This window comes from Bubalus kerabau, chromosome 4, assembly GCF_029407905.1.
Source record: "Bubalus kerabau isolate K-KA32 ecotype Philippines breed swamp buffalo chromosome 4, PCC_UOA_SB_1v2, whole genome shotgun sequence".
Lineage (NCBI taxonomy): Eukaryota > Metazoa > Chordata > Mammalia > Artiodactyla > Bovidae > Bubalus > Bubalus kerabau.
In genome coordinates this window covers 145,990,057-146,062,145 of record NC_073627.1, presented here as the reverse complement: position 1 = coordinate 146,062,145, position 72,089 = coordinate 145,990,057, and the positions used below count along the sequence as shown (strand labels likewise).

The following is a 72,089-nucleotide window of genomic DNA, read 5'->3' as shown; positions in this document are numbered from 1 at the left end:
TCCCCTCCCCCTATAAGTCTATTCCTTATAGGTTGAGGATTTAGAACAAGATGATGTGTAAAAGTGCCCTCTGCTTTGAATGTGGAAACCAAAAGGTGGTCTGAAGTTACCACACTAGACAATAGACATGGCCTCGGAACCAGAAATCCCCAGGAATTTTTGATGATAGTTAATTGATCTTGGGGCTGTAGGGTAGAAAGGCATCGGCAGTCCATTAAAATAGAATTTGATTTATAGAACCGATAAAACAGTAACCTGTTGAAAATGGCTTGATTTGACCTACCGGAATAGAGGCATAATCCTGTTCTCTTCCTGGGTCTTATAAAGCTGAATGATGGCACAGAGAAGCCAGCGGCCTTGAGAGATCTTCATTGCTTACATTTCCTGAGAGAAGGGTATGCCACACACAGCCATGGGAGAAGCATGAAGCAGTTTTCTGTTTTAATTTTTTAAACTGAAGTATAGTTGATTTACAATGTGTTAGTTTCTGATGATACATTTACACACACACACACACACACAGACACACACACGTTTATGGTTTTTCCACTATGACTTATTATAGGATATTGATCAGGAGGCAGAAACTGGAGTGAGAGGAAAGCCCAGACCATGGCCTTTATTGGGGTTTCTGAGAGAAGGACAAGGCAGGCAGCATAAACAGTTTAGACTTAACCAGTCTGAATAATGCCATCAGGCCCTGGGTTGCAGGGGTGGTCTCTAGTTGTCTGGTAAACAGCCATGGATTGGTCAAGGTAACTTAAGGTAGGAGAAATTTTGGTTGTCTTTGTGAGATTTAAAGGGTTAGGAGGAGATATAGACACAGAGGGATTTATTTTTTTGCATCTGGAAGACTACTCCACGTTGAGACCTTTGCTATTTCTAACAATTGACTATATCTGGGAAGGGCAGTCTTTCCAGGGCAGCAAGATTTTTTAAGCTCTTGAAACATCAGAAGGTACAGAAAATTAACAAAACAAAACAAAACAATACAAGATGATGACTGTAATCTCCTTGTCCAGTTTTCAGACTTGAGAGTCTGTGCACAGAGATGATGCCTAGTAAAGTGAGGTCAGCTGCCCTGGACGAAGGACCCACTAGAGTGGGCAGTGTCACGCTTCCTCCTAGACTTCACTAAAGGCACTGGCAGATATGTATCAGTGCAAATGGATTGTGGAAATGAAAATACCCATTTTGGAGGTTAGTGGACACTGAACAAAGCCAACACTTATTCCTGGAGACCCAGAAAGCCCTAGTCAGCACAGGGCTTCAGGGTGTTGGAAACTAATGAGAGCTTCTGTCTGAGTCCTTCCCCACTGTAGAGTCCTTGAGACCTTGAACACACTGTGTGGTTATGTCCTCGGTTTTATCTGTAATACACACATCTGTTGGCAGAATCCCTATAAAGGCCTTTCATCCTAGAGCAGTGGCCCTTTTGATTAAAAGAGCTGGATGGAAATTCTTAGAACTCCCTCTCTCTGTCTAAATAGTAAACCAATACACTACCACTAGGGGAAATCAGAGTTAAAGGCCATCATTAAAAACCTGAAACATACAAGGATGGTAATCCTGTTACATACCCAAACTAACTAATTTGGCTTCTGCTGAAGATGGTTTGTTTGATTAAGAATAGACGCTTGTAACTTTAGGGTTTTTTTGTGTATAGTAACATGTCATCTGCAAACAGTGACAGTTTTACTTCTTTTCCAATTTGGATTCATTTTATTTCTTTTTCTTCTTGGATTGCTGTGGCTAAGACTTCCAAAACTATGTTGAATATAAGTGGTGAGAGTGGACGTCCTCTCACCACTTATATTCTTGATCTTAGAGGAAATGCTTTCAGCTTTTCACCATTGAGTATGATGTTAGCTGTAGGTTTGTTGTATATGGGCTTTATTATGTTGAGCTACGTTCCCTCTATGCCCATTTTCTGGAGAGTTTTTTTTTTTTATCATGAATAGGTGTTGAATTTTGTCAAAGGCTTTTTCTGCGTCTATTGAGATGATCATATGGTTTTTACTCATCAATTTATTGATGTGGTATGACACACTGATTGATTTGCAGATGTTGAAAAAAAAGAAAGAAAGAATAGAAGATTACAGCTTCTGTTCTGGATGGGATCTCCTAATACCATCAATTAGTGCATCTTTTAATTATAGTTATGTAACTATTAATACAGTGCAATTTTCTTTTTCTCACAGAACACAACAAAATTTTTCTTAAAGAACCAGATAGCAAATACTTCGGCCATGTGGTGCCATGTGATTTTTATGGCAGCCAATCAACGCAGATATTGTAGTACAAAAGCCACCATAAATGGTACGTAAGTGAATGGTTGGATGGCATCACTGACTCAATGGACATGAGTTTGAGCAAACTCTTGGAGATGGTGGAGGACAGGGAGGACTGGCATGCTGCAGTCCATGGGGTTGCAAAGAGCAGGACATGACTGACTGAACAACAACAACAAATGAATGGGTATTTTGCCTTGGGCTTCCCTGATGGCTCAGAGGTTAAAGCATCTGCCTCCAATGCAGGAGACCCGGGTTCGATCCCTGGGTTGGGAAGATCCCCTGGAGAAGGAAATGGTAACCCACTCCAGATAACTCTTGCCTGAAGAATCCCATGGATGGAGAAGCCTGGTAGGTTACAGTCCATGGGGTTGCAAAGAGTCGGAGACAACTGAGCAACCTTAAAAACTGATAGCCATCCCCTAAGCACAGTTTGCTAACCACAACTCTATCCCAAAAGCCAGAAAATACCCAAAATAAGTTGCTCTAATTAGATTAGGACATTGGTAGATTATTACCAGTGAGTCTAGGACAGGGGATGTTTCAGTAATGGATGCACTGAAACCAGGTAAATTTGGCTTTAAGAGTCCATGACTCTTAAGCAAATATTTCTATCCCTTTTTCATCATATCCCAAGAATGAAGAAAGAGACACTACAATACCTCATTTGCTTATTAAGAGTCTCAAGTTTCCATCACAAGCTAAAAAAGTCCAGTTACAGACGTGTCTCAAACTTCTGAGTGAAACTTATATTGCATTAATATAAATTAAAAGATTCCATTTTGGTGACTTTCCCAAACAAAAGATTAATCTGATTCAAGGGGACTCTTTTTCTGTGCTTTTCAATAGTGTAAAGATACATCATATTCGTTCTGATATTTCCTTGGAGAACATCAGATATGCTTACTTATTAGTAGACTGGGGGACTAAGGTTTGAAAGGGGCTAAAGTGGAGTTTTTATTTAGCTATGCATTTTAAAATTTCAGATAGGAGAACTTCGCTATGTAAAGGAATGCCCAGGCTACCACTGCCTTCCTAATGACTTTTGTCTGTTGAAATCTGATCTCTCCCCCGCAGAGATGTGCCACGGGTTCTGAATTACTGTGTGGCGATCCTATTAGTCACCGTAAAACTGCTAATGTGCCCCATTTAAGCAGGCACAGTGGATTTCAGAGCAGTGCAGTGATAGAAAGCAGAGCTGACAGCTGTGTCGTCAATCATTTTTCTCGGCTGTGCGCTGCAGCTGTTCAGCATTATCACTTATTTACCGCTTAAAATAGACACTTTATAACCATAACTCAAAAGCGAACATGGCCACAAAGGGGAGAAAACTGACCCTTGAGATCTGAGGAAACTTTGTGGTGGGATGTATATTTAAGCTTATGTTGTTTGAGTACGTCTCATTACTCACGCCGAGTGACCCTTAGTGGGCCACATTAAAGTGATCAAGCGCACCGCAGAGTGACTAAACGGAAATACACAGCCCACTCTGCCTTCAGACTCTTCTCCTGAAACTGAAGTGCTTAAATTCCCAAGAGAGATTTCCCGGATTCCAGAACTCAATGACTGTAGCTTAACTGGCTTAGTGTCCAGTCTTGGTCTTGATATCCTAATTAAGTTTGCTGAATGCGGGATCTTTCCACAAGAAGTGTTGTGTCAACTGGTAAATTTTTCTCTTAAGCCAATCTGTGGCAACAGGCGGCAAGTAAATTATACACACATGCACAGAGAGCTAGCAAGAGAGAGGGCTTGGTTTATGTACAAGCAGCCTCAGGAAATTTGAACATTTCAGTCATTATCATTACTGCTATAAATCAACATGGGTGAATAGGCTGTGGTGAGATCTATTTTGCTCATTAAAATGGCTGTGTCCTGCTCCAGCATTTTCTGGATATAAACTGGACGTCACATATGAATTGTTTGTGAAGGCAGGCTAGTTAACGGTATAAACTGCGACTAAGCTATGGAACCTCAAATAAGATATTCTAAAGGTGACTTCCTATTTATTGACCAAGATAGGGCAAAGGGAAATGTAATGGAAGAAAATTAGAGAGAAAGTGGTCTGTTAATCCGCTCCAGAGTCAAAGAGCCTTCCCTGGTTTCTTTCAGTGTCAGGACTAGAAATCAAAGTGCACAGAAATTAAGGAAAATTCCACAGCATTATCAGGCAGTTACCCTTGTTCAATCTATGTAAACTATAAGAATAAAATGGAGACAGAGATTTTATCGATAAAAGTCAGCTGTTTGTTATCTGGAAAATTATTTGTGAGTGGGTCAGATAAGGATTTATGGTATCTATTATCTGTGAAATATGGTTTAAATTACCTTCTGTTTACATTTGAATGAGTTATCTGTTTTGTTTTCCTCAGTGGCTTTAGTTGCCATCACATGGTTTTCTTTTTTATTCTGAAACTTGAACTTAAAAGAAATTTAAACATGCTCAAGAGAGGTTCTTGAAATCTGAATTTTTTCAAATTAAGTCTATGAATATTTTCAGAAAGAGGAAATTTACTTTGAAAAAAAATTGAAGTGAAATAAACATGTATAAGTAGCCAGGGTTTTAAAACACATTCTAATTTGATGACAATCTAATATAAATTATATGAAAATTCAAGCTCTGTTGGGTGGGGTGTTGAGAAGCTGTGGAGGAGAGAGTACTTGCAGGTGGGGGAAGGTTTGTGTCTCACTTCCCAGAGCCTTGCCAGCCCGTTTCCTCTCATATTCTGTATTGTCTCCAGAGTAGAACCATCAGTGGCTATGGAAAGGATATGGATGGCACCCTTGTACTGAATACAGACCTAAAAGTGTGGGTGAGGGCAATTAGGACTGTTGAGGGTGAGAGAGAACAGCAAGATGAGAGAGTACTGGGGTCACAAAAAAGGGAAGTCTTTCTCTCAAATTCAGTCTTTCTGTGGGCCTCACACTGTTACCAAGTTCAAGTTCATACTACTCGCCACATGACAGGCCAAAAAATTGACAGATAAGTTGCTGGGGCAAACAATAGTGACTTTAATTGGAAAGCCAGCAGACTGAGAAGATGATGGACTAGTGTCTCAAAGAACCACCTTACCTAAGTTTATTTTATTTTATTTTTAAAATTTACATAAATGTATTAGTTTTGCCAAATATCAAAATGAATCCACCACAGGTATACATGTGTTCCCCATCCTGAACCCTCCTCCCTCCCCATTCCATCCCTCTGGGTCGTCCCAGTGCACCAGCCCCAAGCATCCAGTATCGTGCATCGAACCTGGACTGGCAACTCGTTTCATACATGATATTTTACATGTTTCAATGCCATTCTCCCCAATCTTCCCACCCTCTCCCTCTCCCACAGAGTCCATAAGCCTGTTCTATACATCAGTGTCTCTTTTGCTGTCTCGTACACAGGGTTACTGTTACCATCTTTCTAAATTCCATATATATGCGTTAGTATACTGTATTGGTGTTTTTCTTTCTGGCTTACTTCACTCTGTATAATAGGCTCCAGTTTCATCCACCTCATTAGAACTGATTCAAATGTATTCTTTTTAATGGCTGAGTAATACTCCATTGTGTATATGTACCACAGCTTTCTTAGCCATTCATCTGCTGATGGGCATCTAGGTTGCTTCCATGTCCTGGCTATTATAAACAGTGCTGCGATGAACATTGGGGTACACGTGTCTCTTTCCCTTCTGGTTTCCTCAGTGTGTATGCCCAGCAGTGGGATTGCTGGATCATAAGGCAGTTCTATTTCCAGTTTTTTAAGGAATCTCCACACTGTTCTCCATAGTGGCTGTACTAGTTTGCATTCCCTCCAACAGTGTAAGAGGGTTCCCCTTTCTCCACACCGTCTCCAGCATTTATTACTTGTAGAATTTTGGATCGCAGCCATTCTGACTGGTGTGAAATGGTACCTCATAGTGGTTTTGATTTGCATTTCTCTGATAATGAGTGATGTTGAGCATCTTTTCATGTGTTTGTTAGCCATCTGTATGTCTTCTTTGGAGAAATGTCTATTTAGTTCTTTGGCCCATTTTCTTATTGGGTCATTTATTTTTCTGGAGTTGAGCTGTAGGAGTTGCTTATATATTCTCGAGATTAGTTGTTTGTCAGTTGCTTCATTTGCTATTATCTTCTCCCATTCTGAAGGCTGCCTTTTCACCTTGCTAATAGTTTCCTTTAATGTGCAGAAGCTTTTAAGGTTAATTAGGTCCCATTTGTTTATTTTTGCTTTTATTTCCAATATTCTGGGAGGTGGGTCATAGAGGATCCTGCTGTGATGTATGTTGGAGAGTTTTTTGCCTATGTTCTCCTCTAGGAGTTTTATAGTTTCTGGTCTTACATTTAGATCTTTAATCCATTTTGAGTTTATTTTTGTGTATGGTGTTAAAAAGTGTTCTAGTTTCATTCTTTTACAAGTGGTTGACCAGATTTCCCAGCACCACTTGTTAAAGAGATTGTCTTTAATCCATTGTATATTCTTGCCTCCTTTGTCAAAGATAAGGTGTCCATATGTGCATGGATTTATCTCTGGGCTTTCTATTTTGTTCCATTGATCTATATTTCTGTCTTTGTGCCAGTACCATACTGTCTTGATAACTGTGGCTTTGTAATAGAGCCTGAAGTCAGGTAGGTTGATTCCTCCAGTTCCATTCTTCTTTCTCAAGATAGCTTTGGCTATTCGAGGTTTTTTGTATTTCCATACAAATTGTGAAATTATTTGTTCTAGCTCGTGAAGAATACTGTTGGTAGCTTGATAGGGATTGCATTGAAACTATAGATTGCTTTGGGTAGTATACTCATTTTCACTATATTGATTCTTCCAATCCATGAACATGGTATATTTCTCCATCTGTTAGTGTCCTCTTTGATTTCTTTCACCAGTGTTTTATAGTTTTCTATATATAGGTCTTTAGTTTCTTTAGGTAGATATATTCCTAAGTATTTTATTCTTTCCGTTGCAATGGTGAATGGAATTGTTTCCTTAATTTCTCTTTCTGTTTTCTCATTATTAGTGTATAGGAATGCAAGGGATTTCTGTGTGTTGATTTTATATCCTGCCACTTTACTATATTCATTGATTAGCTCTAGTAATTTTCTGGTGGAGTCTTTAGGGTTTTCTATGTAGAGGATCATGTCATATGCAAACAGTGAGAGCTTTACTTCTTCTTTTCCAATTTGGATTCCTTTTATTTCTTTTTCTGCTCTGATTGCTGTGGCCAAAACTTCCAAAACTATGTTGAATAGTAATGGTGAATGTGGGCACCCTTGTCTTGTTCCTGACTTTAGAGGAAATGCTTTCAATTTTTCACCACTGAGGATAATGTTTGCTGTGGGTTTGTCATATATAGCTTTTATTATGTTGAGGTATGTTCCTTCTATTCCTGCTTTCTGGAGAGTTTTTATCATAAATGGATGTTGAATTTTGTTAAAGGCTTTCTCTGCATCTATTGAGATAATCATATGGTTTTTATTTTTCAATTTGTTAATGTGGTGTATTACATTGATTGATTTGCGGATATTGAAGAATCCTTGCATCCCTGGGATAAAGCCCACTTGGTCATGGTGTATGATCTTTTTAATGTGTTGTTGGATTCTGATTGCTAGAATTTTGTTAAGGATTTTTGCATCTATGTTCATCAGTGGTATTGGCCTGTAGTTTTCTTTTTTTGTGGGATCTTTGTCAGGTTTTGGTATTAGGGTGATGGTGGCCTCATAGAATGAGTTTGGAAGTTTACCATCCTCTGCAATTTTCTGGAAGAGTTTGAGCAGGATAGGTGTTAGCTCTTCTCTAAATTTTTGGTAGAATTCAGCTGTAAAGCCGTCTGGACCTGGGCTTTTGTTTGCTGGAAGATTTTTGATTACAGTTTCAATTTCCGTGCTTGTGATGGGCCTGTTAAGATTTTCTATTTCTTCCTGGTCCAGTTTTGGAAAGTTGTACTTTTCTAAGAATGTGTCCATTTCTTCCACGCTGTCCATTTTATTGGCATATAATTGTTGACAGTACTCTCTTATGATCCTTTGTATTTCTGTGTTGTCTGTTGTGATCTCTCCAAAATTCAGGTTTCTTTTATACTAGAAAGGGAGGAAGGGATGTGGCTGGTTGCGACAAATTCCTTGGTGTTAGAATCATTTGTTCTTGCAATTGTCCATGTTGGTTAGCTCATGGTGTCCTGTAGACCTCCAACAAAACAAACATTCTTTGTTTTGCAACTTTTAATCTCCATATGAATGGAAAAGTGTTATACCTTTACAGGTCAGAGCCTTGAGAATGGGATATCCTGTATATTTCAGGCTATAGGCAACATTCTTGTAGCAGAAGCAATAAAATACGATGCTCAAAGTAAAATAAACAGATCCAATATGGAGTCAGATATGTTCTTCCCTATTACAGCACATCAGCTGTGTAACCTTAATGCTCCAGTGAGGACCAAAATGATCACTTGGCATGTTCAGGACTCATGGATTCCATGGCCACATGACCTCTGTGCACACAGGGTCAGAACTACTCTCACGCTCATTTTTTACCCCCACACAGAAAGGTTCTTAGTTAGGCTGCAAAAATGGACCCCGGAACACTTGTCCATCCTTGAATGCCTTGGGAAAGTGGTGGGACTGTCTCCTTTCACACACAAGAAAATTAAGGCCCAGAAAAATGGCACATATTAACCCGGTCAATAGGGATGAACAGGACTCCTTAGGGATTCTGAGCCCCAGTCAGGGTACGTGGGGTGGCCCAGGCTGTCTGTTGCACCTGAATTGACTAACATTCTTCCTCTTCATAAATCTCAGCTTCTCTCTGTGAAAGCGGCTGGAGTTTGTCTTTCCAGGAAGCCCAGAGAAAAGAGTCTCAGTAAAGGTCTTGGATGAGGTTGCAGAAGGTCCAGACCTGAGTTGAATTGCCTGACATTCTACCTCTAGATTCACCCCAAGATGTCTCCCTTTGTTCTTCTGAAAGTGGTTTTGACTGCAAATGGACCTTCTGAGGTTCAAAGAGGTACACAGTTAGCTCTAGAATGTGACTGAGGTTTGGGCCATCCCTAATGTTTGTGGGGTCCCAGGCTAGAGTGCAAATGACAGCCCAGACACCAAATGCCTGTGTACTTGCATTGGGAACATGAAACTATAAACTGTAAAAGATTGAAAATAAATTGAATCAGGGAAAGATCTGGCTGTGATCTGTCTCACTGGTGCTGGGGAAGACGTATCATTCTTTACATCTGCAATTTATAGATTAGCACTTCTCTACCCTGACTGCAAATAAGAATTACTTGGGGACACTTATAAAAATTACTGTTGGCTGGGCAACAATCCAGAACAATTAAATGCAAGTAGCATGGGTAGAGTTTGTGTTCAGTTCAGTTCAGTTGCTTAGCCAACTCCGACTCTTTGTGACCCTATGGACTGCAACACAGTAGGCTTCCCTGTCCATCACCAACTTCTGGAGCTTATTCAAACTCATGTCCATTGTGTTGGTGATGCCATCTGACTGTCTCATCCTCTGTCGTCCCTTTTTCCTCCTGTCCCCAATCCCTCCCAGCATCAGGGTCTTTTCAAATGAGTCAGTTCTTTGCATCAGGTGGCCAAAGTATTGGAGATTCAGATTGAGCATCAGTCCTTCCAGTGAACACCCAGGACTGATCTCCTTTAGGATGGACTGGTTGGATCTCCTTGCAGTCCAAGGGACTCTCAAGAGTCTTCTCCAGCACCACAGTTCAAAAGCATCAGTTCTTCAGAGCTCAGCTTTCTTTATAGTCCAACTCTCATATCCATACATGATTACTGGAAAAACCATAGCTTTGACTAGATGGACCTTTGTTGGCAAAGTAATGTCTCTGCTTTTTAATATGCTATCTAGGTTGGTCATAACTTTCCCTCCAAGGAGCAAGCGTCTTTTGATTTCATGGCTGCAGTCACCATCTGCAGTAGTTTTGGATCCCCCCAAAATAAAGTCTGCCACTATTTCCATTGTTTCCCCATCTATTTGCCAGGAAGTGATGGCACCAGACGTCATGATCTTAGTTTTCTGAATATTGAGTTTTAAGCCAACTTTTCCACTCTTCTCTTTCACTTTCATCTAGAGGCTCTTTAGTTCTTATTCGCTTTCTGCCGTAAGGGTGGTGTCATCTGCATATCTGAGATTATTGATATTTCTCCCAGCAATCTTGATTCCAGCTTGTGCTTCAAAAGACTTAATGGGATTCTAAGGTGTAGCTAAGAGTGATAACATTTGATCCATAAAAGAAGGGATTTTTTGTTCTTTTAGAACACTTTTGGATCATAATATGTCAAATGCTATTAGAATTTCAGTTCACTATATCAAAGCATGGTTTGATGTAGTAGCTTTACCCTGTGGCTAAATCATTCTGAATTTCAGGGCCACCTTCCTACTCTAAAGGTCTTACAACTCTTTTGGAAGAAATACTGCCTCCTGATGTGCTGTTCTAGTTTCAGAGAGTCTGTGTATATTTTTTCTACAAAAATTCACTTCATCTACTTAATATCTCTCTTAAGTCAATTAATATATTTTTTCTTCTCCAGTGTTTTTTCTCATTCTGACCTAAAATGCATTCTTAACCCTTGTCTGGCCAGGCTTCTCCTTGTTAAACTATTAGTCAAAAAAATTTAATTCATTTTTTCATTAATCAGCTATTTAGATCAAGTTCCCTCTGTGTTCATCGTTGTCTCTGAAGGTGATTTCAAATGTTCGATGCACTTCACACTTATCCTTCTAATTGCTTAGGATGTTAGTCTGCCAACTGTAGGCAGGAATGTGTCTGTTGTTCTTAACTCAGATATATAGGCTGCTGCTGCTGCTAAGTCGCTTCAGTTGTGTCCGACTCTGTGCGACCCCATAGATGGCAGCCCACTAGGCTCCCCTGTCCACAGGATCCTCTAGGCAAGAATACTGGAGTGGGTTGCTGTGTCCTTCTCCAAGAGACATAGGGGTGCTATTTTAATAGAAGAACAAGAGCAGAGAAGTATTATTCTTCTAGATTCTTCTATGTTTTGGGATAGTGGAAGTTAACTTTTAACTTTTACTCACCTCTTGATTTCTAAGAATTGAAAGAACAGTTTATCACAGGTTCATGCAGATTAATAAGTAAGAGCCCAGGTGTCTTTGGAATGGCAGCCTTCCAGTTCTTCTGAAACTACAAAAACTTAATTCAAAGGAATGGTTGCAGTCAAGATCAAGGGTGAGTTTGCTCCCCTCCCCATCTCAGCACAACATCTTGAGATTCCCTCTTGGTTGTGCTCTTCTGGTCCATGGTGGCTCAGACAGTAAAGAGTCTGCCTGCAATGTGGGAGACTTGGGTTTGATCCCTGGGTTGGGAAAATCCCCTGGAGAAGGAAATAGCAATCCACTCCAGTGTTCTTGCCTGAAAAATCCCATGGATGGAGGAGCCTGGCAGGCTACAGTCCTTGGAGTCGTAAAGAGTCGACTAACACTAACTCTGCTGGATCGGTCCTGGGCTTTCAAAGGCAGTACAGAAAAAGCAATAAGCATCAGGAGCTTGAATGGGCTTTGAACCTGCCAAAGCTACCAGATACTGGGACCCAGCTTTGATGATGCATAGTATTCTTGTTGGAAGGAGTAATTTTATCATTAAAGACAATATATCTCTTTTCATTTAAGTGGCAGTTTTGTTGGCACTATTTCTTTTGATTTTTGTTGGCATTATTTCTTTTGATTTTGTTCTTATTTCATAAGAAGAAAAGCAAGTCCATGTGGTTTATAGGAGAGAAACGTGGTTAACTGCTCAGATTGAGACTGAGAATTTTGAAAGGTAATCAGATCAGATCAGTCGCTCAGTCATGTCCAGCTCTTTGCGACCCAATGAATCGCAGCACTTCAGGCCTCCCTGTCCATCACCAACTCCCGGAGTTCACTCAGACTCATGTCCATCGAGTCAGTGATGCCATCCAGCCATCTCATCCTCTGTCATCCCCTTCTCCTCTTGCCCCCAATCCCTCCCAGCATCAGAGTCTTTTCCAATGAGTCAACTCTTCGCATGAGGTGGCCAAAGTACTGGAGTTTCAGCTTTAGCATCATTCCTTCCAAAGAAATCCCAGGGCTGATCTCCTTTAGAACGGACTGGTTGGATCTCCTTGCAGTCCAAGGGACTCTCACGAGTCTTCTCCAACACTACAGTTCAAAAGCATCAATTCTTCGGCGCTCAGCCTTCTTCACAGTCCAACTCTCACATCCATACATGACCACAGGAAAAAAATAGGAATTAGGAATTGAACACAACCTCTCCTACCATGAATACATTGTTAGCAACCATGTACAGAGATGATGCAAAATTGAGCAACTTCATGTCAAGTAGGTGAAAGAAATAAAACTGTTAGCAGATCATCTCAGAACATGGGAAGGGAGAAAATGGGGGTACACAGGATACTTAGAGATCAAAGGGGTGGGCACTTTGTTGTGTGTCTTGAAGGATTAAGTGAATAGATAAAGTGGTGGAAGTCAGGGGATAGGAAGGGTGCTCACTGCTACTAAGTGCTTGATATTGTTGATTCTAGGACCTCTCAGCTGGCAGAGTATGGCACTGTATGTGTGTATATATGCTCACGTATATATCTGCAATATTTTGAATGTAAGCATATGTCTCTGTTCTAAACTAAACATGAATTCCTAATGGTGTCATCAACTTTAACTGACTGCCACATGGATCAATCTGTTCTTCTTCTCTTGTTTGTGTAAAACCTCCCATTCTAACAGGGAGAGAAATCTGGCTGCCACCATCTTCCAGTCAGTTACTCACATTGCTCAATCCAGTACACACGTGTAGTACTTTTGGGATTGCTAACCCATACCTCCATGGGAAACAACTTTATCTACTAGAGCACAGTGCTGATGTACAGTTCTTTTTTGCCTTCAGTCTTAAAGACACTATGCATTTCTGTTGATGTATGGCAAAACCAATACAATATTGTAAAGTAAAAATAAATAAATAAATAAAAAATTAAAAAATATAAAATAAAAAAATAAAGCTGGAAAAGTTCTATCATGTTACTGTAAATATTTTAAATAAATATTATTTAAAAAAAAGACACTATGCATTTCTAAAGTGACTTAGGTCAGCATTTTCTCCCCATTCCCTTTGGTGAGATTGTTTCATGCGTTTTTATCACAGACCATTTTGTCACATTCAGTATTCCATCCTGGTATCCTCTGACAACCTGATTATATATATATATATATATATATATATATATATATATATGTATTCATACATTAAGGCTCACTGTTTTTTTTTTTTTTAATTTTATTTTATTTTTAAACTTTACATAATTGTATTAGTTTTGCCAAACATCAAAATGAATCTGCCACAGGTATACATGTGTTCCCCATCCTGAACCCTCCTCCCTCCTCCCTCCCCATACCATCCCTCTGGGTCGTCCCAGTGCACCAGCCCCAAGCATCCGGTATCGTGCATCGAACCTGGACTGGCATCTTGTTTCATACATGATATTTTACATGTTTCAATGCCATTCTCCCAAATCTTCCCACCCTCTCCCTCTCCCACAGAGTCCATAAGACTGTTCTATACATCAGTGTCTCTTTTGCTGTCTCGTACACAGGGTTACTGTTACCATCTTTCTAAATTCCATATATATGCGTTAGTATACTGTATTGGTGTTTCTCTTTCTGGCTTACTTCACTCTGTATAATAGGCTCCAGTTTCATCCACCTCATTAGAACTGGTTCAAATGTATTCTTTTTAATGGCTGAGTAATACTCCATTGTGTATATGTACCACAGCTTTCTTATCCATTCATCTGCTGATGGGCATCTAGGTTGCTTCCATGTCCTGGCTATTATAAACAGTGCTGTGATGAACATTGGGGTACATGTGTCTCTTTCCCTTCTGGTTTCCTCAGTGTGTATGCCCAGCAGTGGGATTGCTGGATCATAAGGCAGTTCTATTTCCAGTTTTTTAAGGAATCTCCACACTGTTCTCCATAGTGGCTGTACTAGTTTGCATTCCCACCAACAGTGTAAGAGGGTTCCCTTTTCTCCACACCCTCTCCAGCATTTATTACTTGTAGACTTTTGGATCGCAGCCATTCTGACTGGCGTGAAATGGTACCTCATAGTGGTTTTGATTTGCATTTCTCTGATAATGAGTGATGTTGATTGGGAAATCTGGTCAACCACTTGTAAAAGAATGAAACTAGAACACTTTCTAACACCATACACAAAAATAAACTCAAAATGGATTAAAGATCTAAATGTAAGACCAGAAATTATAAAACTCCTAGAGGAGAACATAGGCAAAACACTCTCTGACATATATCACAGCAGGATCCTCTATGACCCACCTCCCAGAAATTGGAAATAAAAGCAAAAATAAACAAATGGGACCTAATTAACCTTAAAAGGTTCACTGTTATATAAAAAAAAATTTTATTTATTTATTTTTGGGTTGTGCTGGGTCTTCATTGCTGTGGGGAGCTCTCTCCAGTTGTGGTACAGGGGCTTCTCATTGCAGTGGCTTGTCTTGTTGTGGAGCACAGGCTCTAGGTTGCTTAGGCTTCCGTAGCTGCAACACGTGGGCTAAATAGTTGCAGGTCCCAGGCTCTAGAGCACAGGATCAATGGTTGAGGGCTTAGTTGCTCCCCAGCATGTGGGATCCTTCCTGTCATGTCTCTTGCACAGGCAGGCAGACTCTTCACCACTGAGCCACTGGGGAAGCCCAAGACTCCCTCTTTATATAAAACTCTATGGATTTTTACAAATTCAGAGTCATGTATCTATCATTGCAGTATCATGTGGAATAGTTTCAGCAGCCTAAACATTTTCTTGTATTTTATGTATTCAATCATCTTTTGCCCCCATGCCCCAGGAAACCTGCAACCACTTATCTATTTACTCTCTCTGTAGTTTTATCTTTTCCAGAATGTTCTAGAAATTGAATCATATACTAGATAGTCTTTTCAGACTATTTCCTTTTACTTAGCAAAATGTATTTAAAATTCATCTATGTCTTTGCATAGCTTGATAACTTACTCCTTTTTATTGCTAAATAGTAGTCCATTGTATGGACATAACAACTTGTTTAGGCATCTTGGTTGTTCCCAATTTTTGTAAAGTATGAATAAATCTGCTACAAACAATCACATGCTGGTTTTTGTGTGACTTCAAGTTTTCAAATCAATGAGATAAATTATATAAACAATGAGATAAAATATAATTTATCTCCTTGTTGTGATTGTTGGAATTTATAGTTGGATTATGTTTATCTTTGAAAGAAACTGCCAAGCTGTTTTGTAAAGTAGCTATTTTGAATTCCTGCCAGCAATGAAGGTGAGTTTCTATTGCTCTGCATCCTTTCCAGCAATTCATATTATACTTTTGTTAATAAAAAATTAAACTCTTTTATGGATGTATGGTTGTATCCTATAGTTGTTTTAAGTTTCAATTCCTAATTACAAATGATGTTGAACAATTTTTCACATGCTTTATTTACCATGTGTATATCTTCTTTGGTGAGGTGTCTGTTCAGATCTTTTGCCCATTTTAAATCGTATTTTTTGTTCTCTTATTGTTGAGATTTATGAGTTCTATGATTATTATGTGTTCTTATAAGATGTGTTTGCAAATAATTTTTCACAATCTGTGGTTTGTTCTTTCATTATCTCAATAGTGTCACTCATGGAGTTTTGAATTTTAATAAAATTTAGGTTTTGAATTTTAATAAAATTTACTTATCACTTTTTTTCTTTTTCGGGTTGTGGTTTTGATGTTATATATTTAAAAAGTCATACATATTTTCCCAACTTCTAGAATTTTTATTGTTTTGCATTTTACAGTTGGATCTATGATCTACATTGAATAATTTTTTTGTGAGAAATGTATAAAGTCTAAGTTCACAGTTTTAGTACATGGACATCTAATTTTTCTAGCACCATTTGTTAAGAAGATTATCTGATTTCCAAAGAATTGTTTTTGCTTTGTCAAAGGTCAGCTGATTGTATTTATGTCAGTCTATTTCTAGACTCTTTATCCTGTTGTATTGATCTATGTGTCTATTATTTTGACAATAGAATGCTATCTTGATTGCTATACCTTTATAGTAAGACTCGATATCAGGTAGTATCAGTCCTCCAGTCTTTTTTTCTTTTTCAGTATTATGTTGTTTATTCCAGGCCTTTGGCCTTTCCATACAAACTTTAGAACCAGTTTCTCAGTATTTACAAAATAACTTACATAGATTTGATTGGAATTATGTTGAATTATAGTTAATTTGGAAAAGATTGAATTTTAACAATGTAGATTTCTAATTTATGAACATAGGATATCTTTCCATTTATTTATAGCTTTTAAGATTTCTTTTCTCATTGTTCTATAACTATCTGAACATAGAATCTTAAAACATTTTGCTAGATTTATGTCTATTTCATTTCTTTGTCCTAGTGTAAGTGATATTGTATCTTTGATTTCTAATTTGTTATTTAATTTTAGTAAATTGTGTCTTTCAAGGAGTTTGTTCATTTAACTAGCTTGTCAAATTTATTGGCATAAAGTTGTTCCTAATTGTTTTTATTGTTTTTTAAAATGTATGTGGAATCTGGAATGATGTCCTCTCTTTCTTTCACAAGTGAAATTTGGTAATTCGTGTTTTCTTTCTTTTTTATTGATACATCTAGATAGAAGTTCGGAGAAGGCACTGGCGCCTCACTCCAGTACTCTTGCCTGGAGAATCCCATGGACGGAGGAGCCTGGTAGGCTGCAATCCATGGGGTCCCTAAGAGTCAGACACAACTGAGTGACTTCACTTTCACTTTTCACTTTCATGCATTGGAGAAGGAAATGGCAACCCATTCCAGTGTTCTTGCCTGGAGAATCCCAGGGATGGGGTATCCTGGTGGGCTGCCGTCTATGGGGTTGCACAGAGTTGGACACGACTGAAGCAACTTAGCAGCAGCAGCAGCAGATAGAGGTTTGTGTTTCATTAATCTTTTCAAGAGACCTCTTCTCACTTCTGTGTCTATTTTCTACTTAATTGATTTCTACTTTGCTTTTATTTTATTGTTTTGTTCCTTTTAATTTCCTCTTCTTTTACTAGCTCCTTAAGATGAAAGCTCAGATCATTGCTTTTAAATCTTTTGTCCTTTCTAGGTATTTCCTTTTAAGCATTGCTTTAGCTGCATTCCTATAAATCTTGTATTTTGCTTCCATTGTCATTCAGTTCAAAATATTTTCTAATTTCCTTGGGGATTTCTTTTTTGATTCATGAGTTATTTAGAACTTTGTTGCTTAGCCTCCAAATGTTTAAGGATATCTTTTTGCTATTGACTTCTTGTATCAAAGATCATACTTTTATTGTTTTTAGAGAATAGGCTTTGTATGCAGAGAAGGAAATGGCAACCCGCTACAGTCCTCTTGCCTGGAAAATCCCATGGATGGAGGAGCCTGGTAGGCTACAGTCCATGGGCTTGCAAAGAGTTGGACATGGCTGAGCGACTCCACTTCACTCACTTCTTACTTTATCACTGGAGACGGAAACGGCAACCCGCTCCAGTATTCTTGCCTGGAGAATCCCATGGACAGAGGAGCCTGACGGGCCATGGTCCATGGGGTCGCAGAGGGTTGGACTCGTCTGAAGTGACTAAGCAGCAACAGCATGCTTTGTATGAATCCAGTTCTTTGAAGTGGACTGAGATCTTTCATGGCCCAGCAGCTGATCTATTTCATAAATATTCCACATATGCTTGGAAAATATGTGAATTCCACAGTTGGTATGTGTCGTGTTCTATAAATATCAGTAAAGTTAAATTGGCTAATAATCTTATTCAAGTCTTTATTTATTAATTTTTGTGATTCTACAACCTTATTTGACAATAACAGTTAGTTCTCATCCATATTCACTGCCTGTAGTTTTTTGAAAGTGATGACAGGTACGTAGGCAATCAACATATAGAGCTTGTTTGGTGAATCTTCATCTTCATTACATTTTCTGGACAATCACACACCAACGTGAGATGGGACATTCCTTATTCCCTTGGCCCAGATAGCTTTATTAAGTCTGGTGTCAGTGTGTACATCTGGAGTTCCCATCTCCTTCATGGCAAATTTCCAGATTTCTTTGAGTGCCTGGGGGAACACTTCTTGAAACTCATTCCATAGATGTGGTTGTGAATGTTGATAATGTATTCTCTGGTCACCACTTCGCTGATGGCGAACCAGCCCTTCCTCTTGCCACCTTTCTTTGAGGGAGCCATTCTGCTGAGCTCTTATTGGAAAGCATTTTAAAATACATTTGTTTTAATCAAGTACTGGAATAGAAAAGTTAAAATCTCCATTTTTAATTAGAATTTGTCTCTTTCCAGATTACCTCTGTCAGTTTTTTGCACTGAGTATATTGAAGCTTTGTATTAGATGAAAACACATTTAGGGCTGTTATTTTTTCTTAATAAATTGTTACTGCATCATTATGAAATGCCTCTCTTTACTCTGTTGTGTGCTAAGTCACTTCATCATGTCCAACTCTTTGTGACCCCATGGACTGTAGCCAACAGGCTCTTCTGTCCATGAAATTCTCCAGGCAAGAATACTGGCATGCATTGCCATGCTCTCCTCCAGGAGATCTTCCTAACCCAGGGATTGAACCCACGTCTCTTATATCTCCTGCATTGGCAGGTGGGTTCTTTACCACTAGCGTCATCTGGGAAGCCCTTATTGCTGATATTACTTCTTATTATAATTCTACTTCTTGTGTAGCCCCACTAGCATTCTTCCAATTAGTTATTTGCACAGTATAATTTTCCAGTCTTTTATTTTTTTTTAACATGTGTCTATACTTGAAGTCCATTTCTTGAAAATAACATATTAATGTATACTTCTTCAGTTCAGTTCAGTTCAGTTGCTCAGTTGTGTCTGACTCTTTGCGACCCCATGAACCACAGCATGCCAGGCCTCCCTGTCCATCAGCAACTCCTGGAGTTTACCCAAACTCATGTCTATTGAGTCGGTGATGCCATCCAACCATTTCACCCTCTGTCGTCCCTTTCTCCTTCTGCCCTCAGTCTTTCCCAGCATCAGGGTCTTTTCCAATGAGTCAGCCCTTCGCATCACATGGCCAAAGTATTGGAGTTTCAGTTTAAACATCAGTCCTTCCAATGAACACCCAGGACTGATCTCCTTTAGGATGGACTGGTTGGATCTCCTTGCAGTCCAAGGGACTCTCAAGAGTCTTATCCAACACCACAGTTCAAAAGCATCAATTCTTCTGCACTCAGCTTTCTTTATAGTCCAACTCTCACATCCATACATGACTACAGGAGAAACCATAGCCTTGACTAGATGGACCTTTGTTGGCAAAGCAATGTCTCCCCTTTTTAATATGCCATCTAGGTTGGTCATAACTTTCCTTCCAAGGAGTAAGCATCTTTTAATTTCATGGCTGCAATCACCATCTGCAGTGAGTTTGGAGCCTAAAAAAATAAAGTCTGTCACTGTTTCCACTGTTTCCCCATCTATTTGTCATAAAGTGATGGGACCAGATGCTATGATCTTAGTTTTCTGAATGTTGAACTTAAAGCCAACTTTTTAAATCTCCTCTTTCACTTTCATCAGGAGGCTCTTTAGTTTCTCTTCACTTTCTGCCATGAGGGTGGCGTCATCTGCATATCTGAGGTTATTGATATTTCTCCTAGCAATCTTGATTTCAGCTTGTGCTTCATCCAGCCCACTGTTTCTCATGATGTACTCTGCATATAAATTAAATCAGTAGGGTGACAATATACAGCCTTGACGTACTTATTTTCTTATTTGGAACCAGTCTGTTGCTCCATGTCCAGTTCTAACTGTTGCTTCCTGACCTGCACGTAGGTTTTTCAAAAGGCAGGTCAGGTGGTCTAGTATTCCCATCTCTTTCAGAATTTTCCAGTTTATTGTGAGCCACACAGTCAAAGGCTTTGGCATAGTCAATAAAGCAGAAATAGATGGTTTTCTGGAGCTCTCTTGCTTTTTTGATGATCCAGCGTATCTTGGCAATTTGATCTCCGGTTCCTCCATCTTTTCTAAAACCAGCTTGAACATCTGGAAGTTCACAGTTCACGTATTGCTGAAGCCTGGCTTGGAGAATTTTGAGCATTACTTTACTAGCGTGTGAGATGAGTGCAATTGTGTGGTAGTTTGAGCATTTTTTGGCATTGCCTTTGTTTGGGATTGGAATGAAAACTGACCTTTTCCAGTCCTGTGGCCACTGCTGAGTTTTCCAAATTTGCTGGCATATTGAGTGCAGCACTTTCACAGCATCATCTTTTAGGATTTGAAATAGCTCAACTGAAATCCCATCACCTCCATTAGTTTGTTTGTAGTGAGGCTTCGTAAGGCCCACTTGACTTCACATTCCAGGTTGTCTGGCTCTAGGTAAGTTATCACACCATTGAGATTATCTTGGTCGTGAATATCTTTTTTGTATAGTTCTTCTGTGCATTCTTGCCATCTCTTGGTTAAAATCTTTTGCTTCTCTTAGGTCCATACCATTTCTGCCCTTTATTGTGCCTATCTTTGTGTGAAATATTCCCTTGGTATCTCTAATTTTCTTGAAGAGATCTCTCGTCTTTCCCATTCTATTGTTTTCCCTTATTTCTTTTCATTGATTGCTAAGGAAGGCTTTCTTATCCCTCCTTGCTATTCTTTGCAACTCTTGTGTTCAAATGGGTATATCTTTACTTGTCTAGTTTGATGATCTTTACCTTTTAATTGTAGTTGTAGTCCACTCACAGTTGAAATAGTTATTATGTTTGAATTTAAGATCACCATTGCCTTTTTTGTTTTCTGTTCCTTTTTTCATCATTTCTATATTATTTAATTAATGAAGTATTTAAAATAACATTCTATCTTAACTTACCTGCTGATTCTTAGCTATTTTAGTGATTGCCATAGGGATTACAGTATACATTGTTATATCACCATAGTCTACCTTGAATTAGCATGATATTTAAGTATAATATAAAAAACTTACTACAGCATGTTTTAATTGATTTGTCCCATTTTTAGTGCTATTGTTGTCTTTCATTTTACCTCTGTGTTTTATAAACCCTACCGTACATTTTTATGCACTTTGAATAGTAAATTATATTAAAAAATGAGAACAATACTTTCTATTTACTTGCATATACATGCTTTCTGACATGCTATAACCCTTCATTTTGGTTTCTGTTTCTATCTGATATCATTTCCCTTCAGCAAAAAAATCTTTCTGTTATATTTCTTTCTGCAGGGGAAAATTCTCTTGGCAATTGTTTTTGTCATTCTTTTTTTTCTATTATTTTTAGAGGATATTTTCAGTTGATATAGAATTCTAGGTCAACAGTCTCTCCTTTTCCTTCTAGTATTTTAAAGATTTCTTGTCATTGTCTTCTGGCTTGTACTAATATTCACTGATATCTTCTTTTGCAGTATATGCTCTTTTGTTAAGTTTACCCAGTAAAATTTTCATTTCAGCTATTGTATTTTGCAATTCTTGATTCTACCTGAAATGATTTTATGGTTTCTTTTTCTCTGCTGAGCTGTCTTCATCTCTTTGATCATTATGTCCATCTTTTCCTTTGAATCAATGAACATATTTCTAATAACTGTTTTAAAGTCTTTTTATGATAACTTTAACATCTCCACATGCATACTGAAGTGGGTTGCCATGCCCTGCTCCAGGGGATCTTTCTGACCCAGGGGGTCTAAACTGCATCTCCTACAATTCCTGCATTGCAGGTGGATTCTTTACCACTGAGCCACTGGGGAAGCCCCATATCATCTCTCAGTTCAGTTCAGTTGCTCAGTCGTGTCTGACTGATTGCGACCCCATGGACTGTAGCATGCTAGGCTTCCCTGTCCATCACCAGCTCCCAGAGTTTACCCAAACCCATGTCCATTGAGTCAGTGATACCATCTAACCATCTCATCCTCTGTCGTCCCCTTCTCCTCTTGCCTTCAATCGCTCCCAGCATCAGGGTCTTTTCCAATGAGTCAGCTCTTTGCATCAGGTGGCCGAAGTGTTGGGGTTGCAGCTTCAACATCAGTCCTTCCAATGAATATTCAGGACTGGTTTCCTTTAGGATGGACTTGTTGGATCTCCTTGCAGTCCAAGGGACTCTAAAGAATCTTCTCCAACACCACAGTTTGAAAGCATCAATTCTTCCGGTGCTCAGCTTTCTTTATAGTCTAACTCTCACATCCATACATGACTACTGGAGAAACCATAGCTTTGACTAGACAGACCTTTGTTGGCAAAGTAATGTCTCTGCTTTTTAATATGCTTTCTAGGTTGGTGATAACTTTTCTTCGAAGGAGTAAGGGTCTTTTAATTTCATGGCTGCAGTCACCATCTGCAGTGAGTTTGGAGCCCAGAAAAGTAGTCTGCCACTGTTTCCATTGTTTCCCCATCTATTTACCGTGAAGTGATGGGACCAGATGCCATGAATTTCATTCTCTGAATGTTGAACTTTAAGCCAACTTTTTCACTCTCTTCTTTCACTTTCATCAAGAGGCTCTTTAGTTCTTCTTCGCTTTCTGCCATGAGGGTGGTGTCATCTGCATATCTGAGGTTATTGATATTTCTCCTAGCAACCTTGATTCCAACTTGTGCTTCATCCAGTCCAGTGTTTCTCATGTTGTACTCTGCATATAAGTTAAATAATCAGGGTGACAATATACAGCCTTGACTCATTCTTTTCCCAATTTGGAACCAGTCTATTGTTCCATGTTTAGTTCTAACTGCTGCTTTCTGATCTGCATGCAGATTTCTTAGGAGACACGTCAGGTGGTCTGGTATTTCCATCTCTTGAAGAACCTTCCACAGTTTGTTATGATCCACACAGTCAAAGGCCTTGGCATAGTCAATAAAGCAGAAGTCGATGTTTTTCTGGAACTCTCTTGCTTTTTCAATGATCCGGTGGATGCTGGCAATTTGATCTCTGGTTCCTCTGTCTTTTCTAAATCCAGCTTGAACATCTGGAAGCTCACGGTTCACGTATTGCTGAAGCCTGGCTTGGAGAATTTTGAGCATTACTTTACTAGTGTGTGAGATGAGTGCAATTGTGTGGTAGTCTGAGCAGTCTTTGGCATTGCCTTTCTTTGGGACTGGAATGGAAACTGACCTTTTCCAGTCCTGGGGCCACTGATGAGTTTTCCAAATTTCCTAGTATCATCTCTAGGTCCTATTTATTAATTATTTTTGATTATAGCTCACATGTATTTCTATTAATGTGTTATAATTTTTATTGTATGCTGATCATTGTAGATGTCACATTCCTGAGAGCTTTGAATTTATTTTTCTCCTCTAAAGACTATTGAACTTTTACCTGCCTTGCAGTTAATTTATTTGCACATCAGTTAGACCTTGTCCAGTTTTGTCTTAGCCTTTGTTAGGATAGGTCTAGTGTTGTCCTTAATCTAAGGTTAATGTAGTTTTCCTTCTAAAGCATTGCTATTCTCAGATCTCAACCACCATTCATGGTGGTTTGTGAGGTTTATCCATTCTACCTGGTCAGAGTTCCACATCTCAGACCTGTCTAATTTAGAATCACTGTTAGCCCCAGGCACCTCTTCCCTCCATAGCTGTTTTCTACCAGGATACATGAAGACTGGCCTGAACTTCTGCAGTTTAATATTCAGTCAAAGACTCAAGGAGGATCCTACAGATGTTGGGGAGTCCCTTCTCCTGTTAAATCCCTCTTCTCTGGTACTTTGCCCTCTACAAATCCCAGCTACCTAAGCAATTGTGAAATTTTGTTTCCTATGCCCGGTGAGACTTCTGTTCTTTATTTAGTCTTGTCTTTGTGCTATAATTTGGAAACTGTTTTCAAATCAAAAGCTACAGAGAATGAGGAATTTACCTCATGCATTTCATATCTTTGAAGCTCTGACATTTAGGGTCCAAAGCAATTTCTCCATGTTGTTACCCTGTGAGGGTAAGTCTGATACCTATAATTCTGTCACGGTTGGATCCAGGAATCACTTTCCTTTTATTTTAAAAATAAAATTATCAATTTTATTTATCCTTTCAAAGAACCAGCTTTTGGCTTTGTTGATTTTTGCTATGGTCTCTTTTGTTTCTTTTACATTTATTTCTGCTCTAATTTTTAAGATTTCTTTCCTACTACTAACCCTGGGGTTCTTCATCTCTTCCTTTTCTAGTTGCTTTAGGTGTAGAGTTAGGTTATTTATTTGACTTTTTTCTTGTTTCTTGAAGTATGCCTGTATTGCTATGAACTTTCCCCTTAGGACTGCTTTACAGTGTCCCATAGGTTTTGGGTTGTTGTGTTTTCATTTTCATTCGTTTCTATGCAAATTTTGATTTCTTTTTTGATTTCTTCTGTGATTTGTTGGTTATTCAGCAGCGTGTTGTTCAGCCTCCATATGTTGGAATTTTTAATAGTTTTTCTCCTGTAATTGAGATCTAATCTTACTGCATTGTGGTCAGAAAAGATGCTTGGAATGATTTCAATTTTTTTGAATTTACCAAGGCTAGCTTTATGGCCCAGGATGTGATCTATCCTGAAGAAGGTTCCATGTGCGCTTGAGAAAAAGGTGAAATTCATTGTTTTGGGATGAAGTGTCCTATCGATATCAATTAGGTCTAACTGGTCTATTGTATCGTTTAAAGTTTGTGTTTCCTTGTTAATTTTCTGTTTAGTTGATCTATCCATAGGTGTGAGTGGGGTATTAAAGTCTCCCACTATTATTGTATTATTGTTAATTTCTCCTTTCATACTTGTTAGCATTTGTCTTACATATTGTGGTGCTCCTATGTTGGGTGCATATATATTTATAATTGTTATATCTTCTTCTTGGATTGATCCTTTGATCATTATGCAGTGACCTTCTTTGTCTCTTTTCACAGCCTTTGTTTTAAAGTCTATTTTATCTGATATGAGTATTGCTACTCCTGCTTTCTTTTGGTCTCTATTTGCATGGAAAATTTTTCCAGCCCTTCACTTTCAGTCTGTATGTGTCCCCTGTTTTGAGGTGGGTCTCTTGTAGACAACATATGTAGGGGTCTTGTTTTTGTATCCATTCAGCCAGTTTTTGTCTTTTGGTTGGGGCATTCAACTCATTTACGTTTAAGGTAATTATTGATAAGTATGATCCCGCTGCCATTTACTTTATTGTTTTGGGTTTGAATTTATACACCCTTTTTGTGTTTCCTGTCTAGAGAATATCCTTTAGTATTTGTTGGAAAGCTGGTTTGGTGGTGCTGAATTCTTAGCCAGACTCATCAAGAAGCAAAGGGAGAAAAATCAAATCCATAAAATTAGAAATGAAAATGGAGCGATCACAACAGACAACACAGAAATACAAAGGATCATAAGAGACTACTATCAACATTTATATGACAATAAAATGGACAATGAGGAAGAAATACAAATTCTTAGAAAAGTACAACTTTGCAAAACTGAACGAGGAAGAAATAGAAAATCTTAACAGACCCATCACAAGCATGGAAATTGAAACTGTAATCAGAAATCTTCCAGCAAACAAAAGCCCAGGTCCAGATGGTTTCACAGCTGAATTCTACCAAAAATTTAGAGAAGAGCTAACACCTATCCTGCTCAAACTCTTCCAGAAAATTGCAGAGGATGGTAAACTTCCAAACTCATTCTATGAGGCCACCATCACCCTAATACCAAAACCTGACAAAGATCCCACAAAAAAAGAAAACTACAGGCCAATATCACCGATGAACATAGATGCAAAAATCCTTAACAAAATTTTAGCAATCAGAATCCAACAACACATTAAAAAGATCACACACCACGACCAAGTGGGCTTTATCCCAGGGATGCAAGGATTCTTCAAATCCACAAATCAATTAATGTAATACACCACATTAACAAATTGAAAAATAAAAACCATATGATTATCTCAATAGATGCAGAGAAATCCTTTGACAAAATTCAACATCCATTTATGATCAAAACTCTCCAGAAAGCAGGAATAGAAGGAACATACCTCAACATAATCAAAGCTATATAAGACAAACCCACAGCAAACATTATCCTCAATGGTGAAAAATTGAAAGCATTTCCTCTAAAGTCAGGAACAAGACAAGGGTGCCCACTTTCACCATTACTATTCAACATAGTTTTGGAAGTTTTGGCCACAGCAATCAGAGCAGAAAAAGAAATAAAAGGAATCCAAATTGGAAAAGAAGAAGTACAACTCTCACTGTTTGCAGATGACATGATCCTCTATATAGAAAACCCTAAAGACCACCAGAAAATTACTAGAACTAATCAGTGAATATAGTAAAGTTTCAGGATATAAAATCAACACACAGAAATCCATTGCATTCCTATACACTAATAATGAGAAAATAGAAAGAGAAATTAAGGAAACAATTCCATTCACCATTGCAATGAAAAGAATAAAATACTTAGGAATATATCTACCTAAAGAAACTAAAGACCTATATATAGAAAACTATAAAACACTGGTGAAAGAAATCAAAGAGGACACTAATAGATGGAGAAATAAACCATGTTCATGGATTGGAAGAATCAATATAGTGAAAATGAGTATACTACCCAAAGCAATTTATAGATTCAATGCAATCCCTATCAAGCTACCAACGGTATTCTTCACAGAGCTAGAACAAATAATTTCACAATTTGTATGGAAATACAAAAAACCTCGAATAGCCAAAGCAATCTTGAGAAAGAAAAATGGAACTGGTGGTATCAACCTGCCTGACTTCAGGCTCTACTACAAAGCCACAGTTATCAAGACAGTATGGTACTGGCACAAAGACAGAAATATAGATCAATGGAACAAAATAGAAAGCCCAGAGATAAATCCACGCACATATGGACACCTTATCTTTGACAAAGGAGGCAGGAATATACAATTGATTAAAGACAATCTTTTTAACAAGTGGTGCTGGGAAAACTGGTCAACCACTTGTAAAAGAATGAAACTAGAACACTTTCTAACACCATACACAAAAATAAACTCAAAATGGATTAAAGATCTAAACGTAAGACCAGAAACTATAAAACTCCTAGAGGAGAACATAGGCAAAACACTCTCCAACATACATCACAGCAGGATCCTCTATGACCCACCTCCCAAAATATTGGAAATAAAAGCAAAAATAAACAAATGGAACCTAATTAAACTTAAAAGCTTCTGCACAACAAAGGAAACTATAAGCAAGGTGAAAAGACAGCCTTCAGAATGGGAGAAAATAATAGCAAATGAAGCAACCGACAAACAACCAATCTCAAAAATATACAAGCAACTCCTACAGCTCAACTCCAGAAAAATAAATAACCCAATCAAAAAATGGGCCAAAGAACTAAATAGACATTTCTCCAAAGAAGACATACAGATGGCTAACAAACACATGAAAAGATGCTCAACATCACTCATTATCAGAGAAATGCAAATCAAAACCACTATGAGGTACCATTTCACGCCAGTCAGAATGGCTGCGATCCAAAAGTCTACAAGCAATAAATGCTGGAGAGGGTGTGGAGAAAGGGGAACCCTCTTACACTGTTGGTGGGAATGCAAACTAGTACAGCCACTATGGAGAGCAGTGTGGAGATTCCTTAAAAAACTGGAAATAGAACTGTCTTATGACCCAGCAATCCCACTGCTGGGCATACACACTGAGGAAACCAGAAGGGAAAGAGACACGTGTATCCCAATGTTCATCACAGCACTGTTTATAATAGCCAGGACATGGAAGCAACTTAGATGTTCATCAGCAGATGAATGGCTAAGAAAGCTGTGGTACATATACACAATGGAGTACTACTTAGCCATTAAAAAGAATGCATTTGAGTCAGTTCTAATAAGGTGGATGAAACTGGAGCCTATTATACAGAGTGAAGTAAGCCAGAAAGAAAAACACCAATACAGTATACTAACGCATGCTGCTGCTAAGTCGCTTCAATCATGTCCGACTCTGTGCGACCTCATAGACAGCAGCCCACCAGGCTCCTTCGTCCCTGGGATTCTCCAGGCAAGAACGCTGGAGTGGGTTGCCATTTCCTTCTCCAATGCATGAAAGTGAAAAGTGAAAGTGAAGTCGCTCAGTCGTAGCCACCCCATGGACTGCAGCCTACCAGGCCCCTCCATCCATGGGATTTTCCAGGCAAGAGTACTGGAGTGGGTTGCCATTGCCTTCTCCGATACTAACGCATATATATGGAATTTAGAAAGATGGTAACAATAACCCTGTATACAAGACAGCAAAAGAGACACTGATGTATAGAACAGTCTTTTGGACTCTGTGGGAGAGGGAGAGGGTGGGATGATTTGGGAGAGTGGCATTGAAACATGTATAATATCATATATGAAACAAGTCGCTAGTCCAGGTTCGATGCATGATACTGGATGCTTGGGGCTGGTGCACTGGGATGACCCAGAGGGATGGTATGGGGAGGGAGGTTGGAGGAGGGTTCAGGATGGGGAACACATGTATACCTGTGGTGGATTCATTTTGATATATGGCAAAACCAATATAATATTGTAAAGTTAAAAAAATCAAATAAAATTAAATAAAAAAATAAAAGTAAAATTATCTTTTTATAAACCCATTTAATTTTGATACTTTATTTGTATGTTTATGAGGATCTTCAGCATTTCTCTGCTCATGGCAGAGGGAGAGAGACAGTCACACATATTAAGAGCAATGTAAGAACTCATTAATACACACACACCAAAAGAACCTACCACCCCCTTTATATTTGTAATGCTTTTCCTTCATAATACCAGAGCAATTGACAGAATTTGTATTTCTGTTAGAACTGCGAATGAGACTTGAAAGTGCTGGCAAAATAAAGTAACTTGGCAAAATTAGCACATCTCTTGGGGGATCTGAGATCACTTGTCAGCTTCTTTGCCCCATTACTTCCTGTTGACCATATTATTGTGGAGCCATAGAATCAGCTCTCTTCTGTCCACCATCTCCCACCTTAATATCCTCACCCAATCACTGAGGCTTGGAGTCCTCTACACTGGTTGTAAAAGCTTCCATAGTTAGAGTCAGGACTTAAAAATGTTGGAGAAGGTAACATGTTGAATTGGAGCCTCATTGGAGTATAAGTTATCCAAGATATTTTTATGAGGGTAATTTCTGTGGAAAAGGTTGAAGTTGAGCTGAAGCTATTTTAGGGAGGTGGTAGAAAGAGAAAAGGCATAGAATAGAGGAAATGTGATTCTTAACAAAGATAAGCTTTGAAGAGTCATAAATGGCTCCCTAAAGTTTGTTTTCTGGTTGATAAAGAAAAGAGTAGAAATATTTGACAAACAATCCTTTCCGTTGCTCACCCATTTCTGGTGAATAAACTCAAAGAGGCAACTGAGCAAAAATTGAGAGAGAAAGTGTAGTATATTCTCTGCCTCCTGCTGCTACTGTGGCTGAGTCGCTTCAGTCGTGTCCGACTCTGTGCCACCCCATAGACGGCAGCCCACCAGGCTCCGCGGTCCCTGGGATTCTCCAGGCAAGAACACTGGAGTGGGTTGCCATTGCCTTCTCCATTGTGTGAAAGTGAAAAGTGAAAGTGAAGTCTCACAGTCGCATCCGACTAGTAGCGATCCCATGGACTGCAGCCTACCAGGCTCCTCCATCCATGGAATTTTCTAGGCAAGAGTACTGGAGTGGCTTGCCATTGCCTTCTCCGTTGCCTCCAGTGTTTGGCTAACATAGGTTAGAAAAAGAGTTACCAGAGGAACTGACATGCTGACTTATTGCATCAGATGGGGACAGCTCTGAGTCTCCCAAGATTCATCCCTCTGTCAAGTATCCTACCTGGAGTCTGTTCAAAAATCTGTGAATGACCTCCAAAAAGTCAGGTAGCAATGACTTTTAAAGTTAAGCAAGATGTAATTTATTTCCTTTTTCTTAGGGGTAAATCAGAGCAATTAATGAAACCAATTGATTATTAATTAAATTATGTAGCTCAAGTTAATTAACTAAAATTAAATCAGAATATAATTAGAGTTTTCTCCTTGGGGGGAAATGAGAAAAAAAAAAAAAACAGTTGAGAAATGTTGCCATAGAACCTCAGATAATCCCTTAAAGCTTATTCGATGATACGCCACAATTAAAGAACTCCCAACCACATTTTTGTCTTATTTTCAAGTTGTGGATAAGTTTTCTTAAACTGAGAGAGTTACAGAGTAGAAATGGCTGTCTGGTGCATCTAGATAAGAAGGGCCAGAGGCAGGTAGTTCAGACTCCCTGGAAAGAGTGGGAGCAGACACAAACCTGTTGTGGAATTCAGAGGCCCCAGGATTCAGCTGAGGGACATTCAGACCTGGGGTGGACCAGAAGCTGGAAGTGAGAGACAGAGTGGCTGCAATATCTCAGCTCAACATATGCCAGTGCAGATAGACCACATCTGGTCCAGCCATGCAACATGTTACATCATTCTCACATCCTTTCAGGCTGTATCTGCATCCACAGAGGTAGGGTCAGAACTAATTGTGAAATGAATTTGATTACACTTCCATCAGTCAGCCCTGTGGGAACTCAGAATAGACATTAAACTTAGAGAATGGCAACCTACTCCAATATTTTTGCCTGGAGATTTCCACGGACAGACCAAGGAATCACAAAGAGTTGGACACGACTGAGTGACTAACACATAGAGAAAAATATAACAAATCATATTTCTTCTACCCCTGCATTTTGGGCCTGAGATTTTTGCCTCCTACGTGTACTTTTGAAAAACACAGGTGAGGAACATACAATAATGTAATGGGGGACAGAACTCAGGGCTCTCCTATACTTCCTGAGAGCCTGAAACAGTTGCTGAGCAAAGCTGCAGAAGAATATGCACTGGGTTTAAGTGAGCTTCTCCCACAGAAATTCTTACACATGATAAGGGTGCATAGAGATTATTCAGTTCAGTTCAGTTCAGTCACTCAGTCGTATCCGACTCTTTGCGACCCCATGAATCACAGCATGCCAGGCCTCCCTGTCCATCACCAACTCCCGGAGTTCACTCAGACTCATGTCCATTGAGTCAGTGATGCCATCCAGCTATCTCATCCTCTGTCGTCCCCTTCTCCTCCTGCCCCCAATCCCTCCCAGCATCAGAGTCTTTTCCAAGGAGTCAACTCTGCATGAAGTGGCCAAAGTACTGGAGTTTCAGCTTCAGCATCATTCCCTCCAAAGAAATCCCAGGGCTGATCTCCTTCAGAATGGACTGGTTGGATCTCCTTGCAGTCCAAGGGCCTCTCAAGAGTCTTCTCCAACACCACAGTTCAAAAGCATCAATTCTTTGGCACTCAGCCTTCTTCACAGTCCAACTCTCACATCCATACATGACCACAGGAAAAACCATAGCCTTGACTAGACAGACCTTTGTTGGCAAAGTAATGTCTCTGCTTTTGAATATGCTATCTAGGTTGGTCATAACTTTCAACTTCAAGCAAAAGTTGAATATTTCATTACTGAATTGGCAGAGATAGTGGTCTTCCTCACAAAATTATACTGGCTGACTTTTCTTTTGTTCAACTTGTCATCTTTCCAGGTGGTAAAATCTTATCTGAATGTTAGCATTTTCCTTCATGAGCTGCTTGAATCATAGAAAAAAAGCCTTGAGCTCTGTAAGAGAAGTTCCCATGAATGATTCTGGCAATGTGAGAGGGGAAATTGAGAATATGAGAGGGGAAATTGTTGTCCAGTTCCATGTGATTGAGAAGATTTATCTATCAGTTTGGTGAAATTATGAAAGGAATACATGAGGATCTAAGAGTCACTGCCTAAATGGAAATTTCTCATTTTACAGATAAGAAAACTGATGTTCAAGAAAATGGGGAGGGGGAGTGCTCAAAACACAGGTAGAGACAGAGGGGTGGAACACAGAGGGAGAAGAGAATTTCACTTTCCTTTTCTGGCTTTAATCACTATGATATAATTTGAAAATAATGAAATGTTCATTTGTTCCCCCTCCTTGACCCATATGTTTGTGCTTTTAATCCGTATACATTAATTAAAATTCAGGCATTTAATCATAGCCATGGACCTATATGTGGACTTCCCTGGTAGCTCAGGTGGTAAAGAATCCACCTGCAGAGGAGAGGAGGAGGAGACCCCAGTTCGATTTCTGGGTTGGGAATATCCCCTGAAGAAGGGATAGGCTATCCTCTCCAGTATTTTTGGGCTTCCCTGGTGGCTCAGATGGTAAAGAATCCACCTGCAATGCGGGAGACCTGGGTTCAATCCAGGCTTGGGAAGATCACCTGGAGCCCACTCCAGTTTTCTTGCCTGGAGAATCCCCATGGACAGAGGAGCCTTGCAGGCTGCTGCAGTCCATGGGGTCACAAAGAGTCAAACATGATTGAGCGACTGAACTGAACTGAATATGATCTCAATAAAGAAATACTAGTATGAAGTTCAGCCTTAAATGCGGTTCTTAGTTTTTCTCAAAAAATCTAAAAACATCCAATCTCAAGTGTTATCTTTATGTCTACCACTTGTTTCTCTCTTAGGAGCTCCATTTATGTCCTATGAGCTTCTGCAGGTCCCACAGGGTACGTGTTGTTTCTCTCTTTTCTTGAGCTTTGGGAAGGAGGCAGGAGAGGACTTCAACAGGTCCTGAAATAGGGTCTGTTTTGTATTATAGGAATCTAGAAGATGAGAACAGAAGGTCATGGAACTACATACAAGAAGAACAGCTATTGCAAAAGGGATGCAAACACAAACTCTATTCTGAGCTGACTCTTCTCAGCTCTCAGCCCTTTTAATCTGAACAGCTCTTCAGAAGTCATTAAATCTCCATTCTGATAGCCAGTGACAAAAATGGAAATACTATCAGATTTTGAAAGGAAACTTTGAAAACTATTTAGCTTTATAGATAAGGATACTCAGGCTCATGAGGCTTCCCAGGTGGCACAGTTGTAAAGGCTGCCAATGCAGGAGACGCAAGAGATGTTTTGGGTTCAATCCCTGGGTCAGGAAGATCCCCTGGAGGAGGCAATGGCAACCCACTCCAATATTCTGGCCTGGAAAATTCCATGGACAGAGCAACCTGATGGACTACAGTCCATGGGGTCACAAAGAGTTGTATATGACTGAGCCACTAAGTGTGTACACACACACACACACACACACACACACACACACACACACAGGGCTCATAGAAATCAAGCAACTGGTCTAATGACCCAGACTGGGTTAATGATAGACTTTAGAAAAGAGTGTGAATATTGTTCAGGCAACACTTAAGAAAATATATTAGTATAGTGAAATCATGGACAATGTGTTTGTCATTATTTGTTTCTGTATATTTGCCTAACTGCAAAATGTTTTGAACAAAGAAACATTTAGGGGCTTTCAAACTGTTAGGATTTTTTTACTCTGAGTTGAGAAAATAGACATAAAGGAACCTCTGTACATAGGCAAACTAGTACGTGGGTGTTCAGATTTATACACATAATTTATAACAATACAAACAGTTCCCTGACTTACTCGATTACCATCATGTCATTTTTTTCCCCTAATGGAAGCACTTTTCTTCTATTTCTTCTGCAATTTATACCAGTGTTTCCATATAGTATACTATTTTATAGACGCAGCACTATAAGCTAACTTTCATTATTTTAGACATTATTTATTAGTTTTCTATTATGGCAATAGATGATTTAACTCAGTCCAAATGCTGTTTCTAATAGAACCTGAGATTGAATTTCTCAACCCCTGATGAGAGGTGATCTGATTTATTGATTTTGACAAATCAGTGACATTTCTTACAACTATGACATTTCTTGCAACTAAGTGTTACGAAGCAGGTTCATGTCTGTTCCACTGCTATGCACACAGATTGGAATTCTTTACAGATGCAAAGTCATTTATGACCCACCTTTTGAGATATGTATTATTATTCCTGTTTTCAAACATTATAAAATGAGCCTAATCTAAGGTTATATCCTGTGTAATTGGGATTTAACTCCAAATCTCTTTGATTTCAGTTTAGTTCAGTTCAGTCACTCAGTCATGTCCGACTCTTTGCAACCCGATGAATCGCAGCACGCCAGGCCTCCCTGTCCATCACCATCTCCCGGAGTTCACTCAAACTCATGTCCATTGAGTCAGTGATGCCATCCAGCCATCTCATCCTCTGTCGTCCCCTTTTCCTCCTGCCCCCAATCCCTCCCAGCATCAGAGTCTTTTCCAATGAGTCAACTCTTCGCATGAGGTGGCCAAAGTACTGGAGTTTCAGCTTTAGCATCATTCCTTCCAAAGAAATCCCAGGGCTGATCTCCTTCACAATGGACTGGTTGGATCTCCCTGCAGTCCAAGGGACTCTCAAGAGTCTTCTCCAACACCACAGTTCAAAAGCATCAATTCTTCGGGGCTCAGCCTTCTTCACAGTCCAACTCTCACATCCATACATGACCACTGGAAAAACCATAGCCTTGATTAGATGAACCTTTGTTGGCAAAGTAATGTCTCTGCTTTAGAATATGCTATCTAGGTTGGTCATAACTTTCCTTCCAAGGAGTAAGCATATTTTAATTTCATGGCTACAGTCACCATCTGCAGTGATTTTGGAGCCCCCAAAAATAAAGCCTGACACTGTTTCCACTGTTTCCCCATCTATTTCCCATGAAGTGATGGGACTGGATGCCATGATCTTTGTTTTCTGAATGTTGAGCTTTAAGCCAACTTTTTCACTCTCCACTTTCACTTTCATCAAGAGACTTTTTAGTTCCTCTTCACTTTCTGCTATAAGGGTGGTGTCATCTGCATATCTGAGGTTATTGATATTTCTCCCGGCAATCTTGATTCTAGCTTGTGTTTCTTCCAGTCCAGCGTTTCTCATGATGTACTCTGCATATACGTTAAATAAGCAGGGTGACAATATACAGCCTTGACGTACTACTTTTCCTCTTTGGAACCAGTCTGTTGTTCCATGTCCAGTTCTAACTGTTGCTTCCTGACCTGCATACAGATTTCTCAAGAGGCAGATCAGGTGGTCTGGTATTCCCATCTCTTTCAGAATTTTCCACAGTTTATCGTGATCCACACAGTCAAAGGCTTTGGAATAGTCAATAAAGCAGAAATAGATGTTTTTCTGGAACTCTCTTGCTTTTTCCACGATCCAGCTGATGTTGGCAATTTGATATCTGGTTCATCTGCCTTTTCTAAAACCAGCTTGAACATTAGGAAGTTCACGGTTCACGTATTGCTGAAGCCTGGCTTGGAGAATTTTGAGCATTACTTTACTAGCATATGAGATGAGTGCAATTGTGTGGTAGTTTGAGCATTTTTTGGCATTGCCTTTCTTTGGGATTGGAATGAAAATTGACTTTTTCCAGTCCTGTGGCCACTGCTGAGTCTTCCAAATTTTCTGGCATATTGAGTGCAGCACTTTCACAGCATCATCTTTTAGGATTTGAAATAGCTCAACTGGAATTCCATCACCTCCACTAGCTTTGTTCCCAATGTTTCATATTGTCCCTAGAAGAAAGTTTCTTTTCAACATAACTTTCTATGTAATTTTGGGCATCACTAGGTTCTGTGGCTACTGTTACCTTTTCTTGCATAGGAAACCCTTGAAAAAAGAGTTATATGAGTCTTGAGGAGAAATACAGTGTCATGAAGAGTTGTAAGTGGGATAGGAGAGGACATCTGGCCCATCTTCTTCCCATCTAGTGATGGGAAGAAGGGACCAGTCTCCCAATTTGATTTTGTGAGAAAAGAGGACAAAGCTGAGACTAGTAGGCTTCAAATCTCAAACATTTTCCTCCTGGAGCTGGTTGATTTTCTCCCCCAAATTCTTTGAATTCAGATGGTTGGGGAGAACTCCAGCAACTAAAAGAGGTTTCTTCAATACAGAAGAGAGAATTTCCTTTTGTCTTGTCTTATACTTTCAGTAGCAAGGATGAGGAAATGCTACAATGGGCTAAGATATTGATAATGTAAGTGAAAGAATAAAAGTGACTTCTGCTCCTGTCTTCTTCCCCAGACTGGAAGATGGCTCTTGCCTAAGAATGTGATTATATTCCTCCAAAAAGGAATTTCAAAGTTTTAGCAGCATCTTTGGTCAGCTAAGGAAAAGACAATTGTGAAGTGTCTCTCTCAGTGATAAGCTGTTTTTAGCACTGGCAGGTCTGAAAGTGTGTATTGTGTATGTGTGATGCAGAGAGGGTCCAAAGCAAATCAAAGTCTTAGGAATAGTAAAACGAAGAGGAAACTCTGTAGTGACAGAACCGACGTTACAAATCATGGCACAGTAGAACAATGTTTTGTTCTTTCTGGTAGGTTTAATCTTTGATTGTCACTAAAAAATAATATTTGCTTTTGGGAATAGATGTATGTGTGTGTGTACATGTGTGTGTTTTCATCTGTTTGACTGACTTAACAATTACTTCTTGGGCAATCAGAAGAACAGAGAAGCAAGGCTGCAGTTCACACTGGTGGAAAGACTTTGAAGAACATGGGGCTTCGGGTAAGTCTACTTACTAAATACTGAATATGCATTTGATCTCTATTCAGCTGGAATCCCCCTCAGTTCAGTTTGGTTCAGTCACTCAGTTGTGTCTGACTCTTTGCAATGCCATGGACTGCAGCGTGCCAGGCTTCCCTGTCCATCACCAACTCCCGGAGCCTACTCAAACTCATGTCCATTGAGTCAGTGATGCCAGCCAATGTTTTTAAGCCAACTTTTTCACTCTCCTCTTTCACTTTCATCAAGAAGCTCTTTAGTTCCTCATCACCTTCTGCCACAAGGGTGGTGTCATCTGCATATCTGAGGTTACTGATATTTCTCCCGGCAATCTTGATTCCAACTTGTGCTTCATCCAGCCCAGCATTTCACGTGATGTACTCTGTATATAAGTTAAATAAGCAGGGTGACAATACACAGCCTTGACGTACTCCTTTCCTGATTTGGAACCAGTTTGTTGTTCTATGGCCAGTTCTAACTGTTGCTTCTTGACCTGCATACAAATTTCCCAGGAGACAGGTAAGGTGGTCTGGTATTCCCATCTCTTGAAGAATTTTCCACAGTTCGTTGTGATTCACACAGTCAAAGGCTTTGGCATAGTCAATAAAACAGAAGTAGAAGTAGGAATTCTCCTAGCTTATGCTAATATATTGATAAATATGTGAGCATTGACAAAATGAAGCACGGTGAGGACATTGGAAAAAGTAGCTGCTTTGGGTAGTGGGTGAGGTTCTTTTTATAATGTTGGAAATTTTTATAATGATGGAAATTCACATGAAGATTAGAAGAAGGTACTTTTATTAAAAGGTACATAATAGCAAAGTTAGGAAGCTAGAATATCCACGGAGGCTCTTTGTGCATAGGACCAATAGAAAAGCCTTAATTAGGCTTCCCTGATAGCTCAGTTGGTTTGACCCTGGGTTTGATTCCTGGGTCTGGAAGATCTGCTGGAGAAGGGATATGCTACACACTCCAGTATTCTTGGGCTTCCCTTGTGGCTCAGCCTGTAAAGAATCTGCCTGCAATGAGGGAGACCTGGGTTTGATCCCTGGGTTGGGAAGATCCTCTGGAGAAGGGAAAGGCTACCTCTGGAGAAGGGAAAAGCTACCCACTCCAGTATTCTGGCCTGGAGAATTCCATGGACTGTATAATCCACAGGGTCGCAGAGTCAGATACGACTGAGTGACTTTCACTTTCACTTCTCAGGATACAGATAATTTCCTCCCTTGTTCTGTAATTCCCTTGTTATTTCGATTCTTCAGTAATGCCTTATGTATGATACTGGTGGAGAAAAGAGGGTCAGAACAGTGAAGGTGGGTGTGTCTTGCCTCTCATCCAACCCTTCATTGTTGTCTGTGCTGAGGCATCCTGGGAACTGACCAGCCATGGGGTTGGAGGTAGCATGATGAAGGACAGAAACAATTGATTGTCAAGTGAACAACTCAGAAGAAACCTACAGAAGTTTCCTTCCTCTCCTTTCTTGCACCATGTTAAGAGAAGGTGAAGGGAAGACAAGAGAAAAAAGAAGAGGACAGGAGAAAAAGGAGGGAAAAGAGAGGAGAAAATCATTTAAAAAAAAGTTAATAATAAGCTTTCACTTTCCCCTGAACAGCCAGTGTTAAACATGTAACCTTTTGTGGGTTTCTTAATGTGAATATCCACAAATCAATCAGTGTGATGCTCCACATTAACAAACTGAAGAATAAAAACCATATGATCATCTCAATAGATATAGAAAAGTTTTTAACAAAATTTGACATCCATTTATGATAAAAATTCTCCAGAAAGGGGCACCAAGGGAGCATACCTCAACATAATAAAGGTCATATATGACAAACCCACAGCTAACATACTCAGTGATGAAAAACTGGAAACATTTCCTCTGAGATCAGGAAGAAGACAAGAATGCCCACTTTTTGCTACTTTTATTCAACATAGTATTGGAATTCCTAGTCACAGCAATCAGAAAAGAAAAAGAAATAAAAGGAATCCAAATTGTTTGCAGATGGCATGAAACTATACATAGAAAATTCTAAAGACATTCCCAGAAAACTACTAGCTCATCAGCAAATTCAGTGAAGTTGCAGGATACAAAATTAATATACAAAAATCTGTTGCATTTCTACACACTAACAATGAGCTACCAGAAAGAGAAATTAAAGAAACAATTCCACTTACCATCTCATCAAAAAGAATATGTCTAAGGAGATAAAAGACCTATGCTTGGAAAACTATGAGACACTAGTGAAAGAAATGAAGATCAACACAAATAGATGAAAAGATACAGCATGTTCTTGGATTGGAAGAATTGATATTGCTAAAATGGACCATACTACCAAAGCAATCTGCAGATTCAGTACATTTCTTATCAAAATATCAATGGAACTAGAACAAGCAATTTTAAAATTTGTGCAGAAACACAAAAGACCTCGAATGACTGAAACAATTTGGAGAAAGAACAGAGCTTAAGGAATCACACTCCCTGAATTCAGACTCTACAACAAATCTACAGCAATCAAAACAGTATGGTATTGGCACACAAAAAAAGACACATAGATCAACAGAACAGAATAGAAAGCTGAGAAATAAACCTGTGCATTTATGTTCAATTAATCTACAACAAAGGAGACAAGAATATACAATGAAGAAAAGACAGTCTTTTCAATAAGTGGTGCTAGGAAAACTGGACAACTACAAGTAAAAGAATAGAAATGTTCTAAAACATTCTCTAACACCATACAAAAAAATAAACTCAAAATGGATTAAGGACCTAAATGTTGAGACTGAAAATCATAAAACTACTAGAGGAAAACATAGGTAGAATACTCTTTAAAGTTAATTGTAGCAATATTTTTGGGATCCCTCTCCTAAAGCAAAAGTGAAAGTGAAACTGCTATCTGCTCAATTGTGTCTGACTCTTTGCAACCCCATGGACCATAGCCTGCCAGGTTCCTCTGTCCATGGGCTTCTCCAGGCAAAAATACTGGAGTGGATTGCCATTTCCTTCTCCAGGAGATCTTCCCAACCCAGGGATCAAACCCAGGTCTCCTACATTGCAGGCAGATTCTTTATCAATTGAGCCACCAGGGAAGCCTCAGTAAAGGCAATAAAAATAAAAATAAACAAATGGGACCTAATTAAACTTAAAAGCTTTTGCACATCAAAGGAAACTGCTGACAAAATGAAAAGACAACCCACTGAATGTAAGAAAATATTTTCAAATGAGATGATAGATAAGGGCTTAATATCAAACATACAGAAATAACTCATACAACTCAACATCAAAAAAAAAAAAAAAAAAAAAAACTAACAGACAATCTGATTTAAAAAATGGGCCAAAAACCTAAATAGACATTTTTCCAAAGAGGAAATACAGATGGCCATCAGGAACATGAAAACATGTTCACAGTTGCTAATCATCATGGAAATGCAAATCAAAATCACAGTGAGATATCACTTCACACTGGTCAGAGTGACTACCATCAAAAAGAACAGAAATAACATATGTTGGTGGGGATAGGAGGAAACGTAAACACTACTCTCTTGGTGGTGGGAAAGTAAATTGATGCAGAAACTGTGGGAAACAGTATAAAGGTTTCTTAAAAGCCTAAAACTAGGACTACCATATGACTCAGTCATTTCAGTTCAGTTCAGTTGCTCAGTGGTGTCCAACTCTTTGCGATCCCATGGACTACAGCATGCCAGGCTTCCAGGGTTTGCTCAAACTCATAAAAGTTGTCCATCAAGTCAGTGATGCCACCCAACCATCTTATCCTCTGTCATCCCCTTCTCCTCCTGCATTCCTAGGTATATATCTGAAAAATAAACAAAAATACTAATTTGAAAAGATACTTGCACCCCAGTTCAACAGTAGCATTATTTACATTTGCCAAGATATAGAAGCAACCTAAGTATCCATTGGCAGATGAATGGATAAAGAAGATTGGAATATATATATAGGTATATAAATAATGAAATACTACTCAGCCATGAAATTAAAAGATGCTTGCTCCTTGGAAGAAAAGCTATGACCAAATTAGACAGCATATTAAAAAGCAGAGACATTATTTTGCCAACAAAGGTCCATCTAGTCAAAGCTATGGTTTTTCCAGTAGTCATGTATGGATGTGAGAGTTAGACTATAAAGAAAGCTGAGCACTGAAGAATTGATGCTTTTGAACTGTGGTGTTGGGACTCTTGAGAGCCCCTTGGACTGTGAGGAGATCCAACCAGTCAATCCTAAAGGAAATCAGTCCTGAACATTCACTGGAAGAACTGATGCTGAAGCTGAAACTTCAATACTTTGACTACCTGATGCAAAGAACTGACTCATTGGAAAAGACCTTGATGCTGGGAAAGATTGAAGGTGGGAGGAGAAGGGAATGACAGAGGATGAGATGGATGGATGGCATCACCTACTCAATAGACATGAGTTTGAGCAAGCTCTGGGAGTTGGTGATGGACAGGGAAGCCTGGCCTGCTGCAGTTCATGGGGTTGCAAAGAGTTGGACATGACTGAGTGACTGAACAACTGAACTGAACTCAGCCATGAAAAATGAAAATTTGCCATTTGCAGGAAAATGGATGTCCTTGAGGCTATTTTTAATGAAATAAGTCAGACAGAGGAAGACAAATACTGTATGATATCACTTATCTGTGGAATCTAAAAAATATAGCAAACTCATTAATCTAATATAAAAGAAACAGACTTGTAGATATAGAGAACAAACTAGTGGTTACCATTAGGGGGAAGGAAGGGGGAGGGACAATACAGGAATGGGGGAGTAAGAGGTACAAACTCTTATGTATAAAATAAGTTACAAGAATGTACTTCACAACAGAAAATATAGCCAGCATTTTATAATAACTATAAATGGAGTATAATACTAAAAAAAAAGAATGTGTGCTTCCTCTTGGTCTCAGGTCAGTCTTCAAATTACTTCCTTATAGCAAATCTCCCCTTCAAGTTGCCATCACCCCTGTGATCTCTACTCTGGAAGCTGAAAACCTGGACAGGGTTTCTAAAGGCCCAGACAGTCTTCACTTCCATGTGGACCCTCACGGGGGACAGACTGGGGGCCCTGCATGCACAGGTGTAAAAGGGTCCATTCAGGACTGAGTACACTTCCACTTGGCTCCCTGCTATGCTCCAGAAGATTATTTCCCTAAGAATTCAAGTTTCTTCATTTTATCTTCCCTGTTTTTGATGCCCTGCCCACTCCTCTTATCTCCTTTATCATCTTTGAATTTTCTGTAGTCCTTATGAGTAAAAAAACGAATCCTGGACTCTTTCTGTCTCTCATATTAATCCTGATCATTGTTTGTGTTTTCCCAATGGATGATTCACATCTGTTCAGTTACAGGGAGGAAAGAATTCCTCAGGATAAAATTAAAAGAGTTTGGTGGGTACAGAATGAGGTCGAAACACAGATTAATATTTAGAAAGATTGCTCCACTGCTCTGACATTATACAGACAGGGTGTTTGCTACATCACTTCTTTACAAGTGGGAGCCATTTATGATTCTCAAAACCCATCTTGCTGAGAGAAGGTGATGGCATCACCTTGTTAAACTGAAAATGGATCTAGAAAAACACAAGAAACCAAAAAATGTGTGACAAGAAGGGATATACGAAAAATTCCCCATATATGTGCAATACTTTTGCTAAGTGTGCACAAGAGATCCAAATTTATGGTGTTGATAGAACCCACATCTTGACCTCTGAGACTAAGCTGTTTGGGTTACTACAGAGTTTGCAAATTTAAGTCACTCTCAGTTGGTACTCTCTGGCTTCTCGCCAAACTGAGGCCTGAAGTCCAGACTGCCCAGTGACTGAATACAGAAAACTCTTAATGCCTTGGAAGTGTTTCAAATTTTTCAGGCCATTAGGGGACTATTCAGAAGGATAATATACTAAAACAAATTGTGATAGTATTAAATAGTTATTGCAGTCTCCAACACAATTTTGTTTTGTTTTGTTTTAATTTCTTATTCCCTAGTAGGCTAAGGGCCCACTAGTTGGCATTCATCTCTTCTCACCAACTCTCACATTATCATTTTGAATGTTACTGTGTTGTCACACTTGGACTAATCTGCCTTGTGTTAAAGTTGTCTGGTACTAAATGAAAGCAAGACTGTGTCAGAAGTGTATCATATGAAACAAGCTGAGATGGAGTAGGAGGTGGGCCCAAGACCTGTGGAGGAGCAACAAGACAGGAACGGGCTCCCTGGTCAAGGCAGGAAGAACAGTTGAAATTAGATGATAACAGTTACCTAGAGTATTTCAGCGCCTCTCTGTTTTAGAAATACCCAAATGAATTTGACATCATGTGTTCACCAGGTAGCAAATAGCTTAGACACATAACAACCAACACCTGACAACTGGATTTCAGAAAGGAGGGTGGCGAGGAAATTAGTGTCATAAAAAATCGGAAAGGGGGAAAGAAAAGAGATGATGGCTTAGCTAGAGTTGAATTAAGAAATAATTTTTCAAAATTTCAAGAGTCATAACACACAGCTGAGTCCCAGGAAGGCTGGGAATCTAACTAAGAGCTTGTCTTATGGTCTCCCACGTCCTTTCTAGAAAACTATGAAGAGATTTCCCTCGCATACAGTTACCCCTGACCCTTTGGAGAAATTTGTAAAAATGTTTCTGGATGGATTTATGGTAGGTTCCCAACCTTGTGGCTGTTTACATTTTGGGTCAACATTTTCTTTGTTGTTGTGGGCTGATCCAAGTGAGCACTGGAGGATGTTTAGCAGCATTCCTGGCCTCTACTCACTCACACCAGTAGCACCTCCCCACTGAGGTGGACCACTGCTGCTCCCTCATCCAAGGGGCCCTCGAAATGTCCAGGTGAGGCTGAGGTCTCTGGGACATTAAGTGTGAAAGCCACAGTGCTCTGGGCAAGAGTGGAGAGGCTCCATCTCCTTCTGCTTTGTACTTTATCATCTGAGGGATAAAGTATATTGTGGTACTTTATATCTTTCAGAAAAATGTACAATATTCCTTGAACTTTTCCTTGATCTGGAATACAGTTTGAACCAATTGTGGCTACCCCATAGGACAACTTTCCATGACAGACACCATCTTGCTTTTCTCATCTCCTTCCCCTCTGAGGAGCTTGTCCTTGACTATACTCTCTTTGATTCTTCCCACCCCTTCTTCTCAACCTCAAGAAGCCAGAACTTAGTGTTCCCATGTCTCAGGGGGTTACAGAGAAGGGAGAGAAGTTTCATGAAGAAAACTTTTTGCTGATTTTTGTTTTTTAAAAATCTCAACTCATAATACAGGCTCTGCTGAGTTCTCTTGAGAGAAGGGAGAAATATATCCCAAGGAGAAGGGCATTAAACGGTCTGTGTTTCCAGGGGTGTTTTTTTTTCCCTAGCAGTGCCCCCAGGGAGGTCAGAGAATCTCCTAAAGGAACAGAATTCCTGCCTTGGCAGTGATTTCATAAAGTATAGAGCCACTTACCTTTATAACTCTGCCCATGTGACCCTCAGGGGGCAGATTGTATGTTCCAAAGATGATCACAATGATATCTTCCATCTTTTACTCTCTTCTACAATGTGGTCTTGCCTATGTCTTACCAAAAAGTGGCATCTATTTCCTCTCCCTTGAATCTTGCTTGCCTGGCCATATGACTGTAAAGTAATGAAACCAGCAAAACGTGGTAGACATGATGCTACCTGACACCCAGAGTTAGGCTGTGTGACTTCTACCTGGTTGCCTTGTTCAGCGGAAAGTACATGTAGAAAGTCCGACTGCCTTGTGATTTCCATATACAGGAAGACACATGTAGATGTTCCAGTGGACATCCCTGCTGAGCTCTCTGTCACCACTCAAAGATCACCACACAACTCAAAGATCACTGCCACCATGTCCTGTGGCATCTCAGAAATCCAACCCAGTGGAGTCTTCAGATGCCCAAAGCCTAAGTCATGTTTGACTGCAGCTTCCCTGATGAGTTGAGAAAGAGTGCAGAAAATATGGAATAAGTGTGTGCGTGCTCAGTTGCTTCAGTTGTGTCTGACTCTGCATCTGTATGGACTGTAGCCCATCAGGTTCCTCTGTACATGGGATTTTCCAGGTAAGAATACTGTAGGGGTTTGACATGCCTTCCTCCAGGGGATCTTTCCAACCCAGGGATCTACCTGATGTTTTCCTGTGTTTCCTGTATTGCAGTGGATTCTTTATCCACCTAGCAACTTGGGTAGCTGGGAATAAGTAATTTAGGTTAAATTGAGGATTAGAATTGAGGGCAAAAGAGCTAACAAATGCTGTATTTTTTAACTTGCAATTTGCTTTAGCACATACACACACACAAGTTTTTAATCTTTGTACTTCACCTAGAGGAGCTCCAGTCTTCATCCAAAAGGGAAAATAAGAATCCTTCAGCCTCCAGGGTTAGTCATCAGTTGAATGAGCCAGTAGTACCTTCAGATTTGTTCGTCCATTTCTATTTCTCCCTTTGTAAAGCTGGTTACTTTACCTAAAAGGTCCTTTCAACTCAAAGATCACGTTTCCCTTTAGAAATTGCCCTAGGTCTTTATATTTATTATTCAGCTTAATTGAAAAATAATACCCCAGGCTTCTGAAGCGTTCAGGTTCCTACTTATATGAAGTTTAAATGAAATATGTAATTTTTCTCTCTATAATTTTTCCTGCTTAGTGAATAAGTCTGAGTCAGCCATGTGCTGCATTCAGATCAGGTTCCTTTAAGAGTGTTGAGTCTAGGTCTGGAAATAAAAGTTTGTGTTCATACAGTGAAATATTATCCACATAACTAACTTTTTACAATTATGATTTTTGTCACTTTTATTATTGTCAAAAATAGTTCAATTGTAATTCCTACTACTACCTCTTTATTTTCAACTTGAAAGAAAATTAAGTAAGTCAAGGAGAGGTTTAAAGCAATATTTACAGGTATGCCCTTTGTATGAGTAGTATTTGCATTCTAGTGTTTTCATACTTGATGTTTTGTGTATATTCTGTCAAGAATGGGGATGATAATGCCTCCTTCTTAGGGTTGTAATATGTGTATACAGAAGTTATTTCTTGATTTTTTTTCTTGACAATGTGCCAATGAATTAAATTTCTATCCTTTGAAATTTTTGCATTTTTCTGTTCTCATTGGTCTTACTAAATGCATTTACAGTCAACAGTATACCATTCTTAATTAGATACCATTTTGTATTGTTTATTTATATGTAAACTTTGTCCATCTTGATTTTGCAACTAGATTATAAAGTTTTAGACTTTTGTAGTCTCACGATGAACAATGTCAGACCTCAATAAATACTTGCTGTTACTTTTCTACCTTTTTGTTTTCCAATATGTGGGCTTGAAATCAAAAGATATTCTTGAATTAACCCCCCTCCCCTCCACTGACTTAGTCAGTGAAGTGAAAGTCACTCAGTCATGTCTGACTCTTTGTGACCCCATGGACTGTATAGTCCATAGAATTCTCCAGGCCAGAATACTAGAGTGGGTAGGCTTTCCCTTTTCCAGGGTATCTTCCCAACCCAGGGATGGAACCCAGGTGTCCCACATTGCAGGCAGATTCTTTACCAGCTGAGCCACAAGGGAAGCCCAAGAATACTGAAGTGGGTAACCTATCCCTTCTCCAGAGGATCTTCCTGACCCAGGGATCGAACCAGGGTCTCCTGCATGGCAGGTGGATTCTTTACCAACTTAGCTATGAGGGAAGCCCCCTCTTTTATTTTGGTAAGCCTTGGAAAGGATACGCCTTGTCTCCCAGCTCTTAGATTCATGTTAAAAAGAGGACGTTTTCCAGTGGAGTCATTGATATGCTTCTTGAAACAGAATTTTCATTAGGAGGGTGTTTATTAAATGAACATGTTTTGAAGAAAGCTGAGGAGGCATATGAGCTAACTCTCATCATTAGCAATATAGACTCTGACCCTGGAAGGGAGGAGCCAGAGCCTTCAGCCTGCCAAGAAGTGCTGAAAGTCAGCCTCAGAACCAGGAGCTAGAAAGAAAATGTGTCAACAGTGTGTGCAGCCAGACCCATTTCCAGATGAGACTTCTGAGGAAAACATGTGTGGTGAATCTAAGCACATCTTCAAATAAGGAAGAAACAGACTTTTCACTTGGCAGTCTCATGGCAGGGACTGTCTCCTAGAGATGGTCTTCTGGATGTGGTGGCCATGTTGGGCACTGAAATCAGTGTCCTTATGCGACATCTTCATTTGGGCTTTCTGTTTGGGACTCTTAGTGCTGGAAGCAGTGCAACTGAATGGTCCTGATCATGGAGTTTGGAGTTACTTCCATTTTACTTCCCTACTTCCTGCCTGTGTAACTCCAAGAACTTTGTTTAATCTCTCTTCACCTTAGCTTTATCATCTATCAAATCAAGTTGATACTAGAAGATTGTTGGGATGATTAATTAGGGTAACATGTATAGGACTATTCTGGTAGCTCTTGCCAATAAATGATAGTATTGGATGTATTGTGTCTGGTTGAGACCTGCTCCCGTGGTGCAAATGAGTTTTCTTCTGTAGTGTCTCCAGATAGAAAGCACCCTGTGCAAAACTATAAAAGCCACCAGCCCAGATGCTGGGCTAGGCTGGCTATGGTGTTTAAAGAAGACTTTGGGAAGGGGGTACTTTCTGATACTAACGAAAACAAGTTGTTTCTCTGAGGAGCTGAGATATTGTCTCCCTTTGTAGCAAAAAGTGGCTCTCTGGACCTCTTCAAATAAATCATAGGACAAAGAGGCTTCAGAACAAGAGATGTCATTCAGTCCCACTCTTCTTGTTTTTCTTTAGGGAAAAATGCTTTCATGGGATGTGTTTTATGAGAGATATTGAAGGTTCTGTTTATGATGGTAAATCTGGTTACAGATCACACTTTATTTCAATTGCTTATTCAGGCTTTTCCCCCAGAACACCTGCATGGAAATAAGCATTTGGGTTTAAAAAAAGATGAGAGCATTTAGTCACTAACTCATTTAGTCACTAAAGCATTTAGCCACTCCCACTCAGCCTCCTTTGAACCACAAATATGACTCCTTGTAGGGAAATCCCATCTCTTCTTCTTTCCTAGGCAGTTTAGCAGGGCAAGATGCTGCCATCCTTTTCTTTGAGTTTGAAATAAGCTGCCTGTTTTCCTTTTCATCACATCTACAGAGATTAGGGGCAAGCAGGGAGCTGGGTACACTGTCTGGGGAGATACTGGAAGTCTTGGTAATGAGTAGACTAAACCTCAGTTTGTATGGGGTTTATGTAGAACACTGGGAGTGGGCTGAAACCTGAGACCTTCTGCCTATGTAGACTCCTTATCTTTGGTAGGTATACCAGATGGATCTTCAGGCAGGGTGACCCCACATTAACTTCTTTAGAAAATGAGGAGGATGACATTAGAGCAGGATGACTTCAGGATCAGATGATGAAGGGAGAGAAATGGGGCCTGTGGAGGCTATGGGCCATTGTGTGCGTGCTTTGGAGGCCCTCCTAAGCATTCTTGTTTTATCATGTTCCATGAAAGCATCATCTTTTATCAATTGCTGCTTTCTCTTGGGTGGAGAAAATCCCCCAATCTTGGTGCACGTTTTTTTTTTGTTTTCAGTCTTTGCTCAAGTGCAAAAAGCCCTGGATGTCTCTTTGCTCTTCTGTTTCTTTCTTACTGATTCTATAAGCCTTCTTATGCTTCTCTGCCCCAGGTATTCAGGGATCCGTAAGAGACGTTGACTGGGGGAGTGATTATCTCAGAAAATGTTTATGAAGGAAACAAAACATCCCCATGACAAGGCAGGAGGAACCCAGAGCTTCCATGACTTTTGGATACAGTTTGTAAAGCATCTTGGGTCCTCTGACCCAGCCGCTGCTCTTCTAGCTAAAACATAGTCACTGACCTATTGATTGCTGAGATATGTTTTTAAAAGCATCTGCATCTAGGGCAATTAGTTCCTGTTTAATGTAGAATGTTAAATCAGGGCCTCTGATTCTCTAATTGATCAATAAATTCATTATTTCCCTTGCATGGTTGTGTGGGCTCAGGCCAATGGGAAAAATAAAGTAGAAGAAGAAGTTGATAAAGTGGATCCAAAGATTTATTAGCCCCACAAAGAAACACATTGTTGATCCATTCATTTCCCAGTAATTGCTTGTTTATTAAGGTGACCACTCAAAGAGAAAGTCAATAGCAGAGATTGTCAATAATAAAGAAGGGTTGTGTGTTTACTGTAAGTAGATGGTGTTGTGTTTCAGATATTAGAGTTCCCAGATCATAAAAAGCACAGTGAGAGGGCATACATTACAGAGTTAAATGTGGGCTATAGTCCCTTATGAAAGGGAATTTCACTGGAACCCATGGGCTTTCAGAGAAAGCTACTCTGGGCAAGGGGAGTTACCAAATTGATAGTTATTTTTTAGAACTTGAGAGATAGTATGTTACATTGCAAAGAGTGCAGGATTTTAGGTCAGTCAAGTGTGGTTTCAAACAAAAATATATCATGTATGAATTGCATTAACTGTGTAATGGACTTTTCTTTAGCATCTTTGATCATCCTTATCTGAAAGGCAAAATAGCATCCTACTTAAGAATGTGGATGTTGAGGCTCGGATGCTGAGTAGGACTCCTAAGCTGCAAAAGAACTCTAAAATCCTGTAACACTTGGCCACTTTTTAACTATTGGATCTTGAGGAAGTTTAGTTCTCTGTGCTTCTGTTTTTTAACTCTGGTCAAATAAGGGTGATGATGGGTAGTAGAATTGATGCTCAGACTCGATGGCCCTGGTCAGCCTACATTTACCTGCAGGTGAGCTTCCTGTGTCCAACTTCCCATCTTAGGCATCTAGTCTTTGTTCCCTAGAAGGATGAGGGCTTTCTTCTGGCACCAGGCAGCATGCTCCACTGCACAGGCAAGGTCTAGCCTTGATGGAGCTGATGCCCCTGGGGCAAGCTTCCAATGAGGATAGGAGTCTTGGATATTCCAGCTTCCTTGCTCTCTGCTGGGACAATTCTATGAGCATCTTACTAGGTTCCCCTCAGTGTCTCTGGGGAGATTGAGCCCACCTTCCTGCAGTGACATTTCCTTTATTGAACAGTCTCACATTTATTTGTTCACCTTCCTAAATCAACTCCCTTCACCTAAGCCCTTGCCTTCAGTATTATTTTCTAAGGTAACTGTACCAATTTACATTTCTATGTAAATTATACAAGGGTTTCCCTGTCTCCACAAGCTCAACATTTCTTTTCTCCTATCTTTCTGAAAGTAGACATCCTCACAATTGTGAGGTAATATTTCATTGTGGTTTTGATTTGCATTTCCTTGGTGATAGTGATATTGAGCACCTTTTCATGTACCTGTTGGTCATTTGTATGTCTTCTTTGGAAAAATGTCTATTCAGTTTCTTTGCTCATTAAAAAAAAAAAAACAAAACTGGGTTATTTATCATGTCACTTACAAAGACAATTTTATTTTTTCTTTCTGATTTAGATCCATTTATTTATTTATTTTTTTCTTGTCCAACTGCTCTGGCTAGGATTATTGGTATCATGTTGAATAAAAATGGTCAGAATAGAGAGTATATGTTTGTCTTGTTCCTGGTCTTAGGGGGAAAAAAAGCTGTAATTTTTTCCTAATTGAGTATGATACTAGCTGTGAGCTTGTCATACATGGCCTTTATTATGCTGAGGTAATTTTCATCTATACCCAATTTGTTGAGAGCTTTTATCTTGAAAGGATGTTGAATTTGTCAAAGTGTTTTTCTGCATCTATTGAGATGATACTATTATCCTTCTTGTTGTTTATGTGGTGTATCAAATGTATTAATTTGTGTATGTTGTGCCATCCTTGCAACCCAGGAATAAATCCTACTTGATCATGGTGTGTGATCATTTTAATGTATCACTGATTTCAGTTTGCTAATAATTTGTAAAGGATTTTGTATATGTTCATCAGGAATACTGGCTTGTAATTTACTTTTCTTGTAATGTTCTTACCTGGCTTTGAAATCAGGGTTATTCTAGCCTTGTAAAATTAGTTTGGATGTGTTTCCTCCTCTTTGATTTTTGTAATAGCTTGGGAAAGATTGATATTAATCTTTTTTAAAGGCTTGGTAGAATTTATCAGGAGGTTATCTGGCCTAGCAGTCTCTTATGATCCTTTATATCTTTGTGGCATCTATTATAATGTCTCAGCTTTCATTTTATTTATTTAATTCTTCTCTTTTTTTCAGTTAGTCTAGCAAATGGTTTGCCAATTTTGCTTATATTTTCATAAAACTAGCTCTTAGTTTCATTGATTTTTTTATCTTCCTTGTTAGCCTCTATCTATTTACTTCTCCTCTGCTCTTTGTTATTTCCTTCCTTTTCTAACTTAGGATTTAATTTGCTTTTCTTTTTCTAGTTCCTCAAAATGTAAGTTATGATGCTTTTGCTGCATCCTATAAGTTTTATTGTATTGTTTCAATTTTCATTTATTTAAAAATATTTTTTATTTCTTTTATCTTCTTTGGCCCATTTGTTAAGAAATGTGCTGCTTAAATTCTACACACTTGTGTGTTTTCCAGTTTCCCTCCTCTTATTGATTTCTATTTTCACACCAATTGGTCATAAAAGATAATTGGTCTAACTTCAATCTTCTTAAATTTACTAAGATTTGTTTTGCATCCTATCATATGATCTATCCAAAAGATCATATGCACTTGTTCCCAAATGTTCTATTTGCTCTTGAGAAGAATGTATATTCTGCTGTTTTCCATGTATATGTCTGTTAGATCCATTTGATTTAAAGTATAGTCCAAATACAAAGTTTTCTCACTGATTCTGTCTGGATGTTTTATCCATTGTTGGAAGGGAGGTATTTTAGTTTCCTATAATTATTGTATTGTTATTTATTTTTCTCTTTAGATCTATTAGTATTACTTAATATATTTCAGTGGTTCAATGTTGAGTGAGTGTATATTTATAATTACTATGTCTTCTTGGTGAATTACCTCTTTATTACTGTATAATGACTTTCTTTGTCTCTTGTTACAGTTTTGGATTTAAAGTGCATTTTGTCTTATATAAATGTACCTACTCCTGTCCACTTGCATGAGATGTATTTTTATATCACTTCACTTTGAGCCTATGTATGTCCTTAGAGCTAAAGTGACACTCTTGTAGTGACCATAGAGTTGGGTCCTGTTTTTTAATCCACTCAGCTATCCTGTGCATTTTGATTGGAAAATTTAAATCCATTTACATTTAGAGTAATTAGTGGTAGATAAGGATTTACTAATTCTATTTTATTAATTGCTTTCTGCTAGTTTGTAGTTCCTTTGTTCTAATGAAATATTTTTTCATTTGTTTTCATATTAGTCTTTGAAAGTCATTAAGTGCTTTACAGCATGTGTCAATTTATAGTGGCCAGTTTCATGTACTCAATAGCTACAGGTGGTGGTGACTATTGTCTTGCATGATTGTAATGCAAGTTTCTTCCTTAGTATGTGTTATTTCCTCTTCTAGTGATATCTGTCCTCTCTATGACAGCTCAGTGAGCTTCTTTTGTCTTTCAAAGGAAAGTTCAAATTTGTTCTCCATAGTTTATCATTAATTGATTTGTGAAACAGAATCAAGAGTGTGTTCTTCGGTATCAGTTCACCAGATTCCAATACCCTGATACATTTGTATCTCTGTGTTTTATCTGAGAAATGTAGATTGCAAAGGCGCCCACTCAAATGAGTGAATTATGTAAATACAGCACATGCAAATAAATGCCTAGTGAGTGTCAGCAATTGTCTTCATCATTGTTTTTATTACAAGGCTTCATGTTAGATACTACACTGATGAGGACTAGGAAGACTCATGACCTTCACTTAATAAGCATTAAGCTAAAGGTTGTATGAAATAGGAAAAACGGTGAGGAAGTTTGGAGGTGCTTTTTGGTTATTCCCCTCAACCTAGCATTGTGTCTGGCACATAGCGAATCTTCAATATATATATTTGAGGAATTAATGAATCCACTAAACAAAACATTTTCAACTATGAAAAATATGATTTCCTTGTCACTTGTTCCCTCTTCTTTTTAGGAAGAATAAACAAATTCAGATATCAGGAAGTAGGTTTAACTTCAATTTTGTATTCTTAGTTAGAACATCTCTATTTTTTGTTTTGACAGACACAGTAAGGTCACATACTTCACAGGGGTTTTCATAATAAACATCAGTGATGCATTTACTAATAGAAAGCATTATCTCTAAAAATTAATAGTAGGAGAGTTCCTACTATTCCAAGAATAAACTTATGAAAAATTAAAAGGACCATCTCCAGTTAATTATTGCAAGCCTGTTTGCTCTTAGGCTAAGCAAATTGCCCAGCAACTCATATGTATTTCTGAAGTTAAAACATACTTCAATAGCAGCAGCTTGTTCCTGTCTGGAGACCAAATGGCTATGCAGTAAGTATGTAGTGAACAGGTGATTCTCAGAGAATAAATATGCAGAGTGTGTGTTTGGAGGGAGAGGATGGAAGAAAAGAGAAATTGGCTTAAATCAATTGTAGAGAAAAGATTTCAGTAGTTCAGAGACACATCTGCTTGGGGCTGTTAATAAGTAAGTTATGGCCCTGTTTAGCCCTTGGTGAGACTAATGCCTCAGTTCCTCTTCTAGAACAGCCCAGATGAATCTAAGAAGGAGATTAGGAACAAGGATTGCACACAATCATGAAAACATTTCTGGAGCCCACATCTGCTATATTGCAAGTCTTTTCTCACTAGTCTTGTAATACAAACGTGGTTTTATGGCTGTTGTTATAGATGACTAACATGTGGTTTCAGTAGCCCTCCTTCTAGATGCCCCCTGGTTGTTTGTGCCATGTTCCTTAGAAGGGAACTATTTAACAAGTAGAAATTCTTCCCCTACTTTGACACTCTATAGGGTTATTGAGTTCAGTTATCTTGAAGGCAACTAATTTCAACCATGGGGTAAAAAAAAAAAAGTCCCATCATACTTCATTAAGTAGCTTATGAGATATTTAATTCTTTAATGGGATGGAACTTTGGGGATCATGTGGCATACTTGCAAAATAGTTGACTTTTTTACTTTATAGATGATTATGGAAATACTATTCTTGAAAGTCACTCTGCAACTCCATGGACTATAGCCTGTCTGACTCCTCTGTCTGTGGGATTCTCTAGGCAAGAATACTGGAGTGGGTTGCCATTTCCTTCTCCAGGGAATCTTCCCTACCCAGGGATTGAACCCGTGTCCCTTATGTTTACTACATTAGCAAGCAGGTTCTTTACCACTAATGCCACCTGGGAAACCCTATTCTTAAAAGTCAAGAGTTAGTGCAGTAGATAGTAAATTACAATTATTAAAGACAGAAAATATCTTTCCCCCCATCATGTTTCTGGCAATAATTTATTGCATTTAGGTTGACATAATCAACACTTAAGACTAAGTTTATATCTTTGCAATCAATTCCATTAAATTGTAGCCAGGTAAATATTCACAAAAGAGCTATATGCTCCAGGGCCATGTTCCTCAAGTATGTCTGTCATAGGCTATGAAAGTCTGCTGATAGACTATAAAATGAATCAAAATATTATTGTGCTTTCAGTGTATAAGTTCAGTTCAGTCACTCAGTCGTGTCCGACTCTTTGCGACCCCATGAATCGCAGCACGCCAGGCCTCCCTGTCCATCATCAACTCCCGGAGTTCACTCAAACTCACGTCCATTGAGTCAGTGATGCCATCCAGTCATCTCATCCTCTGTCGTCCCCTTCTCCTCCTGCCCCCAATCCCTCCCAGCATCAGAGTCTTTTCCAATGAGTCAACTCTTTGCATGAGGTGGCCAAAATACTGGAGTTTCAGCTTTAGCATCATTCTTTCCAAAGAAATTCCAGGGCTGATCTCTTTCAGAATGGACTGGTTGGATCTCCTTGCAGTCCAAGGGACTCTTAAGAGTCTTCTCCAACACCACAGTTCAAAAGCATCAGTTCTTCGGTGCTCAGCTTCCTTCACAGTCCAACTCTCACATCAGCATACAATTCCATTGATATTTTTTCTTTTCAATGGCAATTGGGAATGGATAAGTATAGTAAGGCAGGAGAGAAGGGGACGACAGAGGATGAGATGGTTGAATGGCATAGCTGACTTGATGCACATGAATCTGAGCAAGCTCCAGGAGTTGGTGAAGGAGAGGAAAGCCTGGTGTGCTGCAGTCCATGGGGTCACAAAGAGTCAGGCACAATTGAGTGACTGAACTGAAATGAACTGAACTGACTGAAGTAGAGTAAGCCATCAAGGTATTTTTTTCTTTATTATTTTTGGCTCTGTTGATATGTGTTTCTGTCAATATTATTTGAGAATCACTAGTCCAGAGTAGCATTTCCAAACCTAAACCAAAAATCAATCTGCAAACACTGCTCCTGTGTCCTTACTTGGAGATGTATGATGCATTTGAGACTACAAATGGTCAAAGGAACAGTTTAACATCATTTGCTTAATCCTTTTCTCCCAACCACTTTGAAGCAAAGATACTTTTGTTTTTTGTTCATAAAACATATAATTATATCTTAAGAGATTACTGGGGTTCCAAGGAAAGCAGTTTGAAAACTGAAGACTTTAAGAGAACTGAAGAGAACACAATCTAAATCTGTGTATGAGCGCAGCCAACCAGTAACAGACGCCCAAATTTGGCTCCATTGACTGTAAAATGTGACTACCCCATTTTCAGTCTGTTGTTTGGTGGTTTTAAACTGTGGTTATTTTGAGTGTGATTATTAAAGGATGTGTACTAAAACTCGAGTCCTATAATGGAAAACCTATAAATGGCTATAGTACACAAGGCAATTTACATGAACACACACACACACACACAGCGGCAAGATTTCTCAGGGGAACAATTCATACTGTATTCATTGTGAAAGACACTCCCTAGAGTAAGTTACATATGTGCAGGTATGCATCAGTTCACACATGTGTGCACATACACACAAGGAATTAGGAAATAAAAGTGATGAGAATAAACATGTTTGACCAGAGTAGGGGCTGAAACAGAAATATAACTTCTTACCCTGACAGGTGAGGGCTGAGAGAAAGCATTTTCTCTTTGCCTCTTCCCATTTCAAAACTCTTTTCTGTGTGAAAAACCCCTTTCTGGCATGCACTGCTGTTTAAAATAATTTAATAGATATTTTCTCATATCCTTGTATTGGATATCTATTGATATCTTTAAGATGCACTCTATTATTAAGGCAAGGAGAAGCTTCTGATTGTTTATCACAATTTAAGATAGTATCTTAGCTTCCAAGTTTCCATGAAAGAGGGCTTTATTAATAGAATTTAGAGTACTCTCATGGCTTCCCTGGTGGCTCAGATGGTAAAGAATCTGCCTGCAATGTGGAAGATCTGGGTTTGATCCCTGGGTTGGGAAGATCCCCTGCAGAAAGGAATGTATTCTTTCCTGGAGAATTCCATGGACTGAGGGCTACAGTCTATGGGGTCACAAAGAGTCAGACACAACTGAGCAACTAACACTTTATGTCTTGTATGACTTTGGAGTACTTTAGAGCAGGGGTCCCCAACCTCTGGGATCTAATGCCTGATGATCTGAGGTGAAGCTGATGTAATAATAATAGAAATAAAGTTCACAATAAATGTAATACACTTGAATTATTCTGAGATCACCCCCCCTCCCCTGGGTCTGTGTAAAAATTGTCTTTCACAAAGAATTTTCACAATTCTCGTGGTGCCAAAAAGATTTGGAACCTCCAAAGTTTTTTTTTTTTTTAACTTGGAGATAACCAGTGTCTTTACTTTATATAATTTTTTTTGCTTAACTTTTACCTCTTATTTATGCATTTCTAAAAAATAGAGTATTCTTAAATGATTTTGACCTTAATATAATTGGAATAATTCTACATAACTTCTTTATTTCTTGCTTATTGCATATAACATTGTTTGTAAGATTCATGAAGCTGCTGAATATTCTAATTTATTCATTTTCATTGCTATATATTATTCCCAAGTATGAATATACCAAAATATTCATTCTACTATTGATGCATATTTTGGTTTTTTCACTTTTTGAAAGAAGCCTGCATCACCAAGTGGCAGCTTGGAGGGTAGCCATCAAAAAGATCTGCCCAACTGGTATTCAAGTGTGAAATGAGGGAAAAACAAGTCTTTGGTCCTCCACACTACTGATGCTTTGGATGTACTTATTACTATAGAAGAGCCTATCTTACCATAAATAATATTACTAATCATAAAAATACATTATCATAGGAAATTCTAGATCTGTGGCTTTGCTGAAAGTTTTAGCAAACATTCAAGGAAGCAAAAGCCTTCAGTTTAACGTTAACAGTTTCAGAGACAAGGAGAAGAGAATAAACGCTCTGGTTTACTGGTTGTAGTGGGTAGGATAATGGCTCCCCAAGGATGTCCATGATCTAATCCTTAGTATTTGGGAATATGTCACATACATGGCAAAAGGGACTTTGCAGATGTGATTAGGTTATGGTCCTGGAGAAAGATTATCCTAAATCTTGACTATCCTAAATGACTTTAGATTATTCTAAGTGACTTTAAAAGTGAGGAAGCTTTCTTGGCTGAAACAGAGGCTCTGTTTCTCCTGGACAGGGCAAGATGTGATCAGGAAGAAGGATCAGAGAGGTATGACAAAACAGGGCTCTGGCTTTGAAAATGGAGGATAAGGGTTTTCAGGCAAATATACAGAAGCCTCTAGAAGCTGGGAATGACACTGTGTGTGTACAGCCAGAAAGAAAACAGGAATCTTAGTCCTACGATCTAAAGGAATTACATTCTGCAAGCAGCCTGAATGAGTAGGAACCAGACTCTTCCTTCAAAAAGGAGCGGAGCCCTGACTCCTTGATTTTACTTTAGCCCAGTGAGATCTGTGTCAGGTTTTTTGACCTCAGAACAGAAGGATAAGAGATATGTGTTGTCTAAGCCACTAGATTTGTGGTGATTTGTTATGGCAGCAACAGAAAAATAGTATATGTGTGTAACCTTGATATCAAAATCTGGCAAGGACATTATGAGAAAGTAAAATATCAGGCCAGTCTCATTTATGAACATAAACTCTCTACTAAAAAAACGTTAGCAAACTAATTCCAAAAATACATAAAAAGAGAAAAGCATTATGACCAAGTTGTATTTATGCCAGGTATAAGAGGTTGCCTGAAAATCAATCAATATAATTCACCATGTTGACAAATTCAAAGGATATATTATGTGATGTCCTCAGTGGATGCAAAACAGCATGTGATGTCTAATAATTTAGCATTCATTTATAATTACCTTCTGAAGTATCAATATGTGTTCTCCTCCTAGAACTGCCACACTGAAGAAATGATGAGATTCTAAAAATGAAATTTCAAGGGGCAGAATGGGATGATTTGGGAAGGTGAGAAATTCTTACAGGGGATGCCCTTGAACTCCTAGATGTCAGTAAGCAAGACCTGTCTGTACAGTCTGAGAATCAGTTCATGACTCTTTATTCCCCACTGTTCAAATGCCACTGTGCACCCTGGAAGAAACCAGAACTCCTTCTTTTCAGGGTAATCTGTTGTCAACACCTGCAGTGGTCTGGATTGTATACCTCTTTCGATTTTAATCTTTTCAGAAGCCTGCAAAATTCATTTTCATCTCTGAGTTGAGCTTAGTCATTCTTGAGCCAACAGTTACAGTTAGGAGCAGTGTTAGAACACAACTCTAGTCACTCAACTTCCATGCCATCTCATTTGCCTTCTTTGCTTAAACAAACTAAAAATCAAAAAAAGAAAATCCCTTCCTTTTGTTTTGTCCAGTGCCTCTGTTTTGTCTTGTCCAGTGCCTCATTTTCGTTTCAGGTTCAAAGGATTTGTTAACAAAATAAACCACTCGTTATACACAAATAAATAATACAAATATTTATTGGAGAATTATCTAGCTTACTTTCAATATACTAACATTAAAAGAAAAGAGAAATATAGAGAGCAGAGGATACATCACCAAATTGGGTTTTGACCAACATCCAGACTCAAACATCGCTGGGAAGTTCCATGTCACAGAACATCTGGAATCCCAGTTGGGAAAAGGTCCCAGGCAGCATGTTGGCTCCGTGGGTGAGACCTCAAAGATTGCAGTTTGGGGTTCTGGTTTGTAATCCCAGAATGCAAATTACTGTCATCATCAATCTGTGAGCAGAACTACAGCTCTGATGCTATGTTAATTTTTTAAATGCTGTTTGCTTTTAAATGGAATGTTGCTAAATCAGGGAGTGGTTGGCCAGATCTCCTCCCAGGACTCAACAAATTCCAAGCTCCCTCCCTATCTATCTCTTGTGCTTCTCCGACTTTCCTGGTGGCTCAGATGGTAAAGCATCTGCCTACAATGTGGGAGACCTGGGTTTGATCCCTGGGTCAGGAAGATCCCTTGGAGAAGGATATGGAAACCCACTCCAGTACTCTTGCCTGGAAAATCCCATGTATGGAGGAGCGTGGTAGACTACAGTCCATGGGGTCACAAAGAGTTGGCCACGACTGAATGACTTCACTTTCACTTTCCTCACTCACAGCAGGTGTGGCTGGCACCCACAGCAGCAGTCAGGGCAGTGTCCAGGTATGTCAGAAGCAAGGTCAGAGGCCTGCTCTGCTTTGTCTCTGAAGTCTAAACAAAACTCTTTATTTAATTTCCCCAACAGTCTCCTTTAGACCTGTTTGTAGGAGAAGCTGTGGCACTGATCTTCCCTCTTTAATGGGCATCACTGTTTTTTTTAGGATGGATGGATATACAAGCAGTTGGCCACGGACTTTCTAATTACACATGATAAGGCATTATACATCATCCAGAGGGTGAATAAAGCTGCCAGTCTACTTTCAATATATTTTTTATACTTTACTTTAGAGTTGAAGATTTTCAGTGTCTAATTCCTTTCTCTTATCCTTATTAACAAAATAATCAATTAATCAAGTTGGTTTCTTGATCAAAATCTTAACTAATGAAATTCATGTGAAATGAAATTCATAATGAAAATCTTATGAAATTCAGGAGTAATTCCTTCTATTTATTTTGGAAACACTATGGAATTTTGTAAAAGTTTTTGTCTCTAGGTGTTTCCAGTTTTCCTTGTCTTAAAATTCTGATGTTATTTGTTTATTGTGTTCTTTCCTTTCAGATTAAAGTATATTATATATATACTTTTATATTTATATATAAAAGTATATTATATATATACCAAAAGGGGAAGGGGGATGTGAAAAGGGAACAGCTATTATATGCAACTTTGTCTTGATTTGGCTTTGACATACCCTTTGGTCACTGGAATCCTAATTGCTTCCTTATGGAAGGACAGGCAGCAGGCCCCAGTGTTCACACTGATGGTTTTGGGGTTGATTTGGGGGCCAGCCTGGATTCCATCCCAGATCTTCAGCTTCCTACCTCTGCACATTGAGTAAGGACTTTATCTCTTTGATCCTGGGTTGCATCATCATGGAGAAAAGTCTGTGTCCCTCACAGGACTGCGATGAGCATTGCTCATATAGTGCCCTGGGTACAGAGTCTGGCAAAGCCTAGTCTCCATCAGTGCTTGCTCCCGTCCCTTCCAGCTCTGTCTCAGGCCTGGAAGTGAGGACACCTGCATTTCAGTCCCGGCAGACTTCCACCATCCAGGGCTTTAGCAGGTCCCAGTACTTCTCTGAACCTTTGTTTCTTTCTTGAGGAAACAGAGGGGGAGGGCTGCACTGTTGGGAAGCCCACCGCAGCTTTCAGAGCCCCAGAATCCCAGGTTATACTTCATTTCCTGCCTGCCTTTCCATGTCTGTGCCCCATGACTCTTTCCTTTGCACCTGGCTCAACAACCTGCTAATCTCTCCTGCAACTTCTCTCCATCCCAGGTCAGCTTTCTTCCTCCTCCTCAGTCACCCCACCTCCTCTTCACCCCACTACCACCCCTGAAAGTGCTCTTTCTCTCTCCTTTTGACTCTTGCCTTGGTTGACCCATATGTACCAGGCAAAATTGATGGGACTGGAAAATCTAATTTTCCCCACTGTAAAGCATCGTAGTTCTCCTGGCAGCTGAGATCAACAGAGCGGTTTTCTCAGGAGGACCCTGAATGGAACACTCTCTCTCCTCAGCAGCCCCTTACCTAGACATTCCCTCAGGCACACACTTACCTTTGGCTCTTCCTGTCCAAATGGCAGTGATCAATCTCTCATTGTCACCTCTGATACTATAGGGTCTAGCAAGTCAGCAGACACCTTCCTTAGAGTCTCTATTAAAGTTCCAGTTAAAAGTTCTTATTTTGGCTTCTCTCTGAATTTTAAGATAAGATCTCTAAATACTTTTCCCCATCTGTAGTGCATTTTGGCATTTCCCCTCCCATCTGTCAGATAATTTTAGTCCCTTCCCCTCTCTAAGGTGTGCAGAAAGAGGCCTCCTGTCTCCCCACCAACCATATTTCTTCTTATCTATTTTCTTTGCTTACTTAGATTTACAGCAATTGTCATCAGTTATGTGTTTGAATTTTAATATCACAACTTTTAAGCTAGGTCAAAGATAGATATGTAGGAATTTGTCGAGTAAACAAAAGAGAGAAAGCATTCCAGACAAAGAGATCACAGTTAGAACTGGGGATCCATTTCTGCTATTACTTAAACATGCTTTGATCCCGTGCAAGTTACGTGACATTTCAAGCTTCCATATCCTCACCTGTAAAATTCTTTTCCATGTCCAGTTTGGGAAGAGTAAATGAGAGTAATGAGTAAATTACATAAAAACATAATTTGGTAAACTTGAATATGAATTCAAATATGGGCTATTACAATGGTCACAAAGGAAACTGGAGATAGACTGTAACTATAGTGAAATAGGCTCTGAGGATTTCACTTCTAAACACTAAAGTCTGATTGCTGCAAAACCCTTCCTTGCCTAGGAGTTCTATTCTGGCTGCTGGACCATAGCAAATAGGTGAGCAGGGCAAACTGAAGACATATGAATCAAAAGAGCCCTGATGAATGCACAGATGTATGAGCTAAATAATTATTCTTTTGAGGCACTGAATTTTAAAATGCTAAATATTATGCAGCAACAGATCATTAATACACCGTGTTTCTAGTCTCTTGCTGCCTCAGCCAGCCACAATACTAAGGGCTATGATCTAGAGCCTCCAGGTCTGTTTATTTTCTCTTCTGAAGGCCCACAAAGCACCCCGACTCCTTAGGGCCATTACTAATTGTGTATATTAGAGAAGGAGATGATAAACAAAATGTTAGTAGAGGTTACTTTTCCTTTTGAAGTAAGCTTAGACAGAAATATTGCAATCTATCAGACATGCTATAAATTTGTTTTCCATTACTCTAAAATGTTTTAAATAGGAAAATTTGGAAATTAAGTGAATTGTGGAGCCAAACAACTTGAATGGATCTGATGGAAATTTAACTTTTTGGTTCAACTAGAAAAAGATAATTAATAGTTACATTTAAGTACAGTTGAAAATTCATAACCAGTTGCAGGAATCATACACATAATGAGTTCAAAATAAACAGAATATACCATTTTGAAACCTTGGTCATGCCTGAGTGTGCTGGCCATTTACCTCCTCCCTGAATGACAGCAAAATTTAAATGATCTCTGAGGACAACATGTGCGTCCGAGAAAAGTGGACACATGGTTACTGAAGCAGGCCTTCTCCCGAGAATGACCATTTCTTCTTTCATCTGGTGAGCTGTACACTTTCAGGGCATAAACCAAACTTGAATTTGTAGGAAGGAGTTACATTTTCTAGGTACAAATCAGTTACCTGACATTCAATGTTATTGTCAGGATGGGATGAGAAGGTATACTGGTATGTTTCTTTATCAACTCTGCCATGGCCTCTAATTCTACAACAGGAAACGTATCAAGTTGTTTCCTCCCTTTTCATAGGCATGGTCACAAATTCTCTGAAAGAGATGGAGACATTTTGCTCTATTATACTTAAGCAAATACATGTTTTAATTAGAGGTTAATATTTTCATAAATCTTATGATTCTTCTTTTTTTGTGAGATCTAATCCAGTGGTATTCTGATTTCTGAACAAGTAAATATGTTTAGTAGTTCCAATACGGTTCTCTTAAAGCAGTAGGAAAAATCAGGCTGGACAAAACATTTAAAAAAATTCCCAGGCAAAAGCTGGAATAGATCTTGACAGATGAGCAGTAAACAACTTCTATTTCTCAGATTCCTCAATTATCCTTTGTTAATCCTTTGTAGTTATTCTAAAATATTTGGGAAAGAAAGTATAATGGTAAAAACATTGTCTTATTTTTAAATACTTGTCGACATTGACATTTAGTTTTCATTTGCAAGCAAATGTTCATGATAATTGTCAAATCACTTATGCTTCGCACTGGCAGAGTAATCAACGATTGTATAGATCAAGCACACAGTGCTTAATCCCTTCTGTAAAATCCAACTATTAATAAATGGTCATTCAATTTTTGCTTGATGCCTGCCAAGATAGAGAGCCTATCACCCTATGCGAATCCCACTATCTCTTTGGACATCTGACCATTTGGAAGACATTTTATATATTAAATGAAATGAGTTTCTATAAACTTTCCATGATCTATTACTGTTCATAGAATTATCAAAGATCAGAATTATAAAAGACTTTCTAGATGTCATATTCCAATGTTTTCCAAACTGGATAAACCACTAGCATATATAAAAACCCTTTAGTAGGGCTCAACCAGCATTTTATAAAAATGGAACAGAATAGGATATCAGAGTACATCAGCTGTAGCAAGGACATATTTTGCTTTGTAAAATTTTGTTCTACATATGTGTGTGTTTGTGCTTCTGTTGGAGAATGCAATAGCACCCCACTCCAGTACTCTTGCCTGGAAAATCCCATGGACGGAGGAGCCTGGTAGGCTGCAGTCCATGGGGTCGCTAAGAGTCCGGCACGACTGAGCGACTTTACTTTCACTTTTCCCTTTCATGCATTGGAGAAGGAAATGGCAACCCATTCCAGTGTTCTTGCCTGGAGAATCCCAGGGACAGGGGAGCCTGGTGGGCCGCCATCTATGGGGTCACACAGAATTGGACACGACTGGAGTGACTTAGCAGTAGCAGTGCTTCTGTTGGGTTGCAATGCAAAATTTATTTACTATTGATACTTACAAAGATTATAAAAGATACTGATATAGTTAATACTCATTTTGTGGATAAAAAAATTAGGCCCAGAAAAATAAAATGGCTTTCTCAAGATCCCACAACTGGCCAGCAGAGGAATCCAGCTGGAATTCTCTTGACCTCCATCTAGTATTCTTTCTGCTACAACATTGGTGTTAGGGACCTTGCTGAACAAATCTAATTCCCTTCCCCATATATTGGTCCTTCAACCATCAGAGTCTTCTTGCCTCCCTACTCAAGTTTTCTCTTCCTCATGGGATACATTCCAATTTTCAAAGATAATGCCTCAAATTAAATCACTTTGAAGCCATTAATCATCCTCATTTGCCTTCTTCTATAGATGCTTCAAATAGTTTCCACCCTTTTTTAAGTGTTGTACTCAGAACAGAAAAAAAGTTCTGATGTGTTAGTGTGGTCATCATCTTCATTATTCCAGATGTGCTGCTTCTATAAAGACAATCTGAGTTTGTATTTTATTTTGGGAAGCCATGTCATATTATTAAATCTTACTGAGTTTATTCTCAATTCAACCACCTAATTCCTTTTATTCATGATGGGACAATGAGGAAGAAAAAAAGAAACTGTAATTTATTAAATGCCTACCATACTCTAGGTACTTTCACCAGTGTATATTCCTTTTTCAGAGTAATTTTGTGAAATGTTCATTAGCATTCTTTTATAAATAAATAAGCAAAAGTCATGAATGGAATGCTTCCCTGGTGACTCAGGTGGTAAAGAATCTGCTTTCAATGCAGGAGATCTGAGCTCTATATCTGGCATGGGAAGAAACCCCTGGAGGAGGGCATGGTGACCCACTCCAGTATTCTTGCATGGAGAATGTCTATGGACAGAGGATCCTGGTGGGCTACAGTCCATGGGGTTACAGAGAGTCAGGCATGACTGAGAGACTAAGCACATACATGAATGGAGTATCAAGAAACTTTCCAAGATCACTTAAAATGGCAGAACCAAGGATTGAGAAGGGATTTGAATGTAGTCTGTAATTCTACTATATAATCTTAATTATCTCCTCTGGGAATTTAGAAGGTCAGTTTTAGGAATGAACATAGTGTCTTATTTTTCTCACTCTTCTAAGGTAGATGGGCTGGGGATGTCCCACTACTCAGCATTCTGGTTAACAATGGGTAGAGTTCTAGTTCTACAGCCTGGTACTGTCTTGATGATCTATAAGAGTTCTTTGCTTTCCTGAAAAGTGAAAGTGTTAGTTGTTCAGTCTTGTCCACTCTTGGTGACCAGACTCCTCTGCCCATGGAATTCTCCAGGCAAGAGTACTGCAGTGGGTTGCCAGGGGATTTTCCCAATCCAGGTATTAAACCCCATCTCCTGCATTGCAGGCAGTTTCTTTAACATCTGAGCTACCAGAGAAGCCTCAGCTTAATCATGCTTTCTCTCACTACTGTATTCCACACTATGTGAACCATCAGACTCTACCTGGACCCGAAAAACTACAAAAGTAGCCTTTCCCTTGGTTTAAACTAGAAACCCTCTCAGTGCATTTTATCACTGCATGCATGCTAAGTTGCTTTAGTCGTGTCTGACTCTTTGTGATCCTGTGGACTAGAGACCACCAGGCTCCTCTGTCCATGTGATTCTCCAAGCAAGAATACTGGAGTGGGTTGCCATTTCCTCCTCCAGGGAATCTTCCCAAGCCAGGGATCGAACCTGAGTCTCCTGTATTGCAGGTGGACTCTTTACCGCTGAGCCACTGGGAAAGCCCAGTATGGGTATGTTAATGCTTTAATGTATATTAAAGTCCCCATAGTGATAACAGGCAGGGTATATATGGTCTAGATAGTCTTCTCCACTTAATTGGCTTTATTTCAGCTTCCCCTTCCCTAGCACAATCTAAAAAAATTTGCAATCTTTGCCATGTAAGGAGGTTCTACCCACAACTGGGTTGCTTGGGGACCTGTTTCTTTCTCACGGAATTTATTCTAAACAAATACAGCACTATCCTTTCAAAATGTCTACTGAGTATAATTTTCTCCCTCTCATTAGGCCATTATTACATTTCATATTATTTTATAGTATTTAAAATGAGACCTTTTTTCTTCAGTTTTGGCTGAGTCTACAAAAGCTGTGAATAATAAAGCAGGCCCCAAATACCCAAATTTCCTTGACAGAATGATTAGAGCACATATGCAGAATGCAGACTGCTCAAAGATATTACAGACATCTGGCCAGCACTAGCCTACCACCCATCACCAGGGCAGAAAGAGGCAAAGTGGAGGAGGGTTTTTGCACTTCTTGGGCACTGACTTCCTGCTTCCATGGAGAGAGGTATAGATGCATCTCTCTCAGTTCAAACTGTCTGAGAGGAGCTTTAATGCATCCCCTGGAGATTGGGAACCAAAGGACTGGGGTTGGACTCTTGCCAGGAAAAGTCTACAGGCAGGAGGGCATGTGCAGAAAAATGGGATCCCCCAGAGCTACATCTGGCACAAACTGCTCATTCAGTGATCAAGCGCAAAGGTCCATGCTTTCCACGACTAAGGTGTGCACCCTGCAAAGGAAAATTGGTCTGGGTTGTCTTAAAAAGTGTCTTGTCCAATTGAAGTCTTAGAAGGTGGAGTAATACCAGAGGGATTAGCACCAGGATGCCCTGGGGATGGGGGAGGAGTCTTGATAAGCCACGAGAAAGGCATTTTCCAGTCGAGGGACCTGCCAAGTAGGAGTCTCCAGCAGAGAATCACTGAGGAACTCTCAAAAGAGAATTAGCTTTGGACTTCCATCATGTTCAGAGAGTAACAATGATGATAACCAAGTGCCAGTCAAGATGGAACTCTCAACCCACATTTCTCTTTCTATTTCATCTACTGGATCCTCACAGGGACTGGAAACTAGAGAGACCAGAGTCATTGAGCAGGAGTGAAGCTAGAAAATAGTGAAGAAGACAGCCCACTCACTCCCTCATTTTAGACTTCTATACCTAAGTCAGATCTGAACTGGGCGGAGATAGGAAAAAGCTTTAATTATCAAAAGAGTTTGATAATTATCCTGAATTGAACCAAGAATTGTTCGGTTATTAAACTAGTCTGGATGTTTTCATACCCTAGTGAAGTAACTATTCGATTACTTTCTGAGTGATCTGAAATGCTATAGGACAGGTCCAGGATTTCATCCAGAGACAGTGCTGAATGAGTTAATGGAGCAAGTTTAGAAGGGAGTGGTGAGAAACAATTAAATTGTTTGTTTTGTTATGTGTTATCAATGCCAGTTGTTCAGTTAGTAATGAACACAATAGGAATAGTATGCTAGCCAAGAAAGATCTTTTGCTGTTTTGTTTTTCTCTCTCCATGTATTTCCTTTCCCATCTGGTTTCTTATCACTCAGGATTTAATAAGCCTTTTCTATTGAAGTTGCAAGGAGTTATTTCATGAGGCTGGCCATTGGCATTGTGTGACATTGTGTTCTGTTTGTGTTGTAAGGACAGATTACCTAGTGACAACAAATTCCATTGGAGAGATCCTATGTTTGTGTAACATACTGGTCAAATACAGAGATCTACTTGTTATAGAAAGTACTCTCTTAATTAGGAAATGCTATAACAAATGTTATTACCTATGTAATTTTTCTTGTTATTGCTGTCACCATCTGAATATAGTTTGAAAGGTATATAATGGTTACTTAATCTGTTTGGATTAAGCATCACTGACTCAGTGGACATGAACTCGATCAAACTCCGGGAGACAGTGGCCGACAGGGAAGCCTGGTGTGCTGCAGTCTGTGGTGTCACAAAGAATTAGACACGACTTAGCAACGAAACAACACAAATCTTGGGTTGCTATAAGACAATCTCAGAGACTGGATAGACTATAAACAACAGAAATTTATGTCTCACAGTTCTGGAAACTGAAAGTCCAGGATCTGGGTGCCATTGTAGTTGGGTGGGAGCCCTCTTCTGGGGGGTCATAGATTTCTCATTGTATCCTCACCTGAAGGAAGGAACTAGGAAACCTAGTGGAGTCTCTTTTACATGGGCACTAACCCCATTCATGAGGGCTCCAGCCGCATGACCTCAGCATCTCTCAAAGGCTTCACCTCCTAATACCATCACAGTGGGCATTAGGATTTCATTCAACATATGAGTTCTGGGGGTACATAACATTCAGCCCATTGCACCAGGACACAATCTTAGAAACTGTCCAATCTTTTTTGTGAAGCAATAGTAGTAAAATGACTAAGATATACAATATCGATTATTTTTCTAGCTGAAAGTTAATTTGGAGGAGTAAGTGACTATTTTAAGTCTAGTTTAGAGTAAGTATTGGCTTTCTATTTCTTTAACTACAAAATCTGTTATGGCAAGAATGTTATGGTTAGAAGTTCCATTACCAAGGGGTTAAAATTCTTCTTTGGGAAAACATTATTACTGAATTTCAGAAGGGTGTTGTTCAAATTCAAAAACTAGTCTTGTACAAATATAATATTAGAAGATAGGGCCCTAAGAAATTGCAAACACTTCTGGAAATACAGAAGCTCAATTTTATTTATTTGAAAAAATTCTTTTTTTATATCTCATTTATATCTGAGTTTGTTGTCTTAGCTGGGTTCTCTCAAAAGTAGACAGTGAAACAAGGACTCAGCTGCAAGTAGTTTATTTGAAAGTAGATCCCAGGAGACACGAGAAGGGGATTGAGGAGACTGGGAAGGGATGGCAATCAGATAAGACTGTGTGACCTCAAGCAGGTCCCTGGGGGAGCTCAGTGTATGAGTAAAGCCCACCTCAGCAGGAGCTCCACAATGTTGAGTCACCAGCAGGGGGCTGTTCCAGGAGCACTGACTGTCTGGTGGTTCTGGTCTTCCCAGGGTCAGCTGAGGGGACTCCCAGCGTCAGAATAAAAGAGCTCAAGGTCGGTAGCACATCTTTGCTTTAAGCAAACTTCAGGTGATTTAGACTGGACAGGGGCCTGCACTGACAGCATCTGCTACACTTGGGCTAATAAGAAATGAAAAACTACTGCTGAAACTGGGAGTGGTGCCTGCTAATAGAAACCACGAGAAGATAATTAGTTGTTGCTTTCATGTTTCTTGAGGCAAATAGAATGGGAAAAGTTCATGTTCAGAAATGACTACTTTTGGAATAATAGAGGTCATTGAGAGCAGATGACACTGTGTGAGGACATTAAATCTATGTCGTGAAGTGCCGCATGATCCCAAATTAAGGAAATAAAGAAAATTAAGCCAGAACTAGGAGTAAGTAGGGGCATGGAGGAAGGTCTGTTAATGCCTGAGTGGGTGTGTCTGTTAACAGTACACTCAAAAGAATTTGAAAAATCAGAAAGACTTTATGTCCTATTGTGTAGAATTTGGTGAGAATACTTTTAATTTTAATTATACATTTAAGAATAGGACACATTATAAACAGGTTGGAAGTTTTTCTTTCTCTTCTATTATGACCTGTGAGTTGGAATCTTGACTAGCTTTACAAACTAACAAATATCCACAAGTCATGGCTCTATTCATTGCCAAGGTAACATGTAGAAGTCTCCGTCCTCTCCTCTGAACAGCTGTAGCAACCCAAGAATCTAATTTGGTGCCTCGTAAATGATCGCGTTCCATCTCCTGACATTTATTTTTAAATTCTATGAAAACACCAGCTCGCAGGATGTTGTGGTTTGTTTTTTTTTTTTCCCTCCAGTATTTCTGCTGTTCCCCAGCTGTTTGAAACATGTTGTGGCTTTGACTTCTTCCAGTTACCTCCTGTGATGAAGATTGCCTTAATTGCTTGTTTGTGGAACATTCAGTCAGAGACAGAATATGCTGTAACAATCACCAATAGATGAAGGCTGACGTTTTACATTCCTTGTTATTCCATTAGCAGTTTCTTATGAATTTTTGTTGTTGTTTTTTCCCTGAAGCCAGAATATCCTTTGAAGTCATGTGATCCCTGTTCATCATTCATCTGCAAGGTCACATCATGGTCAGAAAAAAGGCTTGTTTTTCTTTCAAACTGTCCATAAACATTTATTGAGCATCTATTGTGTGCCAGACACTAGTTGTAGAGAATACAGATGTGAATTTATCAGGCTGAGTCTTGCCCCTCTAGTGCCTGCATTCTAGTGGAGGAAACAGAAAAGTTTATCAGATCAATCAACCTGTGAGGTAATTTCACATAATGACAGTGCTATGAGGAAAATAAAAGAGCAACTCATTTTTTATCTTTTTTTTTTTTTTTTGGTGTTTTCTCTCTCCACAACTGTTTTATGCACATATAAAAATGTAAACACATATTCTATTTTTGTTCCTTTTCTGCAAAATGGTAGCACACTATATATATGTTTTACTGCCTTATCTTTTTTTAGTTGTGGTCTTCAGTTCAGTTCAGTTCAGTTGCTCAGTCGTGTCCGACTCTTTGCAAGCCCATGGACTGCAGCATGCCAGGCCTCCCTGTCCATCACCAATTCCCGGAGTTTACTCAAACTCATATCCATTGAGTCGGTGATGCCATCCAACCATCTCATCCTCTGTCATCCCCTCTCCTCCTGCCTTCAATCTGTCCCAGCATCAGGGTCTTTTCCAATGAGTTAGTTCTTCACATCAGGTGGCCAAAGTATGGAATTTCAGCTTCAGCATCAGTCCTTCCAATGAATATTCAGAACTGGTTTCCTTTAAGATGGACTGATTGGATCTCCTTGCAGTCCAAGAGACCCTCAAGAGTCTTCTCCAATACCACAGTTCAAAAACATCAATTCTCCTAGCAACTTTCAGATATAAAATACACTATTATTAACTATAATTACCTTTTCTACTTAGCCATGTATTTTAGAGATCATTCTTCATCTGTTCTTAATGAATTTTCCCATTTTTGTTCATAGGGCTACACAGTATTTCATTACGTAGTAGCACAGACCTTTATTTTACCAGACTCCTTTTGATGACTATTTAGATCACTTCTAGTCTTTTATTTTTACAACCAATGCTGCAACTAATATCCTTTTACATGATTTTGCAGATGCAAATATATAACCATAGGTTCATTTCTGAGAGGTAGAAATATTGAATCAAAGATACTTGACTCAATTTTTTGAACTTTTCCATTCTTGTTATTTCCTTTTGTACCTGATGCATATCAACCATTCTGGGATCCTTCTTGAAAGTGAAAGTTGCTCAGTAGTGTCCCACCCTATGTGAAACCATGGACTATAGCCAGCCAGGCTCCTCTATCCATGGAGTTCTCCAGGCAAGAACACTGGAGTGGGTAGCCATTTCCTCCTCCAGAAGATCTTCCTGTCCCAGGAAACCAGGTCTCCTGCCTTGCAGGAGGACTCTTTACTGTCTGAGACAACTTATCAACCTAAAGATCTCCTGAGCTCTGTGTGAGTGTGTGTGTGTGTGTGTGTGTCTGTGTGTGTGTGTGTGTTTATGCTGTTTCTTCTATCACCTGTGTTGTATGAATTCTTCCTTAGTAGTTTATTCTCACCTTTAGGTAATATACTTTCTTCAATAGCTTCCTGAGAAAGAGTTTGTGGGAGGTAAGTTTTTGGATACATTGACTATCTGAAAATGTTTTTATCCTCCCTTCTCATATCATTATCCACTGATTGTTTGGGTAGGTTAATTTCCTTCAGAATTTTGAAGATATTCTTTCTCTGTGTGTGAACTTCCAGTGTTGCTCTTGAAAATCTAGAACAATTTTAAGTAATAGTACATTGTAAGTGAATTTCTATTTCTTCTCTGGAACTCTTAGAATCTTCTCTTTAATCTCAGTGTTTTGTAATTTCACAATTATATACCTTATTATGAGGCTGTTTTCATCTATTGCGCTAAGCATTAAGGGGCTCTCTTAATGCAGAAAGTATATTCTCCAGGTCTTGATAATTTTCTTGAATTATTTTATTAAACATTTCCTCCCTTTACTTTCTTTGTGAATTTCCTATTATTCTGCTATTTCAACTTCTAAACTACCGATCTTCCAGTTTTGTTAACATTTTATTCTTATTTTCTACATTTATTTTTCACTAAGGTTCTGGGAGATTTTCTCAACTTTACCTTCAAAACTTTCCACTGATATTCTTCTCCTCTGCTCACTTGATTTTGATTTCAAAAACTTTTGACCTTTGGGTGCCTCTTTCTTACCTCATTCTCTTCTGGCTTCATGACCGCCATGCAAGCAGAGGTGTCATCATCTCTTTGCCCTCTCTACCCATGGAAAGATGAGCATGGCAAACTCTTGTTGTTCAGTTGTTCAGTTGTGTCTGACTCTGTGACCCCATAGACTGCAGCACA

General features: G+C 39.1%; 1 non-coding gene and 1 pseudogene across 1 annotated transcript; one reads left to right on the top strand and one right to left on the bottom strand.

Moving 5' to 3' along the window:
* The first annotated feature begins 2,495 nt into the window (after positions 1 to 2,495).
* TRNAW-CCA (transfer RNA tryptophan (anticodon CCA)) lies at positions 2,496 to 2,567 on the top strand. The gene has a single exon. It is a non-coding gene; the product is annotated as a tRNA-Trp (tRNA).
* Positions 2,568 to 18,138: 15,571 nt separating this feature from the next.
* On the bottom strand, positions 18,139 to 28,383 carry LOC129651678 (60S ribosomal protein L31-like; annotated as a pseudogene).
* Positions 28,384 to 72,089: the final 43,706 nt, after the last annotated feature.